We start from the raw sequence: 72089 nt of genomic DNA, 5'->3' as shown, positions 1-72089 counted from the left end.
CTGTGAATCAGTGATTTGGCAGTAATTGGTAATGCCCTCCCCAACCCCCCAAAAGGGAAAAACAGAGAACCAAAACCTCAAAAAACACCCTAAGATTTTGTGGCATTTTTGAATTGTACATTACAAAAAGTGACAAATACAAAGTTACATGAATGAGTTTATTGTAGCCAATTTGGGAGTCTGTTCTGTATTTGGAAATGGATTTACATACCTCTTCACAATTATCAGGAGTGGAACGTTTTCTTTGAAAAAAAGATTTTATGTTGAAAAGTGTCATTTTCTCATTGCTTAAAATATAACTCTATTAACATGTGTGGGGAAGATGACAAACAACTTGCAAAATACCAAATTTTAGTAGCATGTATCAGCAAAGATATAATTACACCACCTGTTCCCCACCACAGGGACAGCCATTCAAAAAAGATGTTTACCAGACACTTCGCAGTTATCAGATATTGTCTTTTCTGACTGTAAGGAAGACTTGCAGAAGCTCTTGCAATTTTAAATAGCAACTGAGAAAATGTCATTGTTACAGTAAGGGTTAGGTAGTACAAGCATTTTCTTTTTGCTACTTCTGCGAAAGGAGACCAGCAGAACATTGTGAAACCTCTCAGCACACAGAACTACGTTTCATATATAGTTTAATTCCCATGTAGTTTTCAAGCACAAAAAAATATATAGAAAACAATCAAAGTCACAGTGAATCCAAAGTTTGCACAAAATCCTCAGAGGTTTTGCTTCACAATTATTAAAAAAAAACCCCAACACTCAGATGCATCTTTCAGTGTATCTTGCAATTTTTGTGAGAAGTCATATTCACACATGCTAAGGGTCAGAGTAATCTAAAACAGTACCTGGAGACATGCAAAAATAAACGTCCTGTCAGGGCGTTGGGAAAGTATATATATCTGCTTGCACACAGTCAACAGTTCTCAGGGTCACTTCCCCATTAGGGCCTCAGCATCAAGAACATGGCCCTACCATGGCACTCGCCTTCCAAAACTGGAGAAAAATCTCAGTGTGGGTTTAGGAAATACATATAAAGGACATGATCCCTGGAATAGTCAGGTGTCACTCAGCATTATACAAGACTTTCCACACCAGCTAGCCACACTCCATCCAACAAAAAATTTGCTAAAGTCACATCTTTATATAAAGAGCTAATTCCTGATCCCAGTTTGGTCTGAACCTGAACTAGCAGGTTCAGAAATTACCAAATCTGATTGTATTTACTCACCTTCCAAAGAATAACCTGCTTTGGGACACTGCCAAAGATACTTGCTCCTTGTGCTGTCTGCACTTTCAACTGCTCTTAACAGCTTCTAGATAGTGTTTGACAGAGTTAAACTGGCAGATGGGTATCCAAATACAATATTGTTTGACTCACTAATGCTTGCTTTCTTTTCTGCCCTCCAGGTCAGAAACAAAATCAAAAATGCTCACAGGAAGACTACAAAAGAGAACAGCATACTTTTTGCAATGGAAGAAATCCATAAAAGTCACTTCTAAACATTAATAGCTGAATTAAAAAGTTATATATATATTCCTCAGGTTCAGCAATATTTTTAATTATTAGGTATCTATTTTTAACCTTATTAGTAGTCATGACATTTAAAAAGTAGAAAAAAATGAAGACACCAAGTTCCTAGGTTTTTTTCTGTATGAAATTCAGGTTTCTTTGTCAAGGCAACACTAAGCTTCTAGTTATTACTAGCAGAATATTACTAATAAGATGCTGACATGCACTATATACAGTTGTCAATGACCTTTCTTGTGTTTTTTTCTAAGTAAAGTATACCAATTTCATTCAACAACAGCAGTTAGACTGAAATTAGAGCTATTATCTATTATCTTGTTAAAAACATCCTTTCACCTTCCCCTTCTACCCAATGTGGAAGGGTAATTGTGAAATCCTTTAGTTTTGCTTAGCCCGCAACTTTTTGATCAGCCTGAGCTTGGAAAAAAATCTCTGGGAACAAGTGAGTTTCTAAAAAGAAGGCAAATCTAAAGGAAACAAACCCAGTGCTTTGATAAGAGGTTGGAATAGCAGGTATATTTCATTGAAGTAAAGCAAAGGAAGGGGCCACATGGATTTATCCATGGATCATGGATAAATAGAGGACATTTTCCATTTTAGAAGAGGGAGGAAGCGGATTCTATTGGCTTGCCACAGGACAGGGATACATAAAACAGATCACAATACTTCAGGTTATCTCCCAAGTTATGATATACTCAAGTGCTTTAGAAGCAAAAACTGGCATAGTAAGCTCAAACAGTTAAAAAACCTCCTATGTTGATGTATTTGTACATAGAGCATTTAAAGAATCTGAAGATAAAGAGTAAAGCAGTCTAAGCAAGCCAGCTTAAATGGACTTGCACAGATCACACTAAACAGATTATTTCTAGAAAGCTATTTTGTCACAAGTGTGACCTACCTATACATCAAAGAGGTGCTGAAGCCTCATGGAAGCAGAAGCAGTTTGGACCAGCTGTCCTTCATTAAGGGTTTCTAGTTCCACTGAGGGTTAGGCCCTCAAGTCTCTGCTGACAGGTATTTGAATAATACTTTCTTTGGTTGATTTTGTAGGAAAGAGCTGAAATGATGGCCTTTGCTGATAGAAATCTTAACAGTAACTTGAATTTGCAATGGTACCTATTTCTCACAGGTCATCTGATGCAATTTTAACCATTTAAGTAAGTAGCTTTGAATCCCCCTCCACTTTGCAAAAGACACTTCTGAGTAGCCTTAGAGTCTCAGGCACCCAAGTTTCCAAAATTCAGTCCACCAGAGAGGGCCTCGGCAAGCCAAACAAAAGAAGAAACAATGCATGCTTTTAGATTAAAGAGACACCATGGATAAACGAACTGAGTGGTTAGTTTCTTGTTTAAAGTGTTTAGCTTTTTAATAGGAGTTTAAAATGCAAAATCATTCTCCTTAAATTAAAGTTGCTTTTAAGTACCAAGCCATAAGTTTTGTTACACCACTTAAGCTACAAAATTATATTCACTCTGTTGGAGGCTGCCTCACTCAGTTTAAAGTTGCAATTTCTACAGTTATCTGAGAAGTATGCACATTCTTGAGAATGCATTAAGTTTGTCTACATTGTCTTTTTGCACTATTTGTGACAAAAGGCTAATTTTCTTCATGTCATAATTAGATATGTAATACTCTCAAAGGACTCAGAAAAGACAAAGCAGAAATCTTACTATCTTCATTTTAAGGAGATATTTAGGTGAGAATTTCTGCTTAATACCATGCCACTAATATTCTCCATTAATTGATCACAGCTCATCTAGCACTAACATGCCAACACATATACACACCCCAAAATACCAACCTCTGCCATGAGAACAGAAAAAGGGTGGCAAAATGATAAAATTCATCACTTCATTTCACCTGGATAAATCAGGGAAAAAGGAGGAAATAATACACACACAGAGACACATGGATGGGTATAAAAGGCTGTAATTTGGAAAAGGTGCTCTGAAGATAAATTATAAATATTTCTGAGGGTTTCTTTTTTTTTTTTGAAATTTCTAGAGAGCTGATTTGGATAAGAGACAAATAACACACTGATAGGCTCACTGTTTTCCAGTAAAATCTTGGAAAAAGTAGGAAGAAACAAAGCATAAAAGACAGTATGAAAAACCGAAATAAGCTTCCAAGAAGGCTGGGGGTTATCAGGACAAGCCTTAATGTGTATTATCTTTCTCATTGACTTAGCTGAGCAGCCAGAGGTAGAGAGTTTAGCGCTATCCAAAAAGAATCTAGACTTTGCTTTTAGACTGCTGTGATATGAGCCAAAATGCAGTAAGCGGACAAGCAGATTTGGTCACAAGTGTAGATTAGCTAAATTGCTAATGTAGACAACCCTCTGTCTCAAAGGATACAGAAAGGCCATGGATTCATGACTAGGTAAATTTGGCCTATTTAACCTCAAGAAAGAAGTGATAGAGGTCTATAAAGTTATGAACAGTACGAAGAAGGTGAATAGCAAACAGTTGTTCACAGTTTCTTTCAAACAAATATAGCTATTTATTCACACAAGATGGAAGTTAAGCAATTGAACTCCTTACTAGAAACACCACATAGCGCGTTATGAGTACCACATACTCATACCACATTAGGAATACAACATTCAAGCATTTTCAAGTGGCATCTACACATATCCATTGAGGGCCAGTAAGTATCAAGGCAGCACTGACCTGATTCTACTACAAGAAACTGAGGCTCAAGTGTTTGGAGATGGCAGAATACTCCACAGAAGGATATACTCTACCTCTGTTCTTTTTAAGGATGGTTAGAGACAGGATATTCTGCTGGAAAGACATTTAGGTTGTCCTAGTACAGCTGTTCTTGTAATCAGTTCCATCAGCAATAAGGCTAGTGACAAAAATAGAATTGAGATTTCTGATAACATACATTGTTATTTAAGATCTGCATTAAGCACCTCTGCCAAATATTTGGGATTCTCTTAGACTGGACATTTCAAAAGTGCTCAGCATTGCCCTAGTTCTGCTTATAAAAGTAATTGATTAGAAAAATAATAATTCTTTTTAATACAGTAGAAGCAAACTAGCCCCTTTTGAAAACCCAAGAGATATTAGATTTTGCTAGGAAAAATTCCAGGACTTGAACAGAAAAGAAACAGGAAATGCAAAATGAGAATATGGTTTATACTGAGCTCTAGACTAACATCTAACTTCCACCTTCAAATAACATTCGAAATGCTCATGCCGGTCTCCAATGGACCTGTTTATGTTCTGTCAACGCTGTTTTCATACTTGGAGTTTATTGTCTCTGCTTTATTCTCTGCTGTCTCTCTCCAGTCATACAGTCGATACACACAGGGTTATAGTTGTGCTAGCATGCTCAGTTACAGCTTCCCTGGTATATTTCCCAGCATTCCATTTGCCAGATTATCACTTCCCTGATGGTTCATGTTCTGGAAGAGCCTCCAGAAAATCCACAGTGCTTCCCATTTTCTGAAAAATGTCCTAGCCAGTGCAGAATCTCTACCACTACACAAGGATCAGGTAACAAGAGCATCACTCTTATAATGCTAATTGACTGATCTTGTTCATTTATTCCCTCTATTTCTTGCAGATACACTGGAACTAAAAGCCCATCACACCACTAGCACTCTGTTTCTGAAGTACAAGGCATAAAATATTGATAAGCAAAATATTTGTACATTCATCTCATACAGTAATACATGCCATTATTAATTTCTTCTCTAGTGAAGTAGAGAAGAGTGAGTAAGCTTAATAATATTCAAAGGTGATAATTCAAGGGCTTGAAATTATAGCTATGCTTAGGGCCACACTAGAATAATACAGCTGGAAACAATGTTTCTGGTATTTCTTACAGCTCTTTTTGATTTCTTTTTTCTTTCAAATGATCTCATAGAGCAAATTCTATTGATCGTAAAATAGATCTGTATTGATAGTATTGATCTGTTTCTTTTTCATTTGCGACAGAAGGAGCTGTGAAGATAAAAACTAGAAAAGAGAATCAGCTTTAGTACTGGCAGCAGAAAAAACATGAGTACTTTCTCCTCTCAGGTATTCCAAGCACTAAATATAAGAAGCAGTTACTGAACAAAAAATTTAGTTTCTATTACTAAAGAAGGAAAAGCCTTAGCAGAAAGGAGAGGAGGAGAAAGGGGATATTAAAACTCCCTTTCAGCTACAGAAATAGTTTTAACTGAACTTACATTAAGGGCTATGTGATATAGCTACTAATGAAGATCAGAGCTGGAATTAATTGGGCCCATCCAGTGTCACGTGCAATAATCTATTCTTTATTGGCATCTCGAAAATCTTTCTGACCAAGGGAGAAGATACACATCTAGAGATACAAGAAATGCACAACAGCAATTCTGATACAGATTTTACTAAAGTATTCTTCGGTGCAACCCCTAAGTTAGGGAAAATGATAAACAAATTATTAGGATTTTACCTAGCAATACAGGTTCAGTGCTAAAAACAAGTGCCTAAATGAAGACTAAAAAGTGAGCATGAATATTAGTTCATGAAGTGAACTCTTAAAAAGAAAACCTCACAATTTTGAAATATTCCCTAAAGTGCAGAGTACTTGCATAATTTTCAATCCAATTTAACGTGTTTGAGTTCACGTTTCTAAGCTATTGAGATTTTTTTTCTGCAAATAAAAGCTGATTTTGTCAGATTATTGGGAGGTATGCTAGTTTTTAATCTTTTCCCAAACACAGACTTTGCCACAGACTTGCACCGCTGCTCCATTATTCAAAGCTGTTAGTCTCACTGTGACTTGCAGAACTACAGCTAACCTTTCTCTCGATAAGACAATGTTGGCTACTGTTATCTGGAAAAAGCAGCAAATGTCAGTCTTATGAAAAAAATGTAGCTTAAAGACTAAACTGTTTACATTATAGTAGACACTTCTGTCTGCATTTGCCAATAAACTATACTGAAATAGAAAACTTGTATCATAATTTATATGCTTTATTTAGATGAACATGCTATACTTCCAAGGTGCTATTTGTAGTAAGAGTTCACTTTTTATTTTGTATAACTACTAACACTAGAGCAGTAACAAAAGAATGATCCTTTGGTAAGTTATTTGACTTAAAGTTCAGATTCAAAAAAGCACTATTTTTCCATGAGTAGCAGGTTTACTTTACATGGAAAAGGTTGTTATTCTTAAATCACTCCAAAAACAATTTCAATTTTTAGGAGAGCACTGAGCCTATTTTAAAATACGTGTCTTAAGTTCAGATGATAACTTCAAGGCTAGCAAAAAACTCATTAGTTTTAAGGTGTTACCAAAAAAAGTTAACAATATAGCTAAGCAAGAATTTTTCCTAACTTGACTTCGCTATTTCTGTTAAAGCTAATATTAAGTTAAATAAGCTTTTGAACCCTTTCCTTCATCTTTTTTAAAACATGTTTTTTCCCTTTAGTTCCCAAACAAAAATACATTAAAACGCACAAAGGAAAGAAAAAAATCCACCAACAATTGCAAAAACAGGGAGCAAAAAAACATCAAAATCGCCCCCTTGTTTTTGAACATTATTGGAACACACAAATGCTCACAGCAGAAATTTAACTTGCATGTCACACAGCAAACTAAAGTTATACTTGCACTCCTCAAACTGAAAAGCTAGTCTAGAAAGCTAGTCCTTCTGCATAAGGATTACTGTGGGATATTACAACTCGGACATGTATAACATGAATCATTAAGAACACCATTTAACTTTAGATCCTACCTTAAGTTATTGATGTACATGCTGCTGAGCTGTTAAGACTAGAGCTACTGACCTAGCCTGGTTATCACTAGCAGCACAGCCGCAGCGACGCAGGGAGCAGCGCGCTCCAGCCAACAAACTCCTCGGCTCTTGTAGCCTGTGCCGAGCACAACACTATAGCCATGGTAACGAATCAGTACTTGAGCTTCATGGTTTAATGACAGCATAGGTATGTTTACATAGACTACAGTTGCACTTTTCTTCAAGTGGACAGAGTGAAAAGACAGAGGATTCCCTGAGCTAGCTTAGTCTGAGTATACCCTAGGCTTTAAGTGCCCATATTAATTCCAGCACTACGCAATAAAAATAAATAGATAAGAAAAACCCACCATGCACCACACTTTCCAACCATCCTTCCCCACCCCCAAACACTAAATACATAAGCGTAACAGAAATACTGTCAGCATATCGAGTGAGACTCACACTGTGAGAAAATACAGTAGACACTGCGTGTGCACACACACACGCTAAACAAATAATCAAATGAATTTAACTGAGGCTGATTTCTTTGGAGTTAGCTTTGAGTGTGCTGCTGAGGATCACTGATGAAAGTCTGAAAATCCTGCATCTTCTCTGATATCTATGAGGTACAACTTTATATATCTGGCAAATTAAGTTGTCTCCTTTTATTTATAGGTCTATGACTTGTAGAAGGTTATTCAAGATACCTGTGGTCACATTCTGTCCTCACATTGACTAAAGGTATATGAACTGGTCTACTTTGCTGGGACACTATTACTGTCCTAATACCAAAAAAATTGTTTCCTGTTTAAACAAGGTAAATACCTTGTACCACTAAACCTGCAACACTTCCAAAGCCTGCAAGAAAATGCAGGAGCCAGCTTATTACACAGTATATAAGATATCATTCTTTGTACACTTTATTCTACTCATATTTCACCATGAGAAGAGACATGACAGTTCTGCAGAGAAGCTGTAAAGGTGTAGTTTGACTATATGGTAAGCCAGTCTGGTCCTGGCCCTGCTTCTTTTGGCAGGGAGCTCCTGCTATTTCCACAATATCTGCACAGGTGTTCAACTGCAGTGGTTCCCTGCAAGGTCAAAACACAAGCTTTGAAGACAAGACATGGAACGGACCCAGGGCCCTTGAGGTCAGAAAAGACACAAGGGAGCGAGTGGAAGCTCGCAATCAGTCATGGAGAAAGCAGTCTACAATCTTTAAGCAATAGGTACCTGTTACGTCATTTTAACCATAGGGCCACAATCACTAAATAAGAAAAAGGTTGAAACTCCTGTTCCTGTATTTCAGAGGCTTCAAAATAATTTGTGTGTGCGCTAATCATTATTTTAGCAGTGAGATTCTTATTGTGCAAGTGTTTGGTTTACCTTAATGATCTGCTTGTTTCTCTTTTTTCCTGCCAATTATGAAATAGTTTAGAAAGCATTAGAAGATATTTAAGGATTAATAAAAGTGACTGAATTTTACAAATTAAGTGATTAAAGGACAGTTGGTTTGTATGTTTTATAGAGCTAGGAGCAACATTATTTATTAGTTCTGTTGTACTTACTACTACAATTTTTTTTTCATTATTACACTACCAGGTAGTCATAACTGTCTTTCCAAGACAGGAGAAAGAAGTTTTATATATCTGTATCTATCTATACATAACTTCGACCAGAACACACAACAATAGCTGGTCAGTAACTCCTCAATACAGAATAATGCTTTAACAGTTTTCGTTGTGTTCAAGGCCATAGCGACTGATATCTAGGTCTGACCTCATACATGTCCCAAAACACTGCAGCACTGAAAAGCAGCACAGCAGGCCTAAAGAAGGTTGAGGGCCTCTCCGAGGAGGTACTATAACAGGAGACAAAGCACCAGAGTATTCGCCCAGGTCATTTGCCCCCAAGGCGGCAAATTAATCTATCCAGGCAAGCTATTAACAAGAAAGTGTTTACTAGGGACTAGATCACTTTAGTCTCCAGGAACCCGAGGGTGATATGCAATACAGTAATCAACTGATTTCATCGCCTGTCATTGCCAAAAGAGAAAGAGCTCCCTACCTCACTTCTAGAAGCTCTCAGCCATCCTCTTGTCCTCTCTGGCCTTGCGTTGACTTTGTGCCTAGCCAATTCAGTTTGACAGAATTCTGTTTCTTCCTTGCACTGGTCTCCCCCGAACTGAACTGGCCCAAATCCCTCTTCTAGCAGAAAACTGTGCACACTTGTGTGCACAGCTGCAGGCCAGATTAATCAGTTCATTAAGAGGAGAGACACAGGGTCAGGACAGGACCACATGGACAAGTGGGCTGCCATTTCTTGGCTCATCAAGAACTATGTGCCTCCAACAATGGTTGCAGAAGCTTGTTGGAGGAACATAGTTTTTGGAGGTCTGATTAGCAGAGATGTGCCCAAACAAGCCTTGAAAGCAAATCCAACCTCCTGCAGAAGAGAAAATAAAATTCCTAGCTCTTTGATGTTCCAACTCAAAGAGGGGAAATCTGACCCTGAAGAAGAATCAGTATGGCTGTCAGCAACTGAGGAAAAAACATACCAAAAAAATTATATTGAAATTTGTATTATATTCGTATGAAATTAGTGTAAATTAATATAAGCAACCACCTCTGAACAATATTTGATTTTTTAGACTTAGAAATCCCATTCCACTCCCCCAAGCCCTCAATACAGCTCACCAATCACGCATGCACTGGACACAAACTCCTTTTTGAACTTGCTTGCTATGTTCTGAAGCATGAGATTTTGATGTTTTGTTTCTCTTGTAATTTGATTTTTATCTCATCAAGAAGAACCTCTTGCATTAGTGACCTTTCGACAGCGAGGAAGACCTCCATATTCTGGATATATTTTGTTCACATGCATAAACATCTCCACAACTTGAGCTTACTCCTTACTCAGGACAGCTTTTCTCTTTAATCTTCATAACCCCTGAATCACTTCTTGCCTATTCTGTCTTGTTGCTAAGGTGAAACCGTACACCTGCACAGCAAAGCTCTCAAATCTGCTTTCAAAAACATCTACAGAAATATTGTCTTCTGTGGTCTCAGGTCAGTGTTAGTCCATACTTCTGTAATTAAGTCAAATCTTTAAGCTGGGGACAAGAGTATCAGAAAGCTCACTAAATAAAAATCTAAGCAGTATATCAAGGCCACACCTGCAAAAAAAAAAAAAAAAGAAAAAAGATACTGTCATTTGATGTCACGCTCTGAACTCTATTGCAAAAGAACAAAAGACAGAAGACAATCACCTCTTTCAATCCCCTCCAAAGCACTAGAACAATAACCTTTCTTCCTGCTAAAGTTTTATATATATAAAGATTATATCCCTTCCCTCTTGTGCGGATATGGGGATAATTTTACACTGAAGACAACTTACGTTCAGTAGATCAAAGCAGTATTATACCAGGAACAAGTCAAAAATCACCTTCAAATTTAAAGTTTTAGTTTTTAATTTTTCTTTTTTTAAATATGACATATAATCACAAAATACTTAGAGCAATAGGTTGTTTGCTGGTACATTTTCATGGAAAAGACTGCATGGAATATAAAAAATACTGAAATGTTCAAACAAACAATAACATACAAAAAAAATCCTACATAAAACTTGAGTCACTGGTCTTGGAGAATGCTGTATCACAGCTTAAATAAGAATCTGATATAGTATTCAGGCTAAAACCCCCTGCCTATCAGCACCTATTTTTCTGTAGTTCACACAGAAACACAACTACTTTGTCTGAAATCACAGCTGTCAACTACTTTCATAACTACAAGAAGTCGAAGCTTAAGTTACTACTAATACACAAGCTCAAGTAAGTTCACGAAGTCACCTTTCAGTTCCTTCCATAGGTTCCAATGGAATGGTTTCAATTAAGAGAACTCTTAAAACCAGACTGCAATTTTTTCCATTAATCTTTGTCCTAAGTAGTTCTCTAAGTGGGTTGTAAACAATTAACCAAACTGCACGGTACCCTTAGGAGGGAAACACAGGAAATTCCTCCATTTTACATTTGGAGAAAACAGACAAAGAAGTTACTGTAAGTGACTTATGCCTTATGATTTACGTAATATAGGGTTGAAAACTATGTAATCCCAGATTACAGCTTGGTATAATAGGGAAGACATAGCGCAAACCAACTTCATTGCCTATGAAACAAAAGAAAATGAGCTACTAAAAGCTAGTGGAGTGTCTGCATGTGTACTAGAATTCTGGTGATAATGAAAATGCTACCAACAAGATTACTTACACAACTTAGCTCACCACTTTCCAATTAAACTAAAGTTTAACTAATTTCTTATTTTTAGAATATGTGATTACCTATACAAAATATTGTCAATTTAAATGGTCGTGTGCACACACATGTTTATAGAGTAATACTAAAGGTTTCCAAAAAATACTCCCTGAGGATTGGTTTGCATTTGACAGTACATTTTATGGGCATTTTACATACCATCAGGGGAAAAATATATATATTTTTTTAAACATAAGGAAAAATAAGACTAAACCCACAACAAATGGCTGGGGAAAAATCAGAAGCACACATAGTACATAGAGCTATTTTAACACTTGAAAACTGACACAGTTTCAAAACATAGACTTCCTTTAATCCTATTTTACATGTTTTTTCAGAAACATTTGCTTTCTCATTTGGTCAACGCAAGCATAAATTAAACAAACATCCAATAAAGAAGTTTGCTTGAATGTATACATCAGGACTTTGCCTAGAAAGTGCTTCACTTCCACTTTGTTATGGGCTCAGAACAAATCCTTGAACAGTAAAATACTAACCTGACACGTTATCTCCCCTGCTGCCCACTTACTTGTTGACACCAAAACATGCTGCTGAAAATTCAGGCACAAATTTTTGAATGCAATGTCATAAGCTGGATCAGAAAGCTGATGTGGATGGAACACAAATGAAAACAACACCCTGCACAATATATTTTCAGAAGAGTATACTGACACAGTCCAGTTCACAGCATAGTCTGGTGGGAATGCACAGCCGTGGGAGGAAATCCCTTAACCTGGTACTGCCAAAAATTCAGCTTTGTGAAATTACTCTCAGCATTTACTGAAGGTACTCAGAGCCCTCAAACTGCAGTTCTCTTAATCCCAGTTCATATTTCAACCCGCACTACATTGAGTGCGGTGACAACAGATAAGATGAGAATTGGAATACAAGTGTGAAAAAAATTTGAAGACCTTGCAGTATTTTTTAGAAATATGATTTGAACTTCAATTAAAATATCCTGGAGCATAATATTGTTTGACACTATCTACAACTAAAATTTAACCATTATAAACATAACATGGGCAAAACTATCCTGCTGATTCCAGTCTATCAAAAATTATCTTATTGCATAGGAAGTTTCCTTCATGATAACTGGAAAAGTAGTGGGGAGGGGAAAAACACCACACACTGCATTAGAACACCACTGCTCCATGCTAACACTATTGCTTAGTAGTGTTACCTATAATTAGAACAGTTTTCTCCTGAATGGTAAAGAGCCTCAAGATTGGAAGATGGATAAATCTTAAATGGATATAGTCTAAAGAGAACAAGAATTTTATAATTATGCATCATCTTGCACCTTTGTTCTCAGATAAGGTCACATTGCATATACAAAGCTGCTGAGTTTACTATACCTCATTAAATAAGCTCTGGGATGCTCAAGCATCAGATTTTTTTAGCATGATTTCTCTTTTGGAATGCACAAGTCACAAGTGTTTCAGCTAGTATGTGTCCTTCTACTGCTCCAAAAAAAGTCAACTGCATTAAAAAAAAAAAAAAAAAAAAAAGCTTTTTAAAGGTTTGGTCAGGCATTAGATTAGATGAACTCTGGCTTCTATCTTCACCACTCTCTCCATGTCCGTTAGGAGGATCTGCAATTTCAAGTGTAAAAGTGTGTTCAGTCTCCACAAAAATCCAGAGCTCCAAATTTAACTGCAAATAGGGCTGTCCTTGGTTAGTTACCTCCTGCTCCCCAAATCCAGCAACCTCCTACACCCTCAACTGCGCTAGCTTACTACAAAAGTAAGTGCAATAGGCCATGCATCAGTAGGTTGATCTAAACAGTGTACTTTTAATATTTTGCCATATCTGAATATGCCAGAGCAACACCAAGTCAGTCATTAATTCCACCATTTTTGGCAGTTCTGCCAATTCACGAGTTAAGATATATAGAGTTTAGGACAGAAGTCAGCATTAGACAAAGGATGAGTCTATTTTATTTGGAATCCCCTATGCACATCTTCATTGTGCACTGTATGAGAAATGTGTGCTAGGTTTAAATCCTAAGGAAACATAAGTAAAATTAAAAAAAGTATTCAAAACAGCAAATATTAATCTTTCAGACCTCATTCTTAAGTTTTAGTAAATATGTGCTCTTCTGTTATTAAAAAAAAAGAAATAACTTGATCTTATTTTTTTCCCCAAAAAAACTTGTTCTCCACCCCCCCTCCCCCCCCCCCCCAAAAAAAAGCATTCCAGGGAATTATTTGCTGTGAGTTGATATCCCAATTCAAAAATATTGCTGAATGTTTTTATAGACTATAATTGTATTGATTATTATTCCAACACAGCTGATGCACTGCATCATCCTAAGTATCTTATAATGAACAAGAAAACACCCCATCTCTATTGCACAGAAGTCTGTCTAGAAATTACAGAAGCAACGTACTACCATGAAACAAATTTTCCAGGTATGACACCTTCCCTGAAGTAACTTATTCTGCTGTCTGAGGTTTACAGGAGAATTCCATTGATTTTCACCATATAGATTTAAAAAAAAAATCTTACATAGGAACTGAAAGGAACTATTGCTGGCCTAAAGTGTTTGGAAAGATAACTGCAATGGCCTATAAATAATTTTGATGGGGAATATATTACAACCAAGACAGACAGAAATAATAGCTAACTTCCAATATCAAAACAAGCAGCTACTGATAATTAGTAAAGAATTTTAAATATATTTAATAAAAAGTACCTAAATAAAATCCATTACTATTAGCAGCATCTCATTTTTAGCATACTATACTTCTTTCACCAGAAATCTGACCTTTACAACTCAAGAATGCATCCCTTTAGTGTCTTCATATGCCTGATATTACCTGTACCTACCTTTCCATGCCTGCAATGAAATAAAAGTAGATGTAATATATTTTAAAAAATCCAAAGATCAAGGTGGGGGGGGAAGAAACAAGATAGCCATTAGAAAAATCATGGCTTTAGTATGAGTGATATGAGCATAGGCTGGTTGTATTACAGACCGTAACAGCACCCTTAGCAAGGCATAAAACTTTCCATGAAGCCATATGGGCACCAGACAGCTATTCCCTGAACTGAATATGTACCCTTAAGGAATTGAAAATAATACACATATGAAAGAACTATCACTTATTTGATCTTCCATTGGGAAAGAAGAGAAGTGCCACTCATCAGGTATAGCTAGACTGAAGTCACAATACCACATATTACCAGCATCACAAGCTGAAACTACACTTCCCTCACCACAGAGAGTCTGCATTATTATTCAACTCTGCAAATTCTGAGAGGACTTTCTCCTTACTAGAATTGATTTTAAGTAAACAAGTATTCTGTAGCAGGCAAATTTAAAAATTCCCAAAGCACGTTTTTCCTCCAGTGTTTGCTGTTAGACTAGAAACTGAACTGCACCTGACACAGGATATGACACTGAACCAGGAGAGAAACACATAAAATAACTGAGTATAATTATAAGAAAATAGGATACACTTAAGGAAACGAACATGCTTAGTAGTTATGGCCTTGAACATGAATACACTTCTGACGATGCAAAGCCATTCAAAGCTAGGCATAAGAAAGACCAGAATACAACAAAAGTCAGTAGCGACCATCCCTTATTTAGATCGATCAAGTTTGGTTGTGCCTACAACACAGCTTAAGTATCACATCTTAAGCATCAAAACAAACATTATGAAGCATATATTCTAATATCACAGACTACAATAATGTCCTTACTAATCATGACTGAGAGCACCAAAATTCTACCACACACACACACAAAATGTAAGACCGACTCAAGGAGGTTATTGAACTGCCTTTCTGTTTGACACATTTGGGGAGAAAGGATTCTTACAGTGTACTGTATAGCATATTTTAATCTCACTAGATGAATTAAGTGCATATTGATGTTCAATAAGGCAGAGTGAAAAAAACATAATGGAAATGCTGGAAGTTAATTAGAATTTTAGAATACAGTTAAAAAAAAGACTTTAAAAAAACATTTTTGTAGACACTTGCATTGAAGTATTCTACTTCAACACAATTATGCTTTATTATCTCTCATGTAACTGAAAGTCTTTAAGCATTAGAGCAGAATTATTCTGATGTTTAAGAAAATTACAATTGTCAAGATAAATACTTTTACAGTTAAGAAATCTAGTTATTAGCTATTTGACAATGCATACATTTCAAGCTTTATTCAAACTATGCTATTTTTGACATATATTTCCCATCATTGCATTGCTTTACTGAAGCTTTACTGTGATATATATGCCCTTGCGAGTACTAACTGTTTCCAGTAATAGAATTCCATGAAAAATTAGTTCAAACACATAGAGAGGCTTGGAATGTATTGTACAATTATTTTGCAGAAAGATCTCCACAAGGTGGTGCTGTAGTTCTATTTTAGAAGATACTACCACCTGTATTTTCTGTTGATTTGGCCTCTTCCCCATTTCATTGTTAGTATAACCGATGGAGTGATTGCAAGTTTTATTTTCCATCAAGGTGCCAAACAAGTTCACATCATCAGTCAACATTAACTTTCTGTCTCTTCCAACCCCCCCCCCCCCCAACCTTTGGAAACATGTATAATGGAAAAGTTCTACTACAAAAGCCCAAAACCTCTTGACTAAGTTTATATATAACAATAATGGATCACCATATGTTCTTCTGTTTGCATGTAAAATAAAGTCAATTTATATTCCATATGGTTAAAGATCATAATTATTGTTAGATCATATAAATCACTTTTACCAGCATAATGTCAAACAGCTGCTTTCACCTTCATTTGCAAACTCTGCCAAAAAAGATACACTGATACGCTATCAAACTACAAAATTTTTTTCATGTGAAGTGAGTTATTATAGCGCAGAAAAGATCTCCTTATAATATGATTTAATACCTAATGATTTAGAAAAGGTTAAAAAAAAGATCTCTTGTTCTTATCAAGCCCCACACCTTTCATTTGATTATATGATGTTTATGGAAGCCTTATGTCTACTTATGTCTCTTAAAGAGAAATTTTATACAGTTTCAAATCATAAAAAATGTTGTGTATCTTTGTATACTGGATGGTCTCCATCTGTGCTGCTGGTCTTAAAACGTGTTGGGTAAGAGTACTAAAACACTCAACACATCCCTTGCAGTCAAAGTTTGTGGACTTACTTTTGCACATTTTAGTGTTTAGGATCAAACTGACCCTCGCTTTGTCAGTGTTAATGGAAGCCATAATGTGTTGGTACTCTCCAACCAGGCATGAAAATTTACATTAAAAAATTTTCAAAAAATCCTAAAGCCCCCGAAGATACATATTTACAATTGCGTATTTAAGTTTTCATTAAGACTTATACAACAATACAGATGTTAAGATGGTATGTAAGAAAGCCTCTTGGGTGTGATATGCTAGTCCCAGCTGGAGTGTTTCCAACAGGATGTAAACCACAGTCCTCAAGCCTGCACTTTAAAAAAAAAAAAAAAAGTATTACTTAGCACACTGCTAACAAATGTCAACACAAAAATACACTGCTGTAATGACTTCACTTTACCAAAGGGTGTGAGGAAAGTATTTGAACAGGTTTTTTTTTAAAAGCAGAATTGAAGAAAAAAAGAAAACACTCAAATGCATTAAAAAATGTATTCTAAAAGAATAAAAGCACTGGTGATCAATACACAAATTATATATTAAAATTTTAATGCTGTACAAACATAAGTTAGTTGTGATATCCATAGGACTACAAAGACTAGGTCCAAAGACCTGTTCTTCAGGTCTTCTCAGAGGTGCTGCTTGAGCTTTTCAACAGTTCTGAGGTTTCTTCAATCCTGAAAATAAATTGTTTACACACACACACACACACAAGAGTACAGTAAAAGGCAAGTCAGTTATTTCTTACCTTAAAATGAATCTAAAATAAAAAAAAGCGGCATTAAACTAAATTTCCTCCCAGTCTCCCCCTTCTCCTGCAGTTGGTAGGAATGCTGAATGCCTACCAATTATCAATAAATATTAAGCATATATATAGAAAAGTAACCAATACAAAAAAATTCGAGGTTAAATCACACAAAAAAGGCCATAGCTTTGAGGCCAGGCATTTGTACAGTAAAAATCTCTTGTTTAGGAAATATTATATAGCAAATCATTTCTCTTCACCACATGTAATAAAAATATTTCTTACAAAAAATATTCATTACAAATCTCAGGACTAGTATCAAATGTAGCTTAATATAGCTAATGTAGTGCTTGGCCTGAAACTGGTCTGTCTTTTTATTTTAAAAGAAACAGAGTTAATGATTATTTCTTTAAACAGGAACAAAATTTCTAGTTCCAGGAAATTCTTATCAGAAGATATAAAATATTCTTATTACTTGTCAACCAGAGTCTAAATACCCTATAATCTGCAGTTAATACCATTAAGAATGCTTTCCATTGCTTGTTAGAAACCAAAACAGTGACTCATCCCACAAATACAGAACCGTAAGTGGATTTATTATCTAGTGGAGTCATAAGGAAATGCCACACCTGACATAGAGACCTTTGAGGTTTAGAACACATATGTACATTTTCTATATGCCTTAGTCCAGTACAATTCCCTCCTGAGAAATGAACTCCTGCTGCCCTTTCCTATTACTTACATTTTACTTATCCTTTCCATTCTTTGTCTTGTTGTCTCCTGCAATTTAAAAGCAGCAGATTTAGTGTACTCTAAACTAGAAATCTTCAGACAGACTTTCAACCTGGAAAATTCATAGAGAAAATGTGACTTTAAGCACTGTTTACATATCAAAAGGATTTTTATGAGACAGACCTAGATGTAGTTTTGCATACTCGCCTTGTTTTTCCACTAATAGTATATACAACTAAAACTAATGCTTACTTGTTCTTTTGACCTTAGAAAGAAAATCAACTAAGCATTTGCCAGTTTTACTTACCTTTGAAAAGTCTGTCAGATCATGATAATTAACGGTCATGGCTTTGGGAGATGGGTCTGTGGATAACAGCGAACTGTATCCAGACGACTGATGAAGACTCTCTGGCATCTCCTCCTTCCTCTCTGTATCTACAGAGAAATACTCATTTTTATGTCACCTTTGCCTTTTTGCTCTCTTATTGCGAGGTCAGCTATCAAATAGTTTGATTTACAGTATGTAATAACAGAAGAGAATGCATTGTTTAGAGAGGGGGGGGGAAAAAGCTACTGTGAGTGTCCAAAATACATTTGTCATTCCTTAAAACAAAAGTGGAATATACCAAGTATAACACACACAAGACTAATTCCAAAAATTATCTAGGAATGCTATCTTTATCCTGATTACAGTCAAATCAACACTTAAGCAAACCTAATTACTGGATCAAATATTTAATAGTAATTTTGTATATTTTCATTATTTGTAAACGGCCTGTTCAAACACATTTTTAATTTGTGCTAAATAACCGGTCTCATAAGCAGCAAAAATATTTAAAAAATCATCACTTTCTTGCTTAACTGAAAATTTGCTTGCAGCTCTTGCAGTTTTCCTAGCTCTGCTCCCACTGTGATGAAGTCAGGCATCCATTAGCAAAAATAGACTTATCTTTTACATTAGGAAGACTTTGGTATGTTGTTTCTTTTTAAAAATCAAAATTACTCAAAAAAGAAAAATGCCATTGTCAGGGGAGAGAAAAAAATATAGTATTTATAGAACAAGCGGGAATGTGTTCATATGTATTTTTAATAAGGCTACTGTCTATGGATCATACCTTTGAAGTGTGCTTGGCAATATTGCTTTGTATTTAAACTCATTAAATCATTTTTAATCAATTAAGAAAGTGTCTTCATTACAGCTGTGATTCCTGAAGAGAATGATTACAACTGAGAACATCAAAGCATTCTGAGTAATGTACATTCTCACATAGAAAAGTTGAGATGCTTAATATAAGTCAAGTTCCTACAGTTTCCTGGATATGTTGGGGGGGGGGGGGAGGGGAAGGGGGAAGGAATAACAAATACTGAAAAATCCTAGAAGTCTAAAAATAATAAAGTTCTCTTGTAAAGACCAGCCTGCTTGTTGTCTATGAAGTTCTGAAGTGTCAGTAATACACCACTAAACATTCAAAAGGAAGCAAATACATTGCAAGTTTTTTTAAGGTCTGTAAAAAGAATGTTGCATTTCTAAGACTTTAGAATTAAAATAAACTTTGACATAAACAAGTAACTGCCATTGTAATTTTCATGTAAACTGGACTCCTGAGCTTTAAACAAACAGGTCCTTCATTTCCCTTCCAGTTTCAATGTGACAACCCAACGCTGGAGAAAATGGCCTCCTAAATAAGAATGGGAAACAAAATATTCTTGCTTCTGGTGATAAGAATAATAGCTGCCATAGGGTAGATGGGCCAAATTTTTGAAGAAAATGATGCACTCTTAAGGCTAAGGAGCTACCACTGAGGAAAAGAAAAGAATACAATGCTTTAGGACCTGGGGAGGCATTTTTTAATTTCTTTCCCACTTAAGGCTGTTTCATTTACTTCTTGTACCTTATCAAAATTCAATTTGAGATAGAAAATTTGTCTTGCTCTTCAAAAAAAAAAAAAAAAAAAAAAAAAAAGGCAGAAAACTCTAGCTGGATAGCTGCTAGCAACATCAAGAAGGATGAAATGTGCAGAATACTCAGCAATGATTTGGTAAAAAAAATAAATAAAGATAAATAAATAAAATCAGAAAAGTTCTGATTTGTCTCAAGCTGCAAAATAAAAGTAAAGAATATAAATGTATCACTGTTGGAGCTATAATAAATAAATAAATTTGCTGTGGCAGCAAATATAATTCGTTCTGTTCCTCCTGATGCTTAAGAATAGTTTATTTGTAAAATATGGTGAATGCTTTAAAATTACAGCTAATAGCACTTATGTTTCAGCTCTAGATACATCATCTTAATTAATTTTGCATCTTAGATTTTTTTGGTAAGGTGTTATTTGGTGCTATAGCATTAATGCGAATACATAGCAAACTGATTAAATGTTTTAAAAATAATTATTTCAGTAAAGAAAGCTTCTAAAGAATAGATTACAAACAAAAACTCCCCGCAGGTTCAATTCTTACTTGAAGGATGCATTTGATTTAATAAGTTACTAAATTGAAACTGATTGTCTACTTAAAAACACTACTTTAGTCAAGGGTTGCAAGAAGTGTTTAGCACATGCCTTTAATTAAAAAGAAAATCATAAACACTCACCAGGAGAAACTGGAATCCTACTAGAAGTACATTCTTGACTTACATCGTTGAACTCCGTAGATAAGTCACTCTACAATATAGTTTATAGATGTTTACTGTATTTTAGTCATACACGCTGCTTAAAATGTCTTTTAACTAAAATTATATTTAAATAATAAACACATGCATATGCTATACCAATCCAAATACATTAGCTGTACACAACTGTTTTCACAGGACTGCACTTCAGCTTAAAAGAGCCAAAATCTCACACAGTTATACTGCATTAAAAAATACCAGTCCATTTCATAATTTAAAAATATTAATATTGCTGTTAAAAAACAGGTCACAAGCTTCAGAGCAGCACGTATAACTCAGGTATGATTCAAATGAACAATCAGACTATTCTTGGCCTGTGCCAACAGTAATCCTGAGGTTTGCTGCTGCTAGCTTAACAAAATAAATGCAACTTCTACTTCCACTTTATATTCAGAAATGCAGCTCCTCAGCCCTGAAATTTTTGGGCTATAGATCTGAACTGAAATTCATCCCACTTAAACATTTAGAACTCTGAAGTCCAGTTTAAGCTAGTTTTCCAGGCTCCCAAATGAGAGAAGGCTCCTTTGAGAAGGGATCGTGTTTAATGCCATCTAACTCAGGGCTGTTTATAGACAAGGAAACAAAATTAAGGTTGTACTAACACTAAATCTTTGTGTGTGCATCTTTCTAATTTCAAAAAACTCCAAAAGACTTGTAAATAACATCTAGACTTTCTTCATCAATGAGTTATCATTAAGATTTGAAAAGTCTACCTCTTTTAAACCTGGAATAACTATGTCAGTTAACAGGTGAATATTATACCCAAAGAAATGAATGAGGGAGAAGTAGTAGGTACTATATGGGAATAAGCTGAAAAAAACAGAAATAAGTATCCCTTAAAAATGGAAAGAAAGAAGGGGGAAGGGGAGATATCTGCACTGACTCCTGCCTGTTCCCTTTCATTGAAATGGATTTAGTAGCTTCAGACTTTCCTAGAGCTACATGCACAGCTGCTGCTACTTTGGCAGCAGCACAAGACAGATCCTAGAGTGTTCCTGCTATGTTGGCTAAATGCCAAAAGTCTCCTGAAAAATGTAAGGGTAAGAAGAAAGGAATAATTCTCAATTGCTCCTATATCTGTGAAGCACAGCTTGGATGAAATTTCATGAAACAAAGAAACAGCAATTCTCTGGCCCAAAGGATTTTTTCTTGGCAGTTTCCAAACAAGTTAGGGGCTTGAAGACTTCTTTTAAAAAACAAAAAACCCCATAAAAGCGACCTTCTTTTGCTTTGCAGCAATAATGCCACACACAAACTAAATCCAAACTTGTTTCTGCAGACTTCTTCTTACAGCATGCAGAACAGAAAAGGAATGATTTACAGGATATTTTTGAATGATATTAGTGTTATGTATTTTAATAGCAACTATTTCAGACTATTTCAAACCTCTGAACTTCAATATACATGTTATATGTTTCCATAAACTCAATTTATTATTAATACAGTAATAATAGAACAAGGCTAGTTTGAAACACAAGCTTTCCCATGCTGCTACTGTCATAAATGCAGCAACCACCTTTTGGAAAGAACACATTTGAAAGAGGGACAAATCTCTTTACAGCTGTTCAGCTCAAAGGCTCTTGAGATGGCTAGCAGAAGAACCTTAACAATAGCTGTGTTATGTGGACATTTGTCCACCGATAATTAAGTTACAGTACTTCTCCATTAGAAACTGACTTCCTAGGGTCATTAACTTGAGCCATTGCTGAACCTGAAACTAGGTAAAACAAACAAGCCAACCCACCAGGAAAATATGCAAATAAGAATGCCAGTAGTTACCTTTTAACACTCTTTCAAAATAAAGGTCAGACTGATCATCACTTTCCATTTCAACATTTTGCATAACAAGCACACTTTCAAGGAATACACGTACACACACAAAACGTATCTTGTATACAAGTATTAGTGACATTTTCAAGTTTCCTGGGCCAGCAGTATAGCCCAAGCTCCTGAGTACAAGTATGTCAAACATTTTGACAACTACAGAGAAAAGAAACCAACACTGATCAAGTATTTTTCATACAGGTTTTCAAATTCTGGAGAGCTTTTCACAGTATCTGAAGGATACATACGAGGTCTATATGTAAAAACATTTTGAAATTAAGCATGTGTTCACAAATATGGTGCTACAGTTCACATCTCAAAATATGTGTACATGCACATTATATAATTTCATATGTGTGCATGTACACATATACAAGGATCTTTCAACAGCATGAAAAAATAATACAGTTTTAATGCAGTATAGTAACTGATTTGCTCTGACAAGTGTGCCAAATGTAGCCGCCTCACAACTGTACCACTTCTGTGCATTTAGAAATGCACAAAAAGGGGGAGGCAGGGAGATTGAGTAGAAGATGAAGTGTCATCAGTCAAACCAGAAACTTAAGATAACCATAAAAGAATAGAATTAAAAGAAGAATTAAATCAATTTTCATTAACCTTTTTTCCATCGAGCATGCTATTATATTGAGCCTTCTACAAGCTCATTAGGCAATGTCTGTACATATATGTACAGACACATACACAGTCATTACCAATGAAAATATGCTGAGCTATACCTGCTCTTCCTGCTAGGAAACAATTTACACTGGATAGTTTTGCTGTATAAAGCTTGAGGAAACAACAGAACTTTTCAGTTAAAGAAAAAAATACCACCAACACCATAAACAATACTTCCATTCAGATTGTCTCTTAAAAAAAAAAAAAAAAAAAAAGAGTGAAAGGCATCAGGAGGCTGTGAGGCAGGAAGAGCAGAACCAGGCCCACAAGCATTGCACTTGCGCAACACTTTTGTCAACACTTTTGTCATCATTTGGTAATGGCTGTATAGCACTATAAAAAGTCACTGTTACTACAGTCATATCTGCCTTTTTATTACAGGAGAAAAACAGAAGTTGATATACCTTTCTGGATTGCAACAGCAGCTCTGTTTCAAGGTGCAAAACTCGACCCAACAAATTATTCCAGTCTTTCTCATCTATAATCACCTTTCCTTTCAGTCTGTCTTCTAAAACATGTAGCTTATCTTCCATCCAATCTAGCTTATGAAGCTTTTCCTGGCAATCAGCAAGCTGGCTCTTTAGGAACTCAATCTGAGAATTATCTTCTAAGACCTGGAAATATGGATAAGAATAGATGTCCTCCAATTTAGACAAATATAAGTATAGCTCATCATTTGATCTATGAAATTAAATTGATTTTTTCCCCTTACTTCAGCAACCGCATTCTGCCACATTAAAGAATGCTTTTTCTTTCCAAATTGCTGTAAACTGACTGTTCATGAAATTTAGTTTTTATATATTAAGAATAAATTCAAAAAAGCTGATTTCAGTATGATTCAGGCATTCAAAGGTGCTTTATTGAAAGAATAATGATTTGGACATCAACTACCACAAGAATTGTTTCATTTTTACCCATTTTAAAATGCTATTTTACATAAGCACTAGCAATAACAGAGGCTAATTTCCAGTTAATTTGTGTGTCAGGACCTCACCCTTAGCTGGCATCAGAAACCACATGCAGAGAAACTCTGACAGAAAAAGGATTCTCTGGTGTCCAAGAAAACAGGAGATCTTTATGGATAAAGCATTCATGATGTTTTGCTTCTTTACTGTCTAAAAAAGTCTCCATCAACACTACATTCTTTCCCTCAAAGGATGAAAGTAGAGCTACAGCATCCTTTTCACAAAAATACATTAAAATATATCTGAAAACTAATCTTCCACTGTCATAATTAAGATAAAATGGACTAATGAATTCAAGAAACACCAAGTCAAGAAAAATAGGTCTCCCCACTGTTAAAGAAACAGATTAAAAAGACAAATAGAACTGGTAGAGCTAGAGAGTTGTGTTGCCAGAACTGGCTCTTGAAAGGTCAGTACAATTTTACTGTGATTTTTTTTCCTAGCCATTTACTATATAAGTTATATTCAAAGTACATGGAGCTATCTTTTAAAGACTTCTCTGCCTTTAGAAAAACCCTATAAGAAAAGTTAAGAATGTGTGTGGACATAGTCTTAAAATTAAAATTCTTACTTGTTCACATTTGACTTCTAGAACATCATGATTTAAGTATAGTTCTTCATTATCTCCCTCTGCTGGAAGGGCTGGTGGATGAAGGGTGTCACCATCTTCACTTTCTGGATGTCGTTCCACTTGAGGCTTCTTTTGAGCATGTTAGAAAAAAAAGCTAGTGTTATTCATTACAAGAACACTTCTGAAATTCATCTGACAGTTAATTGGCACAAAAGGCCTACTATTTTAGCATTTAACTTTTTTTTTTAATTTAACAATCATGCCCACTGGTTGCAAAACATAGCCATCAAAAGCAAGCAGTTTAAAAAAAACATAGGCATGTAAGAATTGTAAAATATGTACGCACACACTTTACTATATTGAAGTATACCTTGGTTCCCATAAAAAGTGCTGAAAATATTAACATCCCCTTTTACCGTCAGGGCTGCTAGATTTCAAAGTGTGGATAGGGAGGTGTGAATCTCATTAATCTTATATCAACACACATACAGATAGATCCAACATTTGAACTACCACACAAGCATTCAGAAGAAAATTAAAGTTTTACAAGAAAGACTAAAACTCTTTTCTTTTCCTTGATTGCTGTTGGCAAAATAGCCCTATGTAGCTATGCATTTCACTTCATTTGAAGACTCCTGTTAGAAATGGCAAAAATAAAAGACAAGTTTTTCTTCTCCTTTCAGGTAAGGCAAGCCCTATCTCAATCATTGGGTAACTTCTTTTATTTAGGGAGAGAGAATCTGCAGCTACTGTTACTTTTGTGCAATGTTTTAACACTTACAGATTACTGCATGTTTTAGTGAAACTGAAATTCTCTTTAAGGGAATTCTTAATAAGGACACTGTCATATACCTCCATTCAATTTTACTATTCAATAGCAAGGAAGTGCCAGATTAGTCGTGCCAGATTAGTCATACCAAATGTTTTCTTTGTGACATTTTCCTCACAGCTAGGAACAATGTTTTCACACTAAATAGAGATCATGGTCACAGTCCTAAAGAAGTTTTGCAGGATTTTAGTTTGCACCCTCTTGGCAGGAAACAGGACAAAAGCTGTCTCCGCCAAAGAGAAGAGTAACATAACCACTGATCAAGCATTAAACTGAAGTCAGAGAAATGTTTCATTAGGAAAATTTTGCTAAACAGAGCTGAAGAAAAGAGCAAAAAGGATTTTTGAAAGCTCCTTTGAAAACAATGTAGCATCAGTTCCAACTCCATACAGGGCATATATTCTGTCTTTTTCCAATCACATCTTCATTTTGATTGCTATCCCTCCTTTTCAATATAATTCAGCCAACAGGTAACTGTACTAGATCATTACCACCATGACTTTGAGATCAATTGTTCAGTGAAAGAGAGAAGTGACGTTCTCTGTAATAATTTACTTCAATTAACTCATGCATGGTTTGAAAAAACTGGTGTGCTCAAACATAAAAACCCAAATAAAAGCACATATTTCAGAAAGATCCTGACTTGCTACAACTCAGACCAGCCTTTAGACATGGGGGGGTAGGGAAGCTATTTTCATACCTGTTTTGAATTCATAGCACTGCCACTAGGATCAGCATGGGCTTTTTCACAATTTGACCATAGCTCATATTTGAAAGATCCGAGTTTCCTTCTTGTTTGGGATTTGGCCTTCAAAATGAAGAGAAAAAAAATTTATGCTTCTAATACAGGAAAATATTCCTAAAAAAAAATTGTTTCCAAGTGTCATTAATAGGCAGGAATACTGCACAGCACAAATGAAAACACAATTAGAACTCTAATACAACACTGTCTAAAAAACAGTGAAGGTAAGTATGATCCAAATTAACAGATCTGGAAGTGAATGCTGTACTCATACACCCATAATGCCTACGCAAGGATGGATCAAAGCCGGTCACGCAAAGATAACTTGCGCCAGCACTGAAAGACAAACAAGAAAGAAGGATGTAGTTACATCCCAAAAAGCAACAAAGAATACAGAAGTTCTGAAGACTATTATAAATCCAAATTAATCACAAAATCCTGCAAGATATACAGCTTTAAACACAGCATGCATTGATATATAACAATACCTTAACAATGTATATCAAATGTGATTAATAAAAATAATAAAATTTAAAATGTATACTGCTGAAACGTAAATATAAACATTGTGTTTAAATTAAATGCTACCAGAACTTTTACATGTCAGAGTGGTTTGCTTTGTTTTTAAGTCTACCTTAAAAAAATCTAACAAGTTAAACACTTGCTATGTTTAGTACTGTAAAAGAAAACATACCACTTACTGCAAAGATTTATCTTTTTTCTAATAATTTTATTTTCTTGATACTACAAAGCCTTGGCAGCTTCATGTCTTTTTTATAGCTAATACTACTCAAGCATCTTTTAACAGTACTTTATACTAAATTCTCCCTCTATTCACATTGAGTGATGCTCTATCTTCAAATGAACCGGTCTTCGCCTTCTAACTGGAGCAGCACCAAGCATGTGTCAAAAGAAACATGTCTCAAAATAAAGTTATTAGATCAGTACCTTATTCACATTACTTAATTCCTTATGCTTTTTCATCACACAGTTGATAATGTCACAAACAACCTGCATTTTTCGTTCTGCAAAGCCAAACTGAAGAAATTGCTGTTTTGTTAAGATTGGTTTATATTGAAATAGATCTCGAAGAAGCTACAACAAAATAAAAAAAGTTTACTTTGTTTTCAAAGTCATCATGTAATTTGTCGTAAAAATAGCATACTCTTATTATTTTGTCTACAATGTTTTCTTTCATTCTACACTTTAGCAGTTAATCCTTTACTCATGGGGTAATTTACATATTCTAAGGCGATGCTTCCAGCTAGACCTTTCAATCTAACCCTTCACCAAAGACTTCATTCACATCACTCTTGCAGTTTATCTCACATCATCTTAAGATGTATTAAACAAATGACTGTAGATGTTAACTTTAAAAAAAGAATTCAAACAAAGATTCCAAAGTGAGGGTACAATAAAAGGCTATACTAACTTCAACAAATAAGTCAAAGGGATAGTAAGACTCCCACCCTGAGTTTGTTTGTAAAGCAGTCTCTATCTTCTTCAGACAGAAAATGAATCTGAATGAGCTAACATTAATTAATACATCCAGCCTCCTTTTAACACAGATGTAAAGTGTGTTTACGGATATTTTTAAGGATAGCATGAAATTACTTTCATTCAATTCAGAAAATAATTTAATGCTATTTATAAACTGTTAAGAAGTGGACTTCATATATTGATTAATTTGGCATGGCATTTTAAAATAACTGCACTTCAACTGTGTTGTCACTTATTGAAGTTTGCTCTGATTTTTTGTTGGTCATGATTTCCTCTAAGGTCACTTTTGACTATACAACTTACTGTGCAACAATTCTCTTGGTATTCTTCACATTTAACATAAAACACAGTTTTACTGATTGTCTCAAACCTGAGATTTGGCTAATAATATCCTCCCTTATTTTCAGGAAGATATAAATTAAGGTTTGTCATACAGTTAGTTATGGCTCATCTTAAATCTTAACAGAACTGCAATTGATTTTCATTGCCAAAATTTTTACTTGCTAATAAAACTCACACTAGATGCTTAACTGTTATGAGGCTATACTCAAAATTGTCTCTCTTGTGCAAAGAACACAAAGTCAGTACCTTATAAATAGCTTCAATAAAACGCAAGTCACTCTTTGCAGTGAGTTCTACATCACACTTCACCAAAAGTTCTGCTATGTAAGTTGAGAAAGATGTAAAAGAATAGCTGATGATGGGTAAGAATGCAGCTGGATCACCCTTTATTAACCTATTGATAAACGAAAGTATTTTACATAACAGAAAAAGACAAAAGCCTTTAATATAAGTAAAGTCACTTCTAACATCTAACTTCAGAGCTGTATTAATATAGCCAATATGATATTAAACATAATTGAACTTGAAATCAAGATTTTTCTAGCTATCTTGATCAATGGAATTTTCCAGGCATATTTCGTTCAGTAGTTCTTACTTGTATCTGTAAATGTCCTGAAACGATGTTTTTTGTGAGTCCTCTAATCGTTATAACATTCTCAAGTCTAAAGCCCAACAGCCTTTCATTCAACAGCCCTTCAACAGTCTAAAGCCCATCTAAACACCTCATTTTTGATCTTCAAGGGATGAAATTTTTTCAAGAAAGGTTTTTTTGTCCCCCACAGAACTTACATGAAATCAGAGAACCTTTTATAGAAACAGTTCTATATTTACAGAACAGTATTATTCTGCTTTCTGAAGTTTAATTTGTATCTAATTGTATTTATAAGTTTTGTATAAATTTTGCTTTAAGGTCAAAGAAAGAAAAAAACCAAAATAGTCTCCAGTTGATTGAATGTTTAGTTTAAGTTGTGAAGAACATAACTTTATAATCATGAGAGAAAGCATACTTCAGTGTTATTTCTCCCTATTCCCCAAATTGCATAAAGAATTGTTTGCTCAAAAATATTTCATTTGTGAATCAGTTTTGAGGGAAATGGGGAAACTTACTTGTTTCTGAATTTTAACATATCGATAGTAAGTATTACAAAAGTTACCATTTCTCAAAACTGAAATGTAAATGTTAAAGTTATACTCCTCACACTTGCAGTTTACATGGTTAATGGAAGAACTTATTAACAATGTAAATTAAATGTTCCTTCCAGATCCAAGTCAATCAAGTTACTAAAAAAAAAAATGATAACACTTAGAAAAAAATAAAACTCAAACATCCATTGAAAACAAGGATTTGAGTTTATAGTGACCCGTACTTCTGATCCATGAAAAGAAGAGCCATGAAGTATTATATTAATAATGAATTTAAATGTGACACAGTAGAGCTAAAAAATAAGTTGAACTGATCATTCATCTAGAAGAATTTAACATATTTAGATAAAAGTAGATCCAGTGGGATAACTAATATCTACACTAACTTCTCTCAACACCATGACTTTGAGATAAGAATTTTTAAAACACTCATGGTTTTAAACTATTACCTAATCCAATACTAGCAAATTAGTAATTTTTACTCCCTGAAGCATCAGTATTCAATCAGTTTTGTTAACACAAAAATAGAGAACGTTTAGGAACTACATATTTTATCCAGTTACGATCCTCCTATGGTTTCCATTATTAAAACAAACATACAGAGATTATATTTCTCATATTAAATATGTATCTGTATATATTGTTTACATATCTCGCTGTCATCATTTATAAGCATAAGTTTATTCACGCTGCTTCTTACCCAGTATAATCCACATCCCTTGGATAATTTAACAAGCGAAGTCCTTGCTCTATTTTTCTTAAACTTCCTTTGAGGTCTCCTGTTGCCATTATTTCAAATGCTATTCTTCTTTTAGATTATGAGATAAGTGTAATACAATACATTCTCCTCCTTAAAATAAACAAAAATTATGTATACATGAAAATTTAAAAATGCAATATAACTATCACCTAAATTGACAGGTTTTTGCTCCTTTTTTCTGGACATCACCATTTCCAAAATGTTACAACACAGCACAGGCTAGCGCTCAATACTAATTAATACCAGTCATCTTCCTCATTCAGTCTAACTCAGAATCATGCCCTAATCCTTAATCCCACCAACTATCAAAGATCTTTAAAGGTAAGGAGATCTAAATGCATATTAAGAATTTAGAGTGACTGAAACACACTAAAAAGGAGTAAAGACAAATTCCTTTGCTGTTTCAAAGGGGCACAAACTCTGGAAGTAGTGAAAATCTTTTGCATTCTTTGGTCTAGAAAGTTTCCTACTTTTTCTCAGATCTTTCACAGTCAAGATCTTAAAGACACATACAAACAGGCTTTCTAATGGTAAAGATTGCATCATCCTGAGTGATTCTGCAACTTTTAAGATACTGTAACCTTCCTATGGTTTTGACAGCTTTCCTCCAGCAAATTTGAAATAGTTAAGGAAACTACCTTAGATCATTTGGTCCCAAGTTTACTGGCCAAAGGAGCAATCTTTGAATAGGCAAACATCAGAAGACATGCCTAGCAATTCAACACAGATAGTAGCTCTCTATCTAAATGATTCATTAAGCAAGTTTAAAATAATGACGGTGGTGGGTGGGGAGCAAGAGAGGCAACAGATTGCCTAGACATTTCAAGACAAGTGTAAATTTACTGCCATAACAACAAGTCCACCTCTAACTTCTCCACTGTAACATCACACAAGTTGAAAATACACTTTTAATTTACTATGAGCTTTGCTTCATGGGAAAAACAGACTTATCTAATCACTCAGCACAACAGTGCATTGCTGCAGAACTGTCCTGCAAGGAAGTTAAAGACTGCAACAAAATAAAAAAATACAATAGAGAGCATCAGCAAAGCACAAGATCATCTTCCACATAAGTTTTTAGCTTTTTTTGAAAGGGGTTAAGAAGTGTAGGAAATTCCCACTTTTAATGACACTTTTTGTGAAACAGAACTAATTAGTAAATTCTCAAGGAGAAGAGGAAGAGACAGGAAAACTAATTGCCATAAGACATCTAAGAATACTGGCAACTATGCTTGCCTAATAGATTGTAAAAAGAGACACCTGAAGCAGGAGCTTCAAATCAAATCAAAATATCAGTACTAGTTATCTCAAAACCCAGCCCTTCACTCCATTGCTTCAAAATACATATTTACAGTAAACAATGTTCCCAGAGTGTCTCTATCTTGCAAGCATTTGTTTTGAAGTTATAAGCAACAACTATTGGTTCTTTTCCAACATAAGACTTTAAAAGCAGACTGGCTAGCTCAACTCTTGTAAGTCCTAATTGAAAACAAGTGGCCTGTATGTTAGTATTCAGACTGCTGGAATTTGAGAAAGTCCATCACCAAACTGCCAGGCTCAGTGGGGTTTTTTTTTTGTTTTTTTGGTTTTTTTTTTAAACTGTTGTTTAGAAAAAAAAGCAAGGTAGATAAAGATTAGGTCCAAGAAACAGAAGAAAAATCTGAAGATAGGAGATAAAGAATTATGTAAGCCTAATTATATAATTAAGTTCCAGTCATCACTGAAAGCCCAATTACAAAATTGTAAGCAACATCATCAGTATATTCATAATGTATGGAGAGCACTTGCAAAGTTCAGAACTTTGCAGTTCTCAAAAGAAGGTAACAATGTTTAAAAATATTAATAAAGTTAATGGCTTTGAAAATAATCTAAGATTACTAAAGCAAATAAACCAAAGCTTAAGTAGTACAGTAAATAAACTAAAGCTTAAAAAAGTACCCCCAGTTTCTAACTTTAAGAATTTAGTTTTGAAAAAAGCTACATAAAAAAACTACACATAATACCATAATGCTGAGTGTGGACAACACAGTGGTACAAAAGATGAAGGTTCTTTGCAACAGAGAAAAAAAGAATCCAATACTCAAGCACAGAAAGTTGATATTTCTCACAAGAACCGTGCTTATGCAACATGTTCCTCACCTCTTTAAAATCTGCTAGTGTCTAACTGGCTTAACCCACTACTGTAATTCCCCCAAAGCCTCAGAAACAGTCATGATTTCAGCCATAAAAACCTTAGCACAGAAACTTACCATTCAGTTTTCTGCTGGAGCCTGGGAGATAATTGCCTTCCACTGTCTCTGCTGAATTCCTTTTCTAGTCAGAAAACAAATGCTTTGAAGCTTATCAGTCCAAGCAGTAAAGACGCACTGCCTCACTACCTATAGTTGAGCATATATTTTCAAGATATAGAATTTCATGATATAATTTCTCATGCCAATGCATGTGATTCAGCCACCACAGACCAAAGAAAAAAAAAAAACCACAAATGTCCCAAGGAGATTACATCTATCTTTGTCAGAAAACAACCCACAAGAGTACTCCAATTTGCAAATTGGTTATTTGATACTACAAATTTAAAGCAAAGAGTCTTTTTAAAAGAGACTTCTTGACCATACCCTTCACTCACAATAAAAAAACATAGTAAAGGCTTGCACTCACAACATTCCAATTTTTTCTTCATGTGTGCCTATAGTGTTTAAACTACTAACCTTGAAGAAGCTGAAGATCTTCACATGTTCTTTCCTTCTTAAAGTATTTTCTTCCTCACAGTACACATGATTTTGAGGATTTCTACTGATAAATTTAATTACTAGGTTCCAGGTGTTAGCTTTGCCAAATAGACAGCACACTTTATTGAGGGGCTAGAGAAAATTTAATCTCAAATATTTGGAAACTGAGGCACGTATTCTTTCCACAAGGGCTCCATGAAGTGAGCCATCCTATGGTTTCATCAGTTTAAACTAATTCCTGAAGACAAGTCTCAAAAAGTTTAACATGAAACCAAAGCTCTAATCTACAATGCAAATAATCACAGAAGATGCTCTCATAGCAGAACAGAATTCGTGCAAAGACATAGGCTGTTTCCCAAAACTATCAACAATCATTTCCACACCAGACCTCTAGATATAAAAACCACAATGACTACCTTCCCTTCTAACTTGGCTACAGACCTCTGACTAGCTCATAAAAATAACAGAGCAGAGTTGAATAGATCCAAGTTGGTAGAGAATACTTTAATACCTTGGAAAGGTGAACACTGTGTAAAGCAACAGATCACCTTTGCCTGTAGGAATTTATGATGGAAGAGTCAACAGAACCTTATCTGCCCAGAGTAAAACATCAAGTCCGTTTCTTCTCCCACCCCCCGCAAATCAGGCACAACAAAAATTATAACCTAGCACTGCCAGTGGTTCAAACCACAACTCTCAAGAACACCTGCATTATTCAGAGAATTAACAACTGCCAAAAAATTCACATGCAAGTTATCGAGTATCTTAACGCTGCGGAAAGTGTCTTTGAAACATCTAACAAAAAGACTTCCGATTTCTTCAAACTGTAAATAGACCCTTTTATTTATTGGGGGGTGGGGGGGAATGACGTTGCTTTGCGGAGGCGCAAAAACGTCAAGAAGAAATACCGCCCTTCAGGATCATGCTGGGTCTAACAGACGCGCTCCAAACGCTGCGGGCGTTTGGAAGCGAGCGCGCTGCCCGGGAGGCCGCGCTGCGGGCCGGCTGCCCGGCGCGCCATGCTCGCGCCGCCGGAAAAACTGCGAGACCCCACACGGGCAAGGCCGCCGGGCCGGGCCGGGCTCCCCCTGCGCCCTCCCGCAGCCCGCCGAGGGGACGGAGGGCCGCGGGCTCGGGCGGGCGGGGCGGGGAGGGACGGGCGGCCGCGGCCGCACAGCGGCCCCGGCACCGACACTTACCGGCGCCAACGGCCACCGCGCGGCGGTTCGGGCCTTAACGGCACTTCCCGCGCGACGCGGGGAGCGCCCCGCCGCTAGGACGCCCGCTCCGGATCCGCAGATTCCGCACTCCCGCCCCGCTCCTGGGGCAGCCGCGCTCCGCACGGGAGCCCTCCCGGCTCCGCTGCGGTTGCGGCTCGCCGACCACCTTCCCCTGGGCCCCACCGCACGGGGCGGCGACCAGCAGCCGACCTGGGGCGCGGGTTGAATCTGCCGCCACGAAACGCCGGCGGCTTCCGCTTCCGGCGAGTCTGCCCGAGGTGACGTCACTTCCAGCAACAACGGCAAACGTCAAACCTTCCAGCCGAGAGGCGGCGGGGCGGCAGTGGCGGCGGCGCCCCCCCCCCCCCCGCGCGCCGGTGGGGCCTGCCCGGCTGCTCTCGCCCCTCCCTGCCGCCCGGGGCTGCGAGAGCCCCGTCCCACCCGGCGAGGCCCACGCACCGACTCGGGCCGGGCTCGTCGCGGCGGCGGTTGGGACCCGAGCTCGCGCAGGTACGGGTGAGTGCAGGTTCCCCTCGGCGGGGGGCGGGGGCGGATGGACGGGCGGCGCAGCCAATCAGGAGCCGCAGTACTTGGGGCGGCCCTATGGCGTGCGGGGGCGGGACTGGCGGCCGCTGCCCGCCCGTTGCCGGCGGGGGCCCGGCGCGACCCCGGCCCCGAGCGCGGGGAGGCGGCGCGGCGCGGCGGGGGCCGCGGGGCCGCTCTGCGGGGAGAAGCGCGCTGGCGCGGGGAGAGGGGGCGAGGCTGGCCGGCGGCAGCAGGGCGGCGGCGGCGCCTCTCGGGGCGCGGTGCTCGTCGGCGGCGGTCCCCGGGGGCGAGCGGCAGCCGCGGCAGCGTGGAGGGTGAGCAGCTGGGTTTGCCTGGGGCGCTGCGGGCGTAACGGCTTGGAATCAGCTTCCCAGGCTTTGGCGTCGCTTACGGCTGCGGCGGGTGAACTTCGGCTTTGATAATACCGCTGACAGGAGGGTGGTGGTCACAAAGCACCGCCTGTACGGCCCGGTTACCACGGAGAGGAGGGGTTTCGGATCATTATGTTGTGCTTTATTTGATAGAGCAGGACACGGTTACAAGCGTTGTTTTAAGCGAGGTTGCGTTTAGTTTTTAGCATCCCATCATGCTCTTCAACACTGTAAAGAATTTATTATCCGGTAACAAGGTGTAACATGAAGAAGGCATGATCAAAGTTGAAACTAGATCTGTCTGACATCACACAGAGCCAGAGAAGGTCAGCACGTTATTTACAAGCTTGACGAGTGTTTTTCTTGTGATAATTATTACAGCCAAGCCATTAAAAGGTTTCAGTCGTTAGGTAAAGCTGCGTAATTGAAAGTACGGGAACATACCTTTAGGTGGCCTACTGAATCTGGAGATTGAGGATGGATGTTCAAAATACATTTAAAAATATGGTTCTAGGTGCATTTACAGTAACAATGGGTTTAGCCATCTTGTTTTACAAGTGAGTTCTCAAAGCATTCATCCTGGTTTACTGCAAAGCTGAAAATAGTTGCTTGAGCAGGAAAAATAAGATATGAGCTAAAAATGGCATATAAACTGGTGGCTAAATGCGCACATATTAAAGCTTTAAAATTTCCAGCAATTGGTTCCAGATTGGTTTAAATTGTATCTCCCTTTGTGTCATATGTGAAAGTTCTTCAGTTGGTACCCAGCAATAAAGAAATATATGGTGTATCTTTTTACCAATTTTTAAGTTAAAAAAAAGATTTTTAAGATTTATGCTGTGATGTCTTCTATATCAGTACAATAGGAAGAAGACTTACATTATAAGTCTAGTTTCTTGAAAGACAGTATTTTTTTCTGTCTTGGAACCACTTTCTAACATTAAATAATTTAGAAGTGATTATGTTGTTGCTGGTGTGTCGATTTAGCTTCTATGCAGGGAGAAAAGCCCTGTGCACATCAGCAAAAACTACTGGTATTCTTGTTAGCTCAACATTGTTCAGTAGCTTGTTAATTTGTGAGCAGGAAGTACTAGCTGAGTATAGCAATAAAAACATGAAACTAGCAGCTAAAATTTTGATATTTGTTTCAGGGCTAAGTAGGAAAACTTGATCTCCTGCAACCACTACGAATTCTTTACAAGTACTGTATACACAACAGAAAGATAATCTGACTTTGGAGAGGTTTTGAAGCTAGTATAAAATTGCCAAATGTTCACCTGATGGTGTAAAGTTCACTTGATAATTTATCAGACACAGTCTTTTGGTGACCCAATTCTGATAATGCTGCTGCTCCCATCTTTCTGGTATATTATGATTATGAAACTTATCACAACATGATTCCTAATGTTCTTCAGAGCCTTGAACTTCCTGTTACTGTTTTTTTTTCTTTTATTTAAAGCATGTCCAAATAATTATTTTCAAATGATATTTTTGTCAATTTGGAGTTAACAAATATATACAGAAATGTGGGTTTGTTATAATGATATAAAGTAATGTCCGAAGAGATAGCAAAAATACTAGCAAAATACATTCCTTAATTCATCTTTTTAAAAATTACCTCCAGAAACAGATTTCAGCATTTGACATACACTGTTTACACAGAATAGGTTGGATCATTTCATATTTCATGAAATTTAAGTTTTTTTTATCTCAATGTTGTCATTGTTTTCTTTGCTGATTTCTGTTGCTGTCTTGGTTAACAGCTTGAAATAATGATGAGGAACTATAAGCCCACACTCCTGGTTCTTTCTGTCCTTGAAAACGATCTCTTGCTGTCTGGTTATTTTATTATTTAGTGTAGTGTTAATGCCATATATTCAGGCAGATTTATTTTTGTTTTTACACAAAGAACTACACTGAGAAAACATGCAGGATATATTTGAGTTACATCCACATCATGTGCATTTGTATGTGTGTATACATACATATATTTTTTAAAAATTTAATATTTGCTTGACAGAATTGATTGAAGAATCATTGTTTTTCAGTCATTCAGATCATCTGATACCTGCTGTAAGCAAACACAGACAGCCTCTAAAATTTGCATCTGCATGTTTGCAAGTATAATTATTTGTTGACAGTGTTATTCCCAAGGCTAAGAACAAGAATTGGTTGAAGCCTTGCAAAATGTTTAGAGATACCTGTTTACTGTCTAAGAACTGTACCTAGGTAATTAACAAGTGCATATGCAGTGCCTGGCAAAATGGGAACTTGATCTCAATTGAATTCTGTAGTTCAGTCATAGTAGCCCTTTCTGAAATGTTGTATTTGTTCAGAAGTACTCCTTGTCCACTTTTCTCATCCCTTAGGAAGTTCTCTCTATTCCTACTAGCCTACTTGACTGTTAATGCCTACCCATAAAAACTTTCTTAACGTGGTTCCTTACAGCACATCACTGTCTATATAGTCTGTCTGCTGCAGGGTGGCAACAGCAGAAGTAGTGGCAACTGGAGTTGGGCGTGGCAGGAGACTTGATGGGCTTATGCTTGTAGTCCCAAATGCCAATTCTGGCACACCTCCCACTGATGCTTTTAGTATTATTGTTGCAATTGGTATTATTGGTGGTGATACTCCCCTTCAATGGAGGTTAGTAACTTCCTTCTCCTTGGTTGTTTAAAACCAGAAAAAGTTGGCACTGAACTGCATCTCTGAGAGTATCTGTTAAAAAAATGCTCTTACTTGAATCTTACTATAGAATGAAAGATACAGGCAGAGTTCTTCATCTTGTAAAGAAATAGAAATATGTACATCTTGGACTACATTTCATAAATCGATTGCAAAAATCAGCGTAAGTTACTAATGCCTCCTTTCAGCAGACCACTCATTCTTGTGCTGTCATTTTTAAGTGGCGGGTTGCAGTATGACTTTTTCTCATGAAGCAAGTTCACCAGTAGTGCTAAGGGCTTTTTAAAAGTTAGATGCCAATCTCTAGAAAATGAGAATAACTTCTTATGCATACACTCTTGCAGCAAATCGTATATCCTGTTTATGGTGTGACTCAGTAAGGTTTTGTTTAATACTTGCCTAGTATAACTATTGATTATGGCTTAACTTGTCTTCAGTATGCTAAAAGAAACTTAAGCCAAGTATATAACTACAGGAAGTGAAAGTAGAGGTAGTGATGATTTTCTTTAAAATTTTGCATATTACTAAATTGATTCTTACACATATGATTACAGTTTCTTCATACCTGTGGTCCTATTTAGATTAAAAGGTTAGAAAGGAAGGCTCCAACATAGATCTTTGACATCAAGGACAAGATTTTTTGGGATATATGACTGAAGTAATGAAATCTACAACTGCAGTGAATAAATGTTTATGTGAATAACTGTTTCACCAACCAGCTGAACCTCTGTCTTTCATCTGCCTCCATCTTGATTATGCTTTTTTCTTTCATTTCTTATCTCCATTTTTCTCCCATGATCCCTCACCTCATCCATAGTATGTTTTTTCTGCTTATGTAGAACCATTTTCAGCTATTTCTGACCTTTAATGGATTAAGCCCCAATTTTAATTCCCTGTGTTAGCAGAAAATAACTAACTAAAAATGCATGTGACATTCTACCAAGCCACAACATACTTTTTTAGTTCTTCAGAGAGTTTTTTTGAAAGTCAGCATCAGGAACCTGTAGATTCCGAGTGCGATTATTTATAGTGAGCTGTCATCATAGCAAAAGTTGAAAAATAAGAGATGTATCGGTATATATATACTACTTTTGATAGGATTCAGACAATTTTCCCAGACTAAATTAGAAAGTCAAGTGTGATTTATACTACTTCTGTTTTCCCTCTTAGTAAATACAGGATGTTAGTGAAATATGAAATGTGTCATTCAGAAATCTTGATAACTAAATAACTTTCATGATCTGTTGCTTTTATTACCATCTGCAACAAAAGCTGACAGAAAGTAACAAACACAGTGTACTGGTTGTGATAATTAAGATATATAAGCCTTATCATCAAGTTTTTATGCTATCAACAAATTTACTCTTAATCTTGTCTCTTGCATTCAGCCAAATAACTTCTGGATACTCTTAAGATTTGGGATATGAGATTATACTGCAGTCTTTTAAAATGCCTTAGGGAAAGGCATCAAGCAGAAATGGACACCTTCTTGTGTTTCAATCTAGACTTCTTCCAACTTCTCAGAACAATAGACTTCCATATTGGACAACTGTTCAACCCTGTAACTGTCATGATGCTTTCAGAATTCAGCCTCAGTTTCCCCTTAAGTTTATTTCTTTATTCTTACTCACAATGATTAAAAAAGGGGTTAGTTCACTTTGTTGCCTGCAATTTTCAAAAATTATTAATCAACATTTTCCACTTACTACTCATTTCTTACTTCTTTATGTTATCTTCAAGAATCATGTCCAGACCAACCATCTGATGTATTTTCATTGATCTTTAAAAAAAACCCCATACTTATAGATGTTTAAAATAACATGCTAGAACTGCACAAACTAGTCATCGTGCATTCACAGCAGTACTACATGGAAAGTTGGTTTTTACCTCACTTGTCTGTGTTGCAGTGTTTCTTTGTATTCAGATCAGGATTACTCTTTTAGTAGCCGCAGCTTGTTGCAGGTAATTTGCAGCATTGACAGTGTTTGTAGAATAACTGCAAGAATGATGAATAGGGTGTTCAGAAACAAGAAACTGAATGCTTAATGCATTATCATTGAACATTGTAGTTAAAAGCCATTCCCAAGTTGTTAAGTCTTGTCGTAATGTCAGTCACTGCCTAATTTTGCATGCTACCCACTGTTCAGGATGCTTACATTTGTCCTTACATTTTATAGCACCTCACTGTTTCTAAATAAGCTATTATTGTGAATTTTTAAAGGTAGTCTGAAGGTAATCATTCCAAATGTTCTGATGAATAAATCTTCTCAACTTGCATGGGACAGATTAATTCACAAGCATAATGTTTGGTACTGTTTGCAGAAGCTTATTTTTAATTTTATAACTCTTCAGGTGCAGAAATATTTGGAAAAGTATCTTCTTGATTTTGTTAATGATTTTTGTTTTCATTGTTTATTTGGTTTCTCCACTGGGGACAGATTAATCTATCAGCATAATTCTGACAAGACTAACTTTTTTGTGTTCAAATCAATTCTAGGTTTTTATTTTAACTTTTTCAGTACATCTGTGTTATAAATTTCTATAAATAGCTGTTGACTCAATATTTGATTTGCATTTTATGTCCAGCAGGTTCGCAGATGGGTCAGGGACTCTGGAGAGTTGCTAGGAACCAACAACTGCAACATCAAGGATATAGTGGACAAGGCTATCTTACCAGAGAACATGGTAGGAGGATAGCTACTAACAGTGTTTCCAATACAAGCCATCGCAAACAAGCCCAAGGAGGTATTGACATCTACCATCTGTTGAAGACAAGAAAATCTAAAGAACAAGAAGGGTTCATTAACCTGGAGATGCTGCCCCCAGAGCTTAGTTTTACCATTTTGTCATACCTGAATGCAACTGATCTCTGTCTGGCTTCGTGCGTCTGGCAGGATCTTGCTAATGATGAGCTTCTCTGGCAAGGGTAAGCAAATAATATAAAATTACTACGTTTGCCTCAATATGTGCTTTTTGTTACTGAAATATTAAAAAAAAGGTTTCCTAAGTTAATTGAGATTTGACATAGGAGAAAAATGAGTACAGTTTAAAAATATATTATTCTGCATTTTTAATTACTAACAAGTATTAGTGGAGATTACTACAAACACAGCTATGCTTAGTATAAGTACACGTGTGTGTTACTACAAACCTATTGTTGGATATATCACAGAGAAAAACAAGGGTTTGTCTTCTCTTTTGTATTAGCTCAAGGCACAGCTCAAATGTTTCCATTATTACTTCTCTAACTTTGGACAAATATCTAGCTTGAGCAAGCGAACCTATTCAGTTGAAGCTCCAGCTAAAACGGGATGGGAACTCAGCCACTTTCTGTTGCTTAAGTATCTTGCAGTCTGCTTGTTTTCACTCAGACTAGGCCAACTCAAAAGAAGTTAATACAGACGTAGATAGTTTGAGCTAATGCTGAAATTAGGAAAGCTCTCCTAGGTCACAAATATCTCCAAAGACATTTTCATTATCTGTGTGCCTCATGTCTTAAAATGGGTTGAAATTTTAAATCTAGTAGCTAAATTGTCACCAAAAGCATTAACAAGGAAAAGGATAAGTGTAGTTAAACAGGAGTATCACACTGAAGTAGTAAAAGATAGAAAATATAGTCAGGAAGAATGGAAAATGCTGAAAGGAGTTCAGAAAGAAATCCAGGAACAGTAAAGGGATGTTCTATCAAATAAAATAGTATAAGATTTAAATTTAATTAAAATATTCTTTTCTTTAGTGTTTCATAGCACTAGGAGAAAGTCATATGAAACCATACTTATCTTGAGACTAGATGGTCAACAGAATTTTTGTCTTCTTCCACAACATAGTTTTATCCCTGAACTAACTTAAGGGACAGTAGTATTACTATAATACGCAGGTTGTTGTTCCAGGTCCTATTTCTTTCCCTTCCGTTATGCTCTACAACTCTTCCTTCCCTCATCTTATTCTTTGCCCCTCTGCATTTGAATTAAGCAGCTTCCCTTCCTTTCATGCTGCACGAATTCCAGGAATAGGATACCACAATTATAACAACTTAGCCACAATTCTTCTGTTGTTGGGGACTGTTGTTTTGGTAGGAAGTAGAAACTCTAGTGAAGGTCCTGCTAAGTTCCTCAGTTTATGTACACGAAATATCATGGTAGTTTGGTAGATATGCATTGTAGTGTGCTGAGTTCTTGGTAGCAAAACCACTGCAAATACAATACCCTGCACCAAAGCATGCAGGAACTAGAGCTTCTTAATTAAACAATTATATGAAGTATATATTTTTAGCATGCTTAAAAACCATTTTCCTCAAAGTTCATCCTGGGAAATAGCTCAATCATTTTCAGTGAAACCTTCCCAAAAGTGCATTTCAAGGCAGTGCTTGAAAAGGCTGCTTGAAAAACTTCAGCTTAAATAGATTAAGGTGAGCAAAGTTAAAAATTACAAAAAACAGGCACTTCCTGTGGAATATGTTGGTAATCTTTTCCCTATGTGTAGCTGTTACCTGTTTTAAAAGTTCTTGTACAGGAGTCTTCAACATTTTAAATAAAAGTGCATTGACACTAAAATTAACCTATTTCTCCTTCTCCATTTCCAGTCTTTCTCTGTAAAAGGTTTAAAAGCTGTGGTCTCAAGTCCTGACTTTATTGTTTGTGAACTTATTTGAGGTTTATGTGCTTGAATATAACTTAAGGTTTATGTATTTGATGTTTGTCAGGATAAGACAAGGATGTGTTTGGTGATGAAAATCTGCCCTGATTTAGCAGATTTATAAATCTGAATGCCCATAATCTCTGTAGACATCTTAGTCTTTAATGTTTCCTATGTAGCGAATATGTTTGAGCTTAATGAAATAATTATTGAAATAATGGAAAATATAGATGAAATATATGTGGAGGTTTGGGCCTGGATCAAATAACCTGCATTGGTAAAGGCTGGGAAAAGGACAGCTGGAAAGCAGCGAGTTAATGGTGTCGTTTGGTGCAGATATGGCTTCCCACTTACTGCACAGTTGGAGCACAAGAAAAGAAAAACGAATTTTTAATCTGTCATATTGCTGCAGGAGAACAACTTGTCACTGTGACCCAGTATTCAGTTAGTAGAAGTGCTGGAAGTCTCAGCTATATGAGTGTTATTATGATGCCACCTGCTGGGATATTTTTTGAGATTGCACTCAAATACACCAAAGTCTGAATGAGAAGAACATAATAAACATATAATTAAAGACTTTAACAACAGACATGCAGAAGGCTAAGGAACTAAGTGTTACAAGCAACCTATTTCTGACTTTTCATAATGTTTAAGTAGTTAGCTTTGCAGTGTTGATAACATTTTGTGTATGTAAAATACATGAAATACAGAAAAGAATTTTGATATTAGGCTTAATTCTATTTTCATAGGTTGTGCAAATCCACTTGGGGTCACTGTTCTATATACAATAAGAATCCACCTCTAGGATTTTCTTTTAGAAAATTGTATATGCAGCTAGATGAGGGAAGTCTCACCTTTAATGCCAACCCTGATGAGGTAAGTGAACTGTTGCCAACAGTAATAAATAGTTAAAATGACTGTGATTTTTGTTTAATAATTATATAGAAGCCAAATTTTATTAGGTGTTTGTTTTACTGCAGGATTGCTAAATACTAAATTATAGCCCTATCCTGATCTTTTTTGCCTGTGGTACCTGTGCACATCATTTACATGGCTTGCCTCATAAGGACTCTGCACAGCAGTCCGACCTATGGATGCTAGAAATTCATAACCACATATTGACAAAAGAACAAGGGGCAGATCCTGTCTGAAGACACAGTGATCGATTTAGAAAGGATCAAAATATGCTTACATAAATTAAAATGCCAAAATGCTACTCTAAAGTATTGGTTTGATCCTGCTTCAGTTGACTTAAGTAAAGCAGGATGAAGTATAAAGAAACACCAATTAATTCTATAACTATTATGTTATCTTGTAAAGCATTTTTAAATATTTCTACTGTCAATGTGCAAAATATTGCCTATGCTAATGTTATCAAAGCAAATGCCAAAAAGCAAATATAAACACACACAATTAGTCTTATTAAAAATATGTACTACTGAACTATCCTAAATAGCAGTCTGATTTGATTTTTATGTATGTTTGTTCTGCATAAACCTAATACTTCTTCATAGTATAGAACACCATATATTTATTTCCATAAAAATCCCTTATAGAACTAAAAGGTTTCTATGTATTAATTCACGTAACTAAGTGGAAAAGTCAGTTTCTCCTTTCTCTCTGTCACTTATCAAAGAAGAAAAAAATTTGACAGTAGACAATTACTGCCTGGGAGATATGCAGCTAAAGCCAAAGTCGTGAATGGAATCTTACATGTACAAAATCAGACCCCTCCTGTTTCATATTTCCCAGGAAAATATAGTACACAGTACTGAAAAATACTATGTATTAACTTCCTTACATATACACAAGGAAGTGGTAATTGAATAAATCCAAAATAGGAAAAGGATTAAGAGGCGTGGAAAGATGCATTTCTGGAGCCAGTAGTTCATATTACTGATATGATACAGAAAACATGAACTTGTGACTGCAGGATGAAATAAATAAAGCAGTCATACGAATCATTACAATGATGTGATTTTGTTTATACTCTTGACTCTTGCTTTATCTCATATTTTGCTTTTTTGGTAATTTCTCTGGTACAGCGCTGCCTTGTACTGCAATACACTATCCTGAGAAGTCCTGTCAGCAGTTTGCCACTCAAGAGTGATTAGCATTGATTTCCAAAAGGATTTTAGTGAATCTAGTATTAGACAGGAGGTTTTTCAAATGAAACTCAGTGTTTAGGTAATGAAAATGTGTTTTCAAGCGTGCATGTCCTAATCAGGTCTTAATGGTAACAGTTTTACCCACTCACATTTTCCTTTGCCTTTCAATTTGTTTTAAGATACTTCTTCATTTACTGTCTTAGTCTATAAAGGCTGTTTTATTCCAGCCTAATGTTAAAGTAATTCTGGTACGTTCAAAGCATTTGGAGTCTTCATGAAAGGCACTGAATAAAAGTGTTATTATTTTAAAGGAAATCAAGATGAACAAGTAAGAGCAGCCTAATTTAGGTATTAAATCTATTATGCTGCGTTTGCTTCTTCTGGGTTCATTATGGTTATGTTGTAGCAATGGAAGTACCAACAGCCTGCTTCAGGCCTAGTGAGAGGCTAGAATATCAGGATATCTCCTAAGGGCTTCTGTTCCTCTCTCCCTGTGGAGCACCATAGCCTGGTAGGAATCATTCAGGGCCTGAGTTTAAGGAGAATTCACAAATACCATTGTTTTTCTTGTTTACAACTGTGATATTGGCAGAATTATTATTATAAGGACACTGTGACTGGAATATATGATATGACATTCCACTATTACAAATTGTGTCTCCGAATTTCCTGCCAAACTCTGCTTTACATTTGATAACAGACCTGATCAAAATACTATAAAAGTAAGAATACTTACAGCCACAGGAGCAAGATTCTCCAAAGGACACCGCCCATGTCATGAAAATGGGTAACCAGGCTCCACAGCACCAGCTCCAGAGCTAGCGGTGGCTCACGGGGTAGGGGAGAGCATCTACACACTTTGTGGTAGGATTCTCCGGTTAGCCATTGTTGTGTGCATGGCATTGTGATATCTGCTGTAATTTAATGTATTGATTGTGTGCATGAGCTTGCATAAGTCATAGCAGCTGCTCACATTCTACTGAAAGGATGTGCCCAATCACATTACCTGTAATTTGAAAAAACATCCAATGCATGTTTGGTTTCTGATTTTGGGGTCCTTTTTTCATGTGGCAGCATCATTGTAGCTAAGATTTGAGGGGTCGGGGGGTGTAGTTGTAGTATCAAGACGTGAATATGAAAATTATTGTTGTGTAACCTGCCTACATGGTCTCAGCTGTATTTTATTCTAGTGTATTGTGTATGTGAAGTGTTTATCAGGCAGTGCTCATTCTGTATCACATACGCTTATAACTCAGAGTTTGTAAGCAACCGTAAGTTATTTCCAACTGTTTTGTATGCTGTTTCTGACTCCCTGTAAAATATACTTCAAGTTTATTACAAGGGGTTATGTTATGACTTATAATTGGAATTGAAGGTGGAATAGATAATACATTTGTCAGGAAAGGAGATCTAATTTCTGTTTCATTCCTAATGATAGCAGTTCTAACCAATTGTGTTTAATAGCATTTATTTTTATGGATCTAGTGAAATTTGGACTGCACTGAAACTCTCAGACTTTCATGAGCTCAGGATTTTCTTCACATAGTATACTAACAATAAAATACAGCAAGCAGAGACATGCTTATACTAAGCCTGGCTTTCCACTTTCCTAATTATCTCATCCATTACCTTAGCTTTTGTCAGGGAGGTGAGTTTTCTGTCCTTTTCTTGGTTATAAATTAATTTTTAGAGACTTGCATAAAGAAACTTTAACTGGCTTTTAATTATGGATGGTCTGCAGATGGTAGAATATTTACTGTGCTGTGTATTTCTAACCAAATTTTTGTGGAAGGTCAACAGCTTGTGACATAAATAGAAAACTTACCTTTTTCTGTAGAGAACAAGCCAAGTTTGAGATGCATTGATTTATTTGTCATAAGAATATTAAAAGTATGTGTGTGTGGGAGGGGGAAGGAATTGTTCTGTGTGATTTGTGTAAAAAGTGGGAATGGATCAGACAGCTGAATCCTTTTGAAAACTACATTTAAATTGGATAACATTAATCTTGTAAATTATCAGTTCTAGAAGCTGTGTAACATGAAAAATATTTCTACGTTTAAAAGATTCCATCACAAGTGTGTGCTCACTGTTACACTCAAACACTTAAATTATAAATCACCTACAAATGTTAATATATGCTCAGTCCTACTAGTGATTTCCTTAGTCACCCTTTATAATTATTTAAGCTAAACAAATAAAGTAGGTGTACAACTATTTATGTTAAATTTGAAACAGTAAGTGAAATTTGTCTTTATTAACAAAGAGTATATTTTGATATATTATTTTTAAGTGGGAATTAGGTAGAGCTTCATTGTCTGAAAACTGAATTGATAAAGAATGCCATTTAAATATTTAAAGAGTAATCGTGTATAAGTGTAGAAAAATACTGGTTTCAGAAAGCTGTGTGCATCAAATCATGGTTTTCCTTTGTAAGCTCCCTATGTATGTTGTAGTTGTTAGAGTACACGCGTACTTTACTTTAAACATAGAAAGTGCAATACAGAACATGCTGTAAGAAAAACAGCAGAAATAAACTGGCATGAGACTGGCCACTTTCCACTTGCCACATTCTTTGTTACTCCCATCTGCAGTTCAACCTGATCTCACTCTCCTAAACAAGTCCTTTTCAGTCTGGTTATCCTTTACTTATTTTTCAGTGATTGCCGATCCAGCTTAATGTAAAACGCCTATCCTGTGGCTTTTGAAGAATGTTTTTTTGGATCCAAAACAGATTTATTAGTTTTAATCCATTGCTATGTAAGGAGCACTAAGACAGTGAAATCTAATGACATTTAGAAAAGGTGTTTTAATCTATGTGAAAATAAAATTAATTTGAAGCAAGGTATAAAATGTCACCAACATAGAATATCATTGGTTTGTTTTTTTTATATCTATATACATATATATATATATGAATGAAAATACAGAGGTCAAAAGCAAACACAGAAGGTTTAATATAACTATGGTACTGAAATGTTCTGAAAATATTATTAGCAGAGAAGAAAATTAATGCAGAACTTAAATCAATACTGAAGAAAGAAAATTAAATTGATTTTAGGTATCCTGTATGGATATAATGAATGGAAAGACTCCATAAAAATAAATGTCGTAATAATTATGTCTCGGGACCAGGTGGAAAGCAAGTTAGAAGCGGCAGTACTGTAACAGAATAATTTGGTAATAAAAGCATCGTGTGACTTGAAAAAAAAATCAGTAACTATAAAAATTAACGTATTGAAATACAAGGAATTGCTTTTGTTGTTACTATTGATCCATAGTTATGATTGTTATTTGTATATATAATGTAAGAAACACTTCCATACATTAAGATTTTATTCAGAGCTGTCTGAAATTCAATTGTAACATTCATGGACGAGTAAGGCAAGATATCTTTAGGGCATCTTTCCTAAATCTCTAATGCGAAGGACATTATAGAAACAAACAGTTTCCTGACATATGTTAGGCAGTTGCAGAGCTCCTGTAAATCTCGGCTGCTATAATGTTCACCTACCTACTTTTCCACTAAGCCAGGATTGCAAGAACATACCATGTGGGATCCCCTTCTGTGTTTCCAAAGTGTTAAAAAGACGTCTTCAGAAGTGGTAGCTAGTGGCATTGATCTGCATAGCTGGCTTCAGTCAAATGTTTTCTAAGAGAATCACCAGATGACTGATAAATAATCTTAGCATCGTTTTTATTAGTGTGTAAAACTACGTATTTCAGCTAGTATACCTACCACAGGTGACCATTTTACCGACCAAAAGTGATTTATTTGAAATGTAGGCTGTGAAAGGAATTCATTTACAGTTTTACAAAAAGCGGATTTGATGACATGGTGATAAACCCTGTAAATAAATGTCATTTGTTGTGAGCAAAAACTGAAGAACTTTGCAACAATAGAAGCCTGATTTCTCTTTAAAATATCTGTTATTCATTGAGAAAAAATAAAAAGCAACTAAAAATGATGGTGTGCGTTAAAGTATATTTCAGTTATACCCTCCTTATGTTTAAGGGAGATAAGGAAAATGAGTAAAGAAACAACATTTACAGAGAAGGATATTTTGAAAATGTATGTATGGTGGGGAGAGACAGGGAATTGGATACGGGGAATAAGAATGCTTTGCAAAGAACTGGTAGCCTATCAGATGAGGATCCAACAATAAATTGAAATCTAGGGCAGGAAATAAATCATTTATGGAATTTATTGGCAGAGAGAAACCACCCGTTGACTCTTTTAAAGAAGGTGTTACTTTCATGCTGGCTACTCCATGAGATGACGGATGTTTTCTGGATATGTCACAGAAGTTCTTGTTAAGTAACTGTAGCATCAATGTGCTTTAAAAGTAAAACACTATTGAGACTTCCTCTCCAGGCTTCAGTTTACACTAACTTAAGCAAATGCTTATTACTGAAGCAAATATGTAAGCCTAAGGATATACATTAAGGAGGCAGAGTTAAACCAAAGATGTAGAAGGCTAGTGCAGCCCTAATGTTTTGTTGCTTGTCATAAATAAACTGCCAAAATACTCAATACAATAAGCAGTTGATTTTCATTTTGGTCCCCCTTTTTTAGATTCCCATTCTAGATTCAAGAAACTATTTAACTATATGTTGCTCATCCATATTATGGATGAAATTAAGTATAACCTAGTTTGGATTTAAATGAAAGCTTATAGTGCGATACATGTTTCACTACTGTGTTGAATAAAGGTTATTCCTAAAATCGGGGCCTAAAATTGCAAGGATTTTTTTGTTCTTAACGGTATTAAACCTATTTATTTTTATTTAATTTGTAGAACATTAACCAAAAAGAATGTTTCTTTACTGCAGTTTTCTATAAGTGTATGAGCAAAAATTACAGTGGAAAAGGCTAGCTAATATTATGAGTGTTTCCTGGCTATGCACTTCTTTTATGGATATTTTAAGTCTCTGATTCCTTGCCTCAAGGCATATATGAGTATAAATATATATATTTTTTTGCTTGGTAGTACTGAGATTGCTGTTTTGTTAATGTGTGTATAAAACAATTTTCCAGACTCAGTCCTATACCTCTTTTGTAAGCAAAAATGAAGAGCACTAGGACGTTAAATACTGAATGACAGGTTGCCCCTATGTCTTTATAGATGTAATGTAAACTGAAAGGTCAGCCTTGAAAAATACTGTGAAGTCTAATAAGAGAAAATTCAGGAGGAAAAGGATTTCAGACATCTTTTAAAGTTGATTTAGGTAGTGGCATTGGTACTCTATCCTAATTTGTTTTATTCAGAAATGTACTATCCAGCACGTTGTACATATTTCAACATTATGATATAAAAAAGAGAGATTATAGATAAGCAATGTAACTTTTTTTAAAACAAATGCTCAGAACCACCCTCACTTCCTACCAAATTGAATTGAAAATAATTGGTTAGTTATCCTCAGGTTTAGATTTTTGTGCTGAAAATTGTTAAATACTTTTAAATTCTATTAAGTTGGGTTTGATGTCTAAAATCATGGAAAAATAGTTTTCATGCTTTGGGATATTTTAATGAACAGAAAGAATCCAGAATACCACTGAACTATTTCAGTATGAAATTTGGCATGTATATTCTGAAAGAAATGTGTGCCTGACAAAGCATGGAAAATTCTAGAAATGATAATACGAGTATAAAATATATATGATTGTTCTATCCTTCTTTTTACTATTTTTTAATTAGGCACAGTGTTACGAATTATGTGTATGCATATTTACATATGTGCTTATATTGACTGATGCTTTGAAATCAACATGTTTGTTTATTTTCATTATTACACATTTAAACAAATGCATTTAATGCATTTATTTGAATGTGGTACACCATATACATGTGAGAACATTAGTGTTAATGTTTTAATAAAAGATATTAAAGACAAAACACATTATGGCTAAGATTTTCCTATTTCCAAAAGGTATGAAATTAAACCTTATGGTCCTTGCACCATTTTAAGTACAATTATAAAAGTATGTAAACAAAAATATTAGTCTGCACTGTAAAGAAAACACTACAGAATCATCATGTTTTCTGTGGGATTCATGATTTTAAATTTCCTAGTGTGAGTGTGTGTAAAATCTCAACCATAACAATGCATTAAGTTTATTTGCATTTGATTTATAATTGTAAATTGTATTGTGCATGTTGAAATGTGATTTAGAGGAAGAGGAATCATTCTGCTAAAAAAAATAATTAGTAGGATTATATTGCTATGTTGCTAAGTACAGTACTTTTTCCTAAAGCCAATATGAAGATTAAACTTAATTATATATAAATGTCTTTTATCTTAGGGGGTCAACTACTTCATGTCCAAGGGCATACTAGACGATTCGCCAAAGGAAATAGCTAAGTTTATCTTTTGTACAAGAACACTAAATTGGAAGAAGCTGAGAATCTATCTCGATGAAAGGTAATTTGAATCTCTCATGAGAGTTTCCTTACTCATTTTCAGTCTATAGCACCTTTCAAGAATCAGTTTTACTTATATTAATGTAATTTAAATATGTGAATATGCATGAAAATGCAACTAAGTAATGCTACTGCTAAAACTGAACAGTTATTTGGTTCTAGTATTGGTCTGATTGTAACAATTCATAAGAACCCCTGAAAATACCAATATAACTAGTAAATCTCACATAGTGCACCTTTTCTGCATTTACAGTTCTGAGCACAAACTGTATTGAATTTGTAGTGTGCATTTCAACTGCACAGGAAATCTTTGTGCTGTATGACCTTCACATTTTATACCTATTTTGCTGCCTTTTTGAGTTGGGGGTTCTTTTCTCCAATCTAGTAAGGGCATTAATCAGGAAACACAGTTGTGACTTTACCAAGCAATGATTGTTTTTTAACTAATGTTAAATTATCTGATGTTTCTCAAATGGGAGGCACACCCACCTCATAAGAGTCAACAGAGCATCCTCTGGATGACAGCTTGTGCTGCAGCAGGGAACACTACCCCTGTGGTCGCGTGCACCTCCAAAATGCTTTCTCTTGCCCTCCTGGATACCTTCAGGTTTGGGTAGTGCAGTATCACGTGCAGTATCATGAAAGAGGAGCGCCAACAACCAGTTCAAGCAAAGTTGAAAGAGGAGGAGAATAATAACTGGACCTAAATAGGAAGAGCAGAGGGACAGCAGCACTCACAGCAGGAATCCTCTCCTGCTTCTCATCCTCAGCCTGTGCCACTAAAGGAACAAAAGGAGTCATTCCGTAGTGCCATCAGCACTGACACTCTTGTACTGTAAAACTTTAGATTATCAACTTTTGAGGCAATAGAAAAAATACAGAACCATTTACCAGATATGACCGCAGCCAGTATTAGCAGTCCCTACTGCCATTCATCTTTCTTTCATAAATAGAGTGTAATCAGGCACTAGAAGTAAAAGCTAGGTTTCTAGATGATGAAAGCCTCCTCTTTTTATTGAAATACCTAATAAAAAGGATCAGCGTAGAAGAGTATTCTTTGTTTTTCCTCAAACTTGTTTCCAAATTTGCTTCAGATTTATTTTGCACATCTGTTCACATAGGCTAGTCTGAGTCCTTTAGGTGTTTCTGTGCTAATGGAAAACTCTGGTGTGTTGCACCCTAATGGACTTACTCTTTAAAGAGTTTTTGTGAGTGAATTTTATTTCACTTAAGCCTCATTTTAACAAGATACTCCTGAAACAGTGTGTACTGAGGCATCAAAATGTGTATCACACACATAAATGTTCTTCCTTTTTCCTTTCTTCCTGTGTTTTTTCTGGCTTTGTCAGATAGTTTAAAGGAAATGAAGTCTGTATATGTACAATGAATGAATATGCATATACAGAAACTTAGAATTCGGATTAATGCATATTTTTGTAGTATTTGGCTACTATTATAAATGCTTGAAAAATGTGTGGTTATATTATTTTCCTTATATTGTTAGTTGTAGCCTGTCTTTAAGCAAAAAACAAAACTCAAAAGTTATTCTAAAGATTTCATTTTGATTTTAAAACCTACATTTTCAAATTTAAAACGTTAAAAGAAATTTCTCTAATTATGTGGGGTTTTCTTCCTCCAGGCGAGATGTTTTGGATGACCTTGTGACACTGCACAACTTCAGAAATCAGTTCTTGCCAAATGCACTGAGAGAGTTCTTCAGACATATTCACGCCCCTGAGGAACGTGGGGAGTACCTGGAGACTCTTATAACAAAGTTCTCTCACAGATTCTGTGCTTGTAACCCTGACTTGATGAGAGAGCATGGCCTTAGCCCTGGTAAGGAAAGAGAACTTTGATTAAGTGAATCAGTCTTTATATTTCTGTGTATGTTTAGGTAATGTTACTGCTCACGATGGTTTTAAAGTTAGTACCTAACTGTGTAATTCTAAAAGTACAGGCACTGGCTTGGGAGAGTCTTTTGCCCACATTCAGTATGTAGGCATCTCCCATACAGGTTGAAAAAAGACCAAAAATAACATACAGATTATTTTCTTAGACGTAGCTGATAAGCTTTTTTTCTTAAAAAAATGTTATCTTTTCCTTCACTTTTGTCTGTGCTTAAGCTCTGTAGCATCTTGCCCTGTGGATAGTCCCACAGAAATGGAGGAATTTGGGGCCTCATTGAAGTTAACGTGCATTTGTAATTGGCTTTTGGGGAGCCAGTTTTCAGCAGCAGAACTGCTTGCATATTTAAAGATAAGCTCTCACTGGATCTTGGCCTTAATTTGCAAAAACTTCAGGAGTCTGTTTAAATGAGTGTGCGTAAAACCCTGAGTGACTTTTGGACACTATAGAAGTATTAAGAGATTTATAAGTGATTATTTGGCAATTTGCTGACATGATCACTTGGAAAATTAATTACAGTAATTTTTATTTCAATGCTTTATTTTTTGAGTTGTTATATATGTGTACATATTATTATAGGCCCAGATGTTTGAGACTATAAGATTCTTGGACAGAGAACAGTATTTTTAATGAACACAGTTTGCTTTTATCAATTTTGTTTATTTTACTCTCTCTTGTCTAGATGCAGTTTATGTACTATGTTACTCGTTGATTCTACTTTCCATTGATCTAACCAGTCCTCACGTGAAGAACAAAATGTCAAAACGAGAATTCATCCGAAATACACGACGAGCTGCACAGAATATTAGTGAAGATTTTGTAGGGCATCTTTATGACAACATCTACCTTATTGGCCATGTGGCTGCCTAAAAGCACAGTTTGCTAGGACTTAAATTTTGTAATTTTCAAAAACTAAATCTAGTGAAGAAATTAATTATTTTGTAGAGATGGGGGTTATTTTAGTGCTGGTCATTCTAACCTCTGTATGCAATCAAAGATTGTGTGTGTAAGTGTGTGTATGTGTATTCTACCTTTTCTATCAATTTACCATGGGAACTGAAGGACTTGGAGATCTTTCTTAATATTTTTTAGTTTTGCACAAAACAATGCGATTTGTCTGACACAGCCATTTATGAATGTTAAACTGACATTACAGTCTAAGCTGACAAAGTGGTGGAATTGTGCATTAGATTTGCTTGAAACTTTAATAAGTTCATTCTTTTAAATAATACCATGTAATGTGTATATATTTAACTAAAGAGATTTATAATCATAATTATTTTATTGTAAAATATTTTAACTAAAGTTTCTCCTTTGATCTCTTAAAAGTGTTGCATTTCTTTTTTTCTGCACTTAAAATCTTGTTTTGTTTTTACAGTGCTGATTATCTCAGATATGCGAGTTAGAGAAACATTGGTCTGAATATTACAAAGTTTATTCTGCGACATGATAGAACACTCGTAAAATATGTTAAACTGTATTTAATACTGTATTGACTCATTGGAAGAATATTGGCAATCCGTTATTCACTGAAGTTTAAAGATTTCAACTGCTATTTTAGATGAGTTTACATTGGATAGCCTAGGGATATGGAGCATTTGACATGGCAATAGCTAACCTATATTGCAGACACTAGTTATTGGTGATGTAGAGCGATCAGCTATAATCAACTATTCAGCACTATAAACAAGGAAAAATCTCAACAGGGAAAGTGGTAAAGGGCAAGTAGCATGTTGCCTCTTTCAGCTGCTTCCGTCAGCCTAGAAATGTCAATGATGGGAATGCCTAGGCAAATATATACCAGGTGACAGATTGTTAAAGCTATTAAAACTGTGACTGTGCAAGATTAGAACTGTTTCAGACTGTATTGGCCAACTCAAATACTGAAGTAGTCTTTCCAGGTCTGTCTGTCATTGCTAAATTTTAAATAGTACTAGACTTATGACAATACTTGAAAGATGGGTTCAGTTGGGTCGCATTGTATGTTTTCTAAAGCATTCAGAGTATTAGCAGTGCAACTGCAGTGGAAGTAAACGAGAATCTGCCTAGTTTTTGTTCACATAACTCATAGTACAGTGTTTTTCTTAAATTAACCTAACATTTAGTTGAAATAAGAGCTGTTCCTTAATTTCTTCCTGATGATATTCCTTTACATAAATATTCAGCTGTTTCTAGCATCTGAATTCATCATGGTAACTAATAGATTTATCATTTTTTCCTACCACACAGTGAGGTGAGGTAGGAAAATACTTTTAGTTCTGTTTTACGGATGGATTTGATTTTTATGTAGGAAGCCTATGGCAGAGCCAGGAATTGAATGCAGGTCCTACTTCCAATTGGTATGCACTTTGCCCACTCTACTGTTTTCCTTTTGGCACAGAGTGATTATTACATTTATCTTAAACTGTTACAGAAACAGTGATGATAACAACAATATACTGATTTCAGTCCACATAACAGCTACATAAATGACATAGAGAAAAAAAAATGTAGCTACCACTGCTATTTTAAGTATTTAGTATAAACAACAGTTCTGGTCCATATGCAAAAATGCACCCAGAAAGAGTTGCATGGTAATGCAGAGTTGTATGCATTACCTTTAGTCAAGCGTAAACGTCATTTGCATTTGTGTAGCATACATCGCCAAAGCCAGGCAGCTGCAGTATTGCAGCAATCTTCCGGCTAAGTTTTACAATATTATTCCCCTCTCTCAGGGTAACTTTTCATCATTTATCTCTGGGTTCTTTCATACGTTTCAGAAGGCCCAAGAACGCATGCATCAATGGTGAAATAAGCTCAAACACAAATAAAGACTTCAGCTGAGGAGCTTTGTTTAAATGTTTAAATATAATTTTTTGAATGATAAAAAGCATAATACTAAACATTGCCTTAGCCATAGGTCTTTAGTCCTATAAAAAACAGACAAGTTACAAAACTTCAACATCATATTTTGCAGAACCAACAATGAGGAAAAGTGTCCATGTGCTCTTTGAAGTGCTCTTGCATGGAGACCGCAAAATACAGCTTTCCAGAAAACGCTTCTCAGAAGTTACACACTTTTAAAAGAATATAAGAGAATTCAGTGAATTCTGAAATTACAACTAATCTTATCAGGAAAAGTTTTCTTCTCATACCACAAATGAAGAGCAATGCCTAATGCTCTTCTCACTGGCAACTATGTTGACATCAGTGAAACTGTTTTTGATTTTGCACTGTATATGTGTGTATAATTGTTTAATCTGTATTTTTTTCTTAATTTCTGGCTACTCTCAGTACGCATCCTCAATCAGGAATAGAACAAGCAGAAAGAACTTGGTCCTTCTGGTGTGGTTGAGTACCTCTGTTTACAAGGTTTAGAAAACCTCAGGGCCAGCATAATGACCAAGAAGATAAATTAGAAACAGGATGATGTGCTTAAGGTTTTGATAAGACGTAGGTCCGAGAGAAACAAAAAACTCCGCCTACATATGTACAGATAACAGCGTTTGACCTTTGCAATAGGATTTTAACTAGCATTAGTGCCAAACTCACGCTGTGCATTACATTATTAACTCAGGGTGGAATAGAAAACAGCAAATACAACATGCCAGATGTGCATCCCCTTAGAACTATCCAATAAACAAAAAGATGACAATAGACATTTCTTCTATCCTTGCCTGGCAGAGAAGTAATTTCTTCCTTTTAAGAATCATGAAGGCAGGCAGTTTTCTGCCATGTCTTAAGAAGAAAAAAAATCTTAAGCAGGTTTAACAGCACTTCTACAAAGGGAGAATGATAAAGTTTGAATTCTCTTAGTCCTCCTCCAAAAGCTCTCTGAAAGCTAAGTAGTGGGAAGGTCATCTTCAATGCACTATTGCTTTCTCCACATATATTTTAAAAGAAATAAGTGATAGAAACATCATTGATCCTGATGTTACTAAGTGTGCTCATTGGCATGCTGTGAAAACTACTTGATCAAGCACTTTGGAAGACTTAGGTAGGAGATCCCAAACCTAATTACATGAGCATGATGGTAGTGCAGCAAAGTGATTCCCAATTTAGGGTGCGATTCCACCACTGCCTGTCTTTTGAACTGGCTGTATATTTTATAAGTTTGTACTAGGTTAAGTACTCTGTGACTGTTCCTTAGTAAACCATGGGAGAACTTCTCCCTCCTGGCAGATAGGTGGAACTGTGAAAGCAGAGCACTGGGGGACCATCACTACTTCACTGAGGTAGCCTGGACACTGACTGTGTGCGGTGGATGCCCTGAAAGCAGAGAGGACGCTGCAGCGCATACCCCTACAACAGCCATTCTTAATGGCTATTTCTGAAACTTTGATAGCTTCAGTATACATGGATGTGACACATGTACAATTTTTCTTTATTCGTGCAGGTGAGACTAGTGTTTGTGTATCCATGTAAAATGTTACACATATTTAAGGAATATGATGTGTATCACATACTGCCATGACTCAGTTATAGTCAGTGTCTGACATAATTTTTTCAAAACTATTTCTAAACTTGTATAATTTTTGTTCACACTCTAAACAACAGATTTATACAGCTTTGGCTTTTCAAAGTAAAACAAAGCTTCTTCGAGCTATAATGACACACAAAAGCCTAAACAATTGGAAGTTAGAGACAAGGCTGCCAATTTTGAAATGGACAAGAAACGCTCATTTAGGATAAATATATGTCAGTTTGTTCTCAACTTCTCCCCCCGCCAACACACACACTGGAAAAAGCAAAATTATAAACAATTTCAAAATACAGATTTAGGAAAATAAACTGTTTAGCTGGGCAAATAAATGTTACTATTGTCTCTTCAGTGTACTGAAGTTTAGTACTGATCATTATATAGATGAATTAATCAACAGGAATTGTTCTTTTTGGAGGTAATAGTTTTGGTTTCTGTATAAGCTATCATTGCTCAATTTGATACTTTTTACAGCTCTGTTTTTTTAAAAAAGCAAGTATTAAATTATTTTGAGTACTTAAGCAAACACTGAGATATACCTACTTTATCATATTAAAAAGTACAAAATAATACAATACTAAGCATTTATAAAAGTCAAATTTACTTGCCTTATATTGGATTACAGTTGAAAAATTAAGAGAAGGGTTTTTCTTTTCACATATTTCATGTGAGTATCAAAACTAATAAACATTAAGGTTGATGACTTGTTCTCTGCCATTGTAAAATCTACCACTCTAATCTCAAAAGCACTGTTAAAATGGACAAAGGACAGACTTAAAGGATTTCCTGTGTCTCCCATAGGCACATTATGGTTTCATTTTAGCTTAAAGAGAAATAATATAGAAACATTTATAATCTGCATATAACAGTGATTTTAGTAAGTAAAGTAAAAATCTATGTGGTCTTCTAATACTATGTATCAGATGTTAGAAGTTAAGCCTTATTATACAATATATATAATTAAATCATAACCAACTAGATAGAATTAGTTATAGAAATGAAAGTATATGTAAAAGCTTCAAAGAGAACACATTGCCACTACATCACTTCAGTGCTTTGGCTGACAATATTAATAGATTTGCAGTTTTCCATTCTTATTCATCCAACCAAGCTTAGAGAAGTGGATTATAAAATACGTACACAGAACGCTTCCATTCCCTATGTGAAAATTTTTCCATTAAAAAGGAACTTTCCATGTATGCATTATAATTTAAAAGAGCAGTAACTACAATTCATCAGAATGGCTGAAAAAATGAAGAAATCCTAATTTTCAAAGGTGTTGTTCGGTCATAGCACCTATTACAGAAAACAGGCACAAAAAACTCAAGATTTCTAGCGATCCAACTCATGCATTATTTTTAAGGTTCAAAATAATACTTATTTTGCATGTGTACATGACAAAAATCAAATATATTTATCTGAGAGCAACATGGTCAGGCTATCAGATCTTTTCAGACAGAGTATTCATTTGTAAAAGTTAGCTTTCTTCCAGGCAGTACTGGAGAGGAATGTTGGATTTAATTTAAAATGATTAATGAGATTTTGTCAGACTCCCTGCCTTTACCACCACTGCAGTTTGTCAGCACAACAACCTGGGAAACCCGGACGCCGCTCTGTCGCCCTAAACAGCTTTCCAGGAAAAAATAAACCTAAGTAACTAGTGCCAGGTACATGTCAATGGTATTGTCTTTCAGCTGTTGACAGTTTAACTCTAGGTTAGGACATTTACACATTGTGAGGAAGTGAACCTCATTCGTTATTTCGATAGTCTGGCTTTGACAATGGATACCAGTATAAACACTGTTTAAGTTTTCAGGGCAGGCATATCATTTATTATTACCTTTATAGAAAAAAAGTTCCTATAATCCATGCAGCCAAGACATTTTTTTTTTTTAATGGATAAGTATGAAATCTTGTCCAGATAAGTTTTTCTGGAACAAGACTGTATATGCAACCTATCTCATTTTTAATTTGTAAGAATCTCATTCTCTAGGCCTTGCTCATGTGCGTAGGCTGCCGAGTTGCAATGAATGCCCTGCGGGACCTGGGGCAGACACATCCATGTCAACATATGTGCTAATAGTCAAAAACTAACAAGTTCACAATGCTTTTGATATGTAACCACAACATAAGAAAATGAGCAATTCTTCTGAAAGGTAAGGTAGATATTGAAAATAAATTATCATTTTTCTTGTTTACTTCCCCTGCAGCAATTTATTCTGTTGGACTATAGCTTGAGTTTTGTGTTCTTCATAAACATAAAATAAAACTGAGATGACGACGTTTTTTTCTACAAACAGGAAAAGCAGGCCTTCCACTCACAACATACACACATCTCCCTGAGTCGCACAATTTTTTCTGCAAGTGCATGACCACACCCCAATAGACTGACCTTTCATTTCAATCCCGTGGCCCTCTTCATAGGCCATTCCTACTTGCTACTCAACAGGCCAAAAATTCTAGGAGGCTTCACAGAGATTTAGATGGTGAAAAAGACTTAGTATTACTGTTCTACACCAAGGAGAACATACTTGTTCCAGGACAGGATGCCACAGATATTTTCCATGACTTTTATCTTAGCTATTGCTTACATATTGGAAAAAAGTATTTTCACCACTGCAGTTTCCCTGTCTTCACGTTAAGAATTCTAAGAAATATTGTAGCTGTGTTTAACATAATTTAATTGAAATATATTTTTATATTTGGAGAACCTCTCAAACAGGCCTGCTGACTAAACAAAATTTCCATTTGGTGATTTGTGTTTGCCTTCTACAGCATGAATTACCTGCATGACAAAGGAGTTAGGAGACCACTGAACTGCTTTAGGTGTGTTGGAGAGATGCGTGTCTCTTCGTGCATTTCTTATTGTCAACAAATGCAGGGTCTTGATCATCATCAAATGTAACCTCTTATTTCTATATTCCACAGAGGAATTTATATCAATGAATATATTAGTTACTGATGCGTGCTCTCTAAAATGTGACTATACTGTTTCTGATTTGCACTAGCAGATTTTTGGTTTTTTTTTTTCCTCTGGCATAGTAGCAAAATTTACAATAGACACACAACATTCATCTATCACAGTAAAAATATGATAATGCCTGAATCGTTCTTCCCTCTTTATGAGAAGATCTAATTATGTAATAAAATACAGAAGTCACATGGTTAGTAATTGGCTTTTGTTAAAACTTCTTTCAGCTTTTTTTTTTATAAATTCATTATTTCCTTTTCTTGATGTTAATTTTTGACAATGTACATCCTGCTATATTATACTGAAACTCACAACACTTAAAGGCCTAATTTGAATATTTAAATAGTACATAGATAGATATTATGCTGAATTTCTGTATAAAACAGATTTTATTTAAGATAACAAAGGCTCAGAAATGCCTAGAAAATAACTACCTAATTCCTTTAAAAGAGTAGTATTTAGTAATCGTCGGAAAATTAAGATGTATGGTCTGGATCTGAAGACAAAATAGTAAAAGAGGAGGAAAGCCCAAAGGAAGAAATTACCTTTGATTTATTAAGACTAGATTTTCTTAGCTGCATTGGGGATCAAGACAGAAGTTTGGAAGAGGTGAGATTAGTGGTCTCTGTAAAAGGATACATAATCCCAGCGATGCTCATCCCTCATCCCTCCCTCTTCCTAGCAGTAACAGCCATCCTGCCCTGCCCAGCACATCTGTTTCTATCCACAGCTGTCCCGAATTAGGCAGAGCAGCCTCTTCCTTTGTAGCCTGCTCTTCCCTTCCCCCCAGATTAGTAAATGGGCGGTATGTAATCTAGAATACAAAACGTTCTCTAATTTCTTAATGCTGGCTAAATAACAGAATTAAAAGAAACTAGCAGTTAAGATATATTCTCAGTGAATGTTGATAATTTTTAAGCACAAGCAGTTGTTCTTATCGTACAAAAAGTACAGAAATGGAAGCCCATGTTGCCAGCCAAACAGCTTTATGTCAATAATGTTAATCTCATCAGATTACTCCAAAATCATCCTCAAATTAAATCCACAAATGCTGATTAACAATCTTTTGCCTATTTTAAAAGTTGTTCATCACATACTTGAATTAAGCAGAATTTTATATAGAATATATGATACTTTGGTGGCTAAGCAGGCCACCAAAATACAACAATTGGAGAGGCTTAACTATATTATCCTTACATCACATTTAACATAACAAAATTCTGGCCCACTGTCAAAAGCAGACAAGCTACAGGAGTAGAATCAGGACATCACTATGGTTTGGAAGAAGCAAAAATTCAATAATACCATTAATACCTCACCTTCTGACAAGCTTTCCAGAAATGGTCTTAGCTTAGCACAAGTAATACTGTTACTTAATACACAGGATGCTTTAATCAAAAATAGTCTAAGCTCAAAGAAAAAGAAAACACAGTAAAATGCACTGTCCATGATGCATAGGAGACCTATAAAGTAAATGGAAGAGTCCCATTTGTACAGACACAGCAGAACACCAGGCTAAAGCAAAAGGCATCTCTGTTGCAATAAACTGTAAGGTAACGGTCTCTGGTTGTGATTAAAGTGCCCCTTTGGGTTCACCCTCTCTGATGCCAATTCACAGGGTGCAGGTGTACCACATAATCTAGCAAAGGACGAGTTGGGTGTTCATAGACTCATAACCTTCCCAGGAGACCATGACTGACATAAAACCAGGAGTGTGATCTCTATGAAGTTGCTCTGGCTGGAACTGATAAATAAATAGTGCACTCATAAATAGTGCTTATGAGTCAGTGGTGTTATCTTTGGAAGTAAGATCTAGAAAGAGATTTGTCACTATCCATATCACCAAGGTTAGAAGTTATCCTCAAAGACCGAAAAAAGACGGTTTGGTTGGCTGGTTAGATTTATACTGTCAGGTATGTCTAATGCACTTTCCTCCTTTCTAATTTTCTTCAGAACCAAAAGAGTATATGGAAGATTTTGCTAGTAGAAGGGACACATAAAAATAAACATAACTTGGACGTGAAATTTTGGGTTTAAGTGTCCTAGTTTCTCAAGGGGAGCTTTCGTACTTTTCTCCTGAAGGATACTGAGTCAGTGGACAAACTCTTCATGTTGTTTGTGTTCATGTTATCTAGTAGCTGTTTCTCTTCTTCAAATTAGAAGCGTACCATGTGCGGCTTCAAGAATTAACTCAAAGGTCTTGGGGTTTTTGTACCATCCTTGACAATCTTTTATCTTGACAAAAGAAAGATTGTGAATTTTTGAGGGTAAAAAAGTGTGTAAACGTTCACACTTTCCCCATAACATTAAAATTCCATTCCTATGGATTGCCAAGACTTTTTGTGAATAATGATTGTGAAGTTCAGCTAAGCACAAATTAATCCACTGGTGCTGGAGAGCAGAAGAAAGTCTGCTTACGATTATGACCCCAGAAGATTAGAACATGGAATTGATGTTACTGTGCTTACAAAAAATATCACGTCAGAGTTACCAAATATTTCTAGAGTCTATTTATTTCGTGTACTATTTTAACTGGAAATTGTCAATTAATAATTTTATCCCTCTGTGTCAGTTTTAGCCACAGCAGATTAAGACATGATTTTTCTATCAAAGGGCTCCATAATACATTGCTATGAAAAACAATACAACAGTCAGGAAAGTGAGTAATCCAATCCCTTTTGAACACAGTCCTTACATGGGGGTCTTAGATGTAAGCAGATGAATAATCCAATCCTTGTTCTGCAGACAATACGTGCATCTTTACTCATGTTCTTTTAAGTTCCTGAGAAGCCAAGGAAACCAATTTTCCATACTACTTATGTCTGTAGGACCCAGCCAGCTCACAAGGGCAACATCAAAAACCACTCTGCTGACACCAGTACTACTTGTCTTAGGCTCCTCATATGATTTGTATTAACAGAAGATGAGTGAAAGCGAGTTTGATATTAAGTTCACTCTTGAAACAAAAACTTACACAACACATGTAGTAATTGTAATAAAAGAAAAATATGCCTGACGATGGCTCCATGGAAGGAATGTGGTCACAAGGTCCTTCTTGAGCAAGACCAGCGCTATGGTCCCCTGGCAGGATTCACCCGTGGGGAAAAGCTCCCCTTGGTACTGCCCTAGCACAGCTGCAGCTCTCTCAGCTTTGATCCCCCCCAGGCCAAAGCAGCCCAAGGGTTTCCCTGATGTGTGCGATCCAGAAGAGGGGGCAAAGTTTAGGATCATGGCAACGTAAGAACCACCACCTACTATTTCTGCAGCAACAGCCACTTTTCTGCCCATTTCAGTGAAACTGTGCTATGGGCTCCCTGTTGGCCCATGTCCTTTTGCAAGTATAAGACTGTCAGTGTCATGAAGTGGGGGCACAAACTCCATGCTGTGCAGAGCTCCTACTATCGAAAGGTCATAAACCAAATAGCCTGCATTTTCAAAGACCTATCCCTGGATACCAATGTGTTTCAAATTAAGGTAAAACTAGAAATGAATGCAACAAAAAGATCTCTTTGATGACCAGAACTTCTGGTAAACTCATGTCCTTTCTATATATATGTGTGTATATATATCTATGTACATACATACACACACTATGCTGTATTTTAAAATGACCGGGTTTCATGTTTTTCAGCCATACATTCTTAAATATGATGTCCCTGACTGTGAGTGTAACAGCATCTTTTAAAAGCCTTCAGACTATTTAGACTTTTTTTCCCCCTTTTCTAACATTTGCCTTGCTGGAGTTAAACATAAGACGTAGCATGACTTCCTAACAATACCTGCTATTTTTTCACCTCGGTTTCCTCGCTTCATCTGGATCTTTCGAGGTACTGTTTCTCTTAGAAAGACTCGTAGAAGAGAAAACATGTGCAAACACTGCAACGGCGAGGGTTCCTCCTGCCCGCGCGCGCCCCGCTCCCCGCTCCGCTTGCGTGCCGGGATGACCGAGTGACTCTTCACTGGAAGGGATCCACAAAACCGGGCTGGGGCTGCGGCTGGGGCTGCGGCTGCGGCTGCGGCTGCGGCTGCGGCTGGGCGGGGATGCGGGCACCCGAAGACAAGGAAGGAGGTGGCCGCCGCCCGCGTCCCCCCCCGCGGGTGCTGGGTGATGCATCCCCCCCCCCCCCCCCCCGCCCCATGTGGGTCCCATTACGGTCGTTTGTTGCCGGTATAACGGGGATTAGAGCGATTAGCACAAACGTAATTAAATCATCTTCCAATGCACCCATTCGTGCTGGTTGCAAGTGGAAAGGGAGAGGAGGCTTTATGTCACCTATAGTAGCTGGGAGAATTTGTCCTGTTTGGAGGGGTTTATTTTTAAAGGAAAGGGGGAAAGGGAAAACAAGCAAACAAAAAAAGACCCTTCACAACTGTCAACTGTTGCAAACACCAGATTAATGCTGGCCAGACCTTTGTCGTACCATGACCTTACTGTTTTCAAATGTGTTTTCCAATCTGTAATCGTTTGTTATGTCTCAACGTAGAGTAATGAAAGCAAAATAACCCCCCCCCCCCCCACACACACACACAAAAAAACGCTCTGGATTTTTCTCCTTTAGCGGGGGGGTGAGGTGGAGGAAATGCTTTGTTTTTCCTGCGGCAACGACAAGCAAAATCTCTACATTTTGTCATTTGGAAGAAAGAGGTAAACCTGGCAAAAGGATTTAAATATTTACAAATAGCACATGGGTTTTAATCTGATGAAGGGAAAGCGTGTCAGTCCTTCCTGTTTTTTTCAAGTAAAGTGCTGTGGGCAAGTGAGAAACTCCTTATATATATACACGCTATATGGAGGAATCTATTCATCAACATAACTAAGAGAATCTGCACCGCAATCTGTAGCCCTTCCGTTTGCACCAATAAAGTTAATTAAGAGCTTAGAACCTCTGGGCACGAGAAAACGGGAAAAAAAATCACAGGCTAGATCAGTCGTAAAGCGCCCTGACCTGCCTGCGGTGAGGTTGGCGCGGACGCCCCGCTGCCATACAGACCCGCGGGTGCCGCGGCAGGGCAGCACCGAAGGCAGCGCCGTCCCGCAGACGCCCCTCACCGCTGCCCTGAGCCCTCGCAGGCAGCCGGGCCCGGCTGCTGCACAAGGCCGGGAGGGGCAGAAAGGAAACGGCCCTGCGGGACGGCTCCGCAGCGAAACCGCCCGTCTCCCTTTACCCACACACACCAAACCACTAGAAAGGGCCTATGAATTTAAACGGGCAGAAACGGCGGCGTAACCCCCCCCCCCCCCCCCCCGCCGCCCCAGGCCCGGGGAACGCAGAAGACAAGACAAACCCCGGGAGCGCCGCGGGCCGACGCTGGCGGCGGGAGGAGCCGCCGAAGCGGCAGCCGGCAACCTCGCAGGCTGCAGCAGTAACCCCTCTGCTACCCGGGGGCATAACGCCGCGGTGGGTAGTTCCTCTCAGCAATGACTCCGTTTGACACTGAGCAGATCAAGAAGGAGAAAATCCTGTCCGAAGAACTTCAGGATCTGCAGGGAGGAATAACATTTCCGTGCTGCCTGCATACGAGAAAATCCTGAGAAAGACAGCGGGGATGTTCTGCTCTCAGCCTCTCTCAGAGTACACTTCTGTCCGCAGGCAACATTTTTGTTTAAAACGTGCTTCTACGGCTGCAAAATTGCCCTGGGTGCTGCTGTTATTTTTGAAACAGTGCCTCTTTTCAGGGCAAAATTCGGTCGTTAAGAATAGAAATTTCTTTGATTCAACAGGGAGGGAAAATCCCATTCGTTTTCAGAGGTTGATTTTCAGGTACTAGGGAAGCTCCTGACTTTAAATATGTTCCTTTCCTCAATAAAAGCTATTGGTCCGCTTTCGTAATTACTGGAGAGCTAATGCAGCGCAATCATTAGCGCCACATCCGCGGGTGCGAGCGGCTTCTCGTTTACCCGGGAAAGGTTTTACTGCCCGCCCGCCTTGTGCTGCGCTGCGCTGCTGGGGGCGATCTGCAGCCCCCTCCCCGCTTTAAGGCGAATATTTACCAAACTTCCCCGGCTTTCTGCCCACCTCCCCTGACGCCTCCGCTTCGTCACCCCGCAGGCAAGCGGCTCCCCTACAGCCCCCTCCGCAAGCTCCCGCTGCGGCCGGGCACCGCCGCTGCTGATGCCTGCTCCGGCCTCCGCCGGCGCGGAAGGAAGGGAAAAAAGGCGAAGGGGCCGCGGGGGAGAGGGGGCTGCGCTTCCTGCAAGGCGCATTTCTCAGCCCCGCTGCGTTTCGCGACGGCGGGAGGAGCCGCAGGTTCGTGTCCCCGGGCAAAGGGGCACCCGCGGGCCCGGCCGGCCCCGCATCCCGAAAACGCCGGGGGGGGGGGGGGGGGGAACAGCGACAGCGGTCAAGTCCCCTTTACCTTCCGCAGCTGGGACGAAAGCCACTATTCCCCCTTCTGGCGGGACGGGCCCTCCTCGGAGCCCCCGTCTCTTCTGGTAGCCGCTCCCCCTGTCACCGAGCGTGACGCCCCGTCCCGTCTAACACGCACCAGACCCCCCCGTCCCCACACGGGCTCCGGGAGAGGAGGCGCGCACGGCGGCGGGCAGCGCCCGGCTCTTTTGAGGAGTGGGGCTGGACCGATTACCCCACCACCACCACCACCGACACGGAGGTTTGATTTAAAACTGCCTCCTGAGGCGTAAAAATAAATAACTTCCTCGGGACGAAATCCCCATCCCCGAAGCTGACGAGAGCTGCAAACACTAACTACGCGCACGGACGAGGGAAAGGGCAAAAGTAAACAGCCCAGCCCGGGGCTACCTACGCGCGGGGCAGCGGCCGGGGCCGGGGCCGGGGCCGGGGCCGGGGCCGGGGCCGGGGCCGGGGCCGCCGCTTGTGCGCACAGCGCTTCGGCCGGAGGAAACCCGGAGCGGAGCCGCGCGGAGCGGAGCCGCGGGGCGCCCACTCGAGGGAGCCCCTCTGCCGGGGGCGGGGGGGGATTCACCTTCCGCCTCTTTTCCTAGGCTATCCATCTCCGAGGGAAAAAAAAACATAAGAGGAGGAGTCCGGTGACAAGGGAAAAAGGGTAAGAGGCAAAGGAAATCTCCGCGGCCGCGGGGCTGCGGAGGCTGGCGGTATTTGCCTGGGAGAGCAAGCGCGGACGGTGTCGAGACGCGAGAGTCGGCGCTTCTCGCCCTGAAACAAGAGCGAAGGAGCCTGCAGTGAGGCTGAAAAGGAGCGAGTAAAACCCGATGAGAGGAAATACTTCTTTTTCGCCTGCAAATGGCCTGTGCTGCTCGAGGAGTGCAGCGGGATTAGCGAAAGGAGCCGGCCCTTTCGGTTGGGTACGAACAGCAGCGAGACTTGCTCTGCTAGGCATTTTTGTCCTTTAGTAAGTGCTTTGGGCCGTCTGCACGTGCTCTTGTCTCTGCATGGAAGGATCGAGGGGGGTTCGAGATCAGTTATCCTCTAATTTTGGGGTAAGCTCAAAAGCCGCCTAATTCTGAGCCAAGACGGTAAGGACTGAAAACGAATCTAAACAGAGGGCTGTTTAGTTTCTCGCGTAATACCCCCCATTTTTTCTCCCCGTATCTGGAAACCAAACGCGTGGAAGAACGGCGGACGGGCACAAGCCCTGGCGGCGGAGCTGTGCGGCTGCTCAGGCCACACTTGTCCCAGGCGCTGGTCTCTAACTTCAGCTTGGAAGGGCGCATAATACTGAAGGACGCTCCGGGCACATGACCTCAGGCTACAGACCAATCCGATTCTTTCCTGTAACCCCTTTTACACCCACGATAATAAATAACAACTGCAATTAGCAGCCTCAGTTTAACGTCACAATATTCTCCAGCCTCTCCCGATACACTGGAGCAGTTACGAGTAACTAGGCTGATGGTCTGCAGTTTGCAGGTTTCGGTGTTCCTGTCCCGCGCACAACCACTCCCAAACATTTCTTTCCTCGACTTCGACCTGCCAGGTGCTGCCGGAACCAGCCCCAACGCAGCCTGCAACAGCTGAGGCCCTGGGCAAGCCCCCCTCTCCTGGCCGCTCTCCTCAGCGCCAGCAGGCCTGCGGCTCCCAGGAGGGCAAGATCAGTTCCCCTCGGGCGTACCAGTGAAGAAAAAAGTCACTCAGTGAACACACCTGTGCTAGACCTGAGTTCCTGTGCGTGCGTATGCATTTCTAACAATAAATATTAGTACTGTTTCTGATACCTGCTCCTGCCAACTTCTATATATTAGATGCCGAAATAAATGTCATTAGAAATGGCATTTAACTCTTCATACACAGGTGCATATTTGGGTTTACAAAGAATGGAGAGGTTGAAAGAGTCTGTAGTCCCTTCATTAACGCTACCCGGTGTAGTGCATACACCGCTAATCACACGGTGCAACTGCAGAAGAGCAATGTCCTCTCGCCCTGCTCCAGCCCATCTAGGCTGTGACCACAGAGGGTCTTAAGAAAAAGTTTCCACCTGCATGCATCTATTGTCATAATTTCCTATGCATTTTGATATGGATGCAATTTTGATATGGAAATACCAAGCTGAACTGGAAAACATAAAGCTAGGTTATCCGAAAAAAGTTTAAGAATTTGCAAGGTATGGAAAAGAAAACATTGAAGGTGATTGTCCAAATATTTAAAAAGACAACATCTTACTCAAGTTCTGAGAGGCCATTTTTGAAATGAATGTGTACACTTAGTTCGCAAGTTCACTACTAAGGGATTAATTATGGAAATGTTGGATGAGACAACTGTGGACTTTTAGAAGGAAATATCACTCTAAGAGATCCAGTCACTGACTTCCAGTCATAAGAACAGAGCACAATGCATGTTGCTCGGTAGGTAATAGCATTAATCAGGACTCCTGCATCCTGTAGTTGAAAGCAGGGAACAGTAAGGTAAACGGTTCTAAATCCTGTTGTCTTAGAGAGAAATTCTGCATTAATCTATTGCATGGAAGGATAAGAAAGCAGATGAAGAGAGCCTTTTCTGGCTCTGTTGACAGGACGGGAACTTTCTACGCTAGTCCTAGCACCACGTGAGAGAGTGGCCAAAGCGCTGGTTGCCCTGGGGGCATATTAGCCCTTCAGGCAAGTGAAGACGGCACATCTGCAGTTTGCTCACAGGAGCAACTTCATGCCTCAGAAGCAAGTCAGGAGAGAAAGGGTTTTTCGTAGGAAACTGCAGTGCCAGCCTGGGTATTCACAATACGTAGGCACCCTTCCTGCTCTCTGCAGTGTACAGGCACTGTACTGGAGTCCCTCCAGCAGCTTTGGGTGCTGCCCGCTGCTTTGTGCGGTGCAGCTGGGAAGTTTGGGCGCAGGGCACTGGGTGAGGTTTGCCCAAGGCTCATGCAAGAACAGGAGTGCTTTTTCCTGCCTGTGCCCCTCTAATGAGGCAGTTCTCAGAGAAACCTGCTGCATCATTTCTCCTCTTGCATCTACTGGAATACATAAAGAGGAGTGGAAATTTCAGAATGAGCATGAAAGCCATTTTCGTGGCTTGGGCACTCATGTACCAGATTCCTGCATTCCTGCTGCTACAGACTTTGAAAATATGTTTGGAGGATATTGGCATAAGGTGGATGAGGAGCTATTCCAAGCTTCCAATGTACCAAAAGCATCCAGGGCTCATGAAGGGGGAGAGACAACCATCCGGGCTCCACAGGCACTAATACTCGACTAATGAGTGCTGGGAGAGGATGGTGCAGACTGATGTGACCTGGTTTGTACAATCAGCATAGATGCAGCAGCAGTATATCTCCCTTTGCCTGAGCTAATAACCTTGCCAAATGGCTCAGGAGCCTTGTCATGGAAGAAGCTTATTATTCAGGCTGGAACAAACATACCAAATTGCATAATTATATGCTGAGCTTTAAATTATTTTCTTCCCTGAATAGCAGCTCTACAAACTGATGTATACAAATTTAGGAAAAAATCCTTGATAGTGAGACAACATTTGGACAAAACAGGGAACAACTGAAATTGAGTTCATCACTTTCGGAAAACTTTTTTTTTTTTTTTTTTTAAACACCATGAATACTGCCTTCCTGCCAAAAACTAGATACTTCAAGGTTATAAATTCATGAGCACCATTAAAGTTAATGTATTTTAACTAGCATCAGGTTTCAGCCCTATTTGACTTAAAAATGACTGATATGAGATACATAAGCCCTCCCAAAGCAGTGTCTATGTGCCAGAGCCTAGCCTGGGACTAGACTGACTGCTCAGGGTTCTGTATCCCATTATCAAATCCAAAACTCGGCCGTAGTTCACCAAACAATTCAAACATTTTGGCAAACTTAAATTTGGCTATTCTCTTTTTCCTGGGAGACCTTGTCCTTATCCTCACCTACCAGAAGTCACTGGCATGGAAGTGAAGACAAGGAGGAACAACTACTGAACTTTTCTCTTCCCACAGTGAAATATCAGAGTGCACTGTATTATTAGCGATGCTCCAAAACACACGAAGTACATAAATCAGCATTTTCCTCATCTTCCAGAAGTCAGAAACCCTCTAGATTTGAATACAACACTTATTTTCAAGACACTCAAAGGCTGATTCCTAGGGCTGCTACATAAAAATTTACAAAACCACTCAATTTTGCCTGACTTGTTTATGGCTGCTGAAACCTGTCCAAGGGGACAAAACCTAAAAACCACAACTATGGATTAGGCGCAATAAAAGCTTTAGGATTTCTGAATCATGGTTTTGGACTCAGATATGTAATTCTTCTTTCAATTTGGTTCCATAATACTTCAGTTCAATAGCTGTGTCCTTTTTGATTTTTATTTCCCATGCACCTTGAATTGAACCCTGAATAAAGAGAACTAAGCCCTAAGACCACCTGGGATGGAGAAAGTAAAAATTTCTTTGTGGAAATCCCCTGAGGACCCTCATCCAAAAGACTTTACTAATACTACTTTCTGCTAATCACTGGTGGAGTTCTTTATAAGCTGTGATTGTCTCTACTTTCCTTAAAGAATGGCATGTTGGTGCATTAGTGTTAGCTGGCTGAAGCAGATACCCAGCAAATGGGAGACTGAGACTCAATGCATTTTAACCTGGTAGGGCTCAAACCCATATTTCTTAGGAAAGTTCCCTAACCACAATTACTGTACTTAAAAGAAATACAAGAAATGGATTATAAGTCAAAGGATGCGTGCAGATACCCTCCCTCTCCACGGAGTATTTTGGGTTACGAACCATAGAAGACGGGGCAGTTGGGTCCATCCCTACACAAGGCAAGTGAAGCTCTGGCGACAGGTGGGGTTAAAGACACAACCCTGCCCTGCGTGTTCCCCTGGGCCAGAGCAAGACAGCTCCGCCTGGCCAGCGGGTGTTTTTTGATCATCCTGCTGCACCCACCCGCGGGACGGGCGCAGGGGAGAGCTCCCGGTCCCGCCCGGAGACAGGCACCTCCAGGTCTTCGCCGAACCAGGACCCCAGCGAACATTAGGCACAATCGTGCCGAGAACCCAGAGGCGGTTATTACGTGTCGCAGCGTGTGGCGTGAAAAAAGCGGGGTGTCACAAAGCCAGGCTGCGTGCGCTGGAGGAGTGAGGGGACCGCGGGGGAAGCTGTGCAGAGAGCCAGGCAGCGCTGACGACAGCTGCAGAAGCAATCGCGGCCGGGCTGGCGGAGAGCGGAGGCAGAGTGCCAGATGGCCAAGCAGAAGGGCCGAGCGCTCCACAAAAGCCCCGAAAGAAAGAAAAACCCCAAACGGGGAACGAGCCTTTTGGGGCGACACAGATTTCATTGCGAGGTAGTCAAAAAACTCCACGCTGCCTGTTCTTTTTCCAAAGGGCATGTTTTCTCAGATACCTGCTACAAAAGTATTGCAAAATCTGGCCTAATTGATTGGTAAATGAAAAAGCCACTAGGAAAAAAAAGTTTTCTTCAAGGGGAGTTCGATGTTCTGTTTAG

General features: G+C 37.7%; 2 protein-coding genes and 1 long non-coding RNA gene across 12 annotated transcripts; 1 reads left to right on the top strand and 2 right to left on the bottom strand.

Annotated features, from left to right (window-relative positions):
- Positions 1-14982: 14982 nt before the first annotated feature.
- On the bottom strand, positions 14983-34375 carry CEP44 (centrosomal protein 44). 5 transcript variants are annotated; one of them, XM_026105253.2, is made up of 12 exons: positions 34103-34375; positions 32424-32552; positions 30115-30264; positions 28518-28665; positions 27378-27524; positions 26388-26495; positions 24859-24987; positions 23727-23936; positions 20743-20812; positions 18460-18587; positions 18163-18200; positions 14983-16991 (listed from the first exon to the last, which is right to left on the bottom strand). In XM_026105253.2, the coding sequence occupies exons 3-12, from the start codon at positions 30201-30203 to the stop codon at positions 16871-16873; spliced, it is 1188 nt and encodes a 395-aa protein (XP_025961038.1). In that variant the 5' UTR covers positions 30204-30264; positions 32424-32552; positions 34103-34375; the 3' UTR covers positions 14983-16870. The 5 variants fall into 5 exon arrangements, with proteins under 5 accessions (XP_025961038.1, XP_064367049.1, XP_064367050.1 ...); XM_064510979.1 differs by having other exon boundaries at positions 14983-16986; XM_064510981.1 differs by lacking the exon at positions 14983-16991 and adding an exon at positions 17208-17352.
- A 43-nt stretch (positions 34376-34418) lies between these two features.
- On the top strand, positions 34419-54120 carry FBXO8 (F-box protein 8). Of its 6 annotated transcripts, none has more exons than XM_026105267.2 (6): positions 34419-34633; positions 40315-40651; positions 43110-43236; positions 50770-50888; positions 52527-52723; positions 53475-54120. In XM_026105267.2, the coding sequence occupies exons 2-6, from the start codon at positions 40323-40325 to the stop codon at positions 53660-53662; spliced, it is 960 nt and encodes a 319-aa protein (XP_025961052.1). In that variant the 5' UTR covers positions 34419-34633; positions 40315-40322; the 3' UTR covers positions 53663-54120. The 6 variants fall into 6 exon arrangements, with proteins under 6 accessions (XP_025961052.1, XP_025961053.1, XP_025961051.1 ...); XM_026105268.2 differs by having other exon boundaries at positions 40312-40651; XM_026105266.2 differs by having other exon boundaries at positions 34419-34639; positions 40312-40651.
- Positions 34979-66729, bottom strand: LOC135328236 (uncharacterized). Its single transcript, XR_010389031.1, has 4 exons — positions 66580-66729; positions 40578-40642; positions 39613-39721; positions 34979-37111 (listed from the first exon to the last, which is right to left on the bottom strand). It is a non-coding gene; the product is annotated as an uncharacterized LOC135328236 (long non-coding RNA).
- Between the last annotated feature and the right edge of the window lie 5360 nt (positions 66730-72089).

This window comes from Dromaius novaehollandiae, chromosome 4, assembly GCF_036370855.1.
Source record: "Dromaius novaehollandiae isolate bDroNov1 chromosome 4, bDroNov1.hap1, whole genome shotgun sequence".
NCBI classification, from domain to species: domain Eukaryota; kingdom Metazoa; phylum Chordata; class Aves; order Casuariiformes; family Dromaiidae; genus Dromaius; species Dromaius novaehollandiae.
The sequence above is the reverse complement of the archived record's forward strand: the minus strand, read 5'-3'. Positions and strand labels throughout refer to the sequence as shown.

Excerpts from the sequence above, each read along its gene's own strand:
- CEP44 (XM_026105253.2), bottom strand. The coding sequence starts at position 30,203 with ATGGCAACAGGAGACCTCAAAGGAAGTTTAAGAAAAATAGAGCAAGGA. Across the intron at positions 28,666-30,114 it reads AGGGATGTGGATTATACTGG|GTTAATAAAGGGTGATCCAG; the intron begins GTAAGAAGCAGC and ends GTTTATCAATAG. Across the intron at positions 26,496-27,377 it reads AATTAAGTAATGTGAATAAG|GCCAAATCCCAAACAAGAAG; the intron begins GTACTGATCTAA and ends TTCATTTTGAAG.
- FBXO8 (XM_026105267.2), top strand. The coding sequence starts at position 40,323 with ATGGGTCAGGGACTCTGGAGAGTTGCTAGGAACCAACAACTGCAACAT. Across the intron at positions 43,237-50,769 it reads TTAATGCCAACCCTGATGAG|GGGGTCAACTACTTCATGTC; the intron begins GTAAGTGAACTG and ends CTTTTATCTTAG. Across the intron at positions 52,724-53,474 it reads AGAGCATGGCCTTAGCCCTG|ATGCAGTTTATGTACTATGT; the intron begins GTAAGGAAAGAG and ends TCTCTTGTCTAG.